Source organism: Colossoma macropomum, unplaced genomic scaffold (assembly GCF_904425465.1).
Source record: "Colossoma macropomum unplaced genomic scaffold, Colossoma_macropomum, whole genome shotgun sequence".
In the NCBI taxonomy this organism is placed as follows: Eukaryota; Metazoa; Chordata; class Actinopteri; order Characiformes; family Serrasalmidae; genus Colossoma; species Colossoma macropomum.
This window is the reverse complement of record NW_023494792.1, coordinates 55,646,302-55,718,390: the sequence shown is the minus strand read 5'-3', so window position 1 is coordinate 55,718,390 and position 72,089 is coordinate 55,646,302. Positions and strand designations below refer to the sequence as shown.

At 38.0% G+C, this 72,089-nt stretch overlaps 1 protein-coding gene across 1 annotated transcript; it reads left to right on the top strand.

The window, feature by feature from the left end:
* The first annotated feature begins 17,109 nt into the window (after nt 1–17,109).
* On the top strand, nt 17,110–40,537 carry LOC118811254 (scavenger receptor cysteine-rich type 1 protein M130-like). The gene is made up of 19 exons (XM_036575410.1): nt 17,110–17,304; nt 17,593–17,890; nt 21,969–22,267; nt 22,392–22,729; nt 22,865–23,165; nt 23,351–23,680; nt 23,952–24,294; nt 26,148–26,500; nt 26,985–27,044; nt 27,136–27,279; nt 27,409–27,504; nt 30,421–30,483; nt 35,911–35,973; nt 37,866–37,928; nt 38,133–38,210; nt 38,733–38,792; nt 38,893–38,955; nt 39,046–39,108; nt 40,245–40,537. Exons 1-19 carry the CDS (start codon nt 17,247–17,249, stop codon nt 40,358–40,360), a joined length of 3,189 nt encoding a protein of 1,062 aa, XP_036431303.1. The 5' UTR covers nt 17,110–17,246; the 3' UTR covers nt 40,361–40,537.
* Nucleotides 40,538–72,089: the final 31,552 nt, after the last annotated feature.

Sequence of the window (72,089 nt, the reverse complement as noted above, 5' to 3'; positions counted from 1 at the left end):
CTGAATGAATAACTGTGCAAGTAACCAATTGACCTTGGTTACTTGTGAGAGTAACCAAGTAACCAAGAGAGAGTGTGAGTGAGTGAGTGACTGAATGACCTGCTGAATGACTGAGTTCCTTAATGAATGACTGAGTAACCAAATAAGGGAATGACAGAATAAGTTGGGAATAAGGAGTGACTGAATTAATGCCCAAGTAAATGAGTCACCAAGGGAGTGAATGTGTTACTTCATGACCGAATGAGTTACCAAGTGACCAAGAGTGAGCAAGTAACCGAGAAAGTGAACGAGTGAGTGATTAATTGACCAAGTGAGTGACCAAGAGACTGAGTGACTGAGTGACCTAATGAGTCAGTGAGCAAGTGAGTCTTGAGTGTGGTATCTAAGAGCGCCCTCTACTGGCTGCACTGACAATATTTCCTGAAACCAACCCAGTTTACAATGATCCACAGCACTCAGAGGATTGTGGGTGGTTCTGCATTCTGAATGTGTTTGATGACTGTTCTGCTCTCCTCTAACAGGAAGTATCCTCTCTGAAGAACAGCATTTCACCATTTAATAATTACAGAATTCATTATTAATTCATGATTCTGCCACAGTTATGCAAAGAATGTTTACAATAAATCTAATATTTAAAATAAATAAGCACATAAATTTGCTCTCTTCTCTCTCATTTCTTGTAAGTGTGAAGGAAATTGATACACTATAATATAATATAAGCCTGGTCAGAAATGCAGAAAGTATAAACTGTGCTAAAAAGTATTTCGCTTAAAGTAGAAAAGTAATTATATTTAAAAACAAATCAAGCAGCTCAAGTATATAAAGGTATAATAAAATGTTTTACTGGGAAATTAAGAGTAAATTTTCTCCACTATAGTAACTAATATTGTAATGAGCTGATCACACTGTATTTCAAAGGGGCACTCCAACCAAAATGAAAAATGTAACTATGGGCACATCTGGTGTAAACATACCTACTTGCCTTCTACAGTGACACCACAGTCGTGCCTAGGAGAGGTTTTTTTCTAACTAGAAGATCAGTAAAACCCAATGTGGAGTTTTAAAACATATAAAAAATTAAAATACAAAAAAAAAAAAAAAATCTAAATATATGTTTACAATTTTCTGTAAATTTACTACTTGTTTATTTTGTCAGTGGTCATTGCTGCCGTTACTAGTGGCATTTACTGCTTGTTGTTATTACAGAGAGACGTTTTTGTTTTAACTGAGTCAGTTTAGTTTGTTTCTCTGATTAAAGATTTGATTCATCTCAAGATCGGAAATGACCAGCAGAAATGAATTTCTGTATAATCTTAATGTCTCACACTGTAGCTCACATAAATACACTGAAGTTCAGGCTTCTGAAATGATCCTTACACTGAAGTCTTTCTGAGTAGCTTATTGATTTAAAAGTTATAAAGTCTGTTGTTTGCATGTGTGTGTGAGAATAAGTGTGTGCTGGTGATGGTGTTGGGATGTACAGAGATTGTGTGTGTGTGTGAGTGTGTGAGAGAGAGAGTGTATAGATGTGTTGAGGGGCTCTTGAGGATTTGTACTTGTATAATTTTGGAATTGTGTTTATTGAGGCATTTAAAGTTCTATACACATTCACTCATGTTCAGGCATTGATCTTATTTTAAAAGAAGAATTGATGTAATATGACATTGATTTAACTCATTCCAGTAAAAAGTATTTCTCTGTATTTTGTGATATTCAGGGATCAAAGTTCATTTGAATACCATAAACATTCACTCACTTTCAGGTAACCTCTATTTTAAAAAAAGAGTTCATTAAAACCTTCTCTTGATGAAAAGCACATATTAATTACTTGACATGACCATTAAATCAGTACTCCTGTGGTTGTTGTTTAGGGTGAAAATCTGCCTAAAGTCTCTGTTTTCAGAATCTAAAGCAATATAAAGTCATGCTGATTCCCTTGAAATTGGTCTGTAATTCCTGATTAGACACTACATTTTTATTTTTCAATTTCCTTTCTGAAATGTTTTGTTTTAAAAATGCTCAAATACTCACATAAATTAATTTGACACTATTTCAGTGGTTAAGTGACGTCACAACATTGACAGAACCAAATTAAAAGTTTCTAAATGTTTAAGACAATGGTTTTTACCCACTTTAAAAAATCTGGGATAACACAGAAACAATATGAAAGGGCCAATATTGTAATTTTTAATCTTAATTTATTATTAATTCATTTATTTTTTGGATTTAACATTTTCCCTTGAAGTCCACTTACAATGTTTGTCTTGTTTATCTTCATTCATATTTCATTACCACTTTTTATTCCTTAGAATTAAACAGGCTGTTTTGGTTGCTGAACTTTTAAGACTGATATATGTAAATAATCTCTGTTCTGATTGGCTGCCCTGTATTGCATGTCATTCAAAAAGCAGTCTGGGCTCCCTTTAACCTCAAAGTGAGTGGGCGGAGCATAATCACTGTGTGCTGGATATATGGAAATATGTAAATGTGTTGGTTTTTGTGACATCACAGAAACAGTGAACTTAAAACAGGCTGTTTTTGCAGCATATTTTCTTTAAATGGACTTTTTTGAACTTGGGATTAAATAGCATATTTTGAGAGTTTAACAAGGTTTACATACGACATCAAACTCTTTCATTTCATAAAACTGGCTCAAGGTCAGTTACATATGATAAGGAACCTTTAAAACAGCAGCAATTACAGCTCTCAGTACAATAAGATCGCAGCTTATCAGTTCAATGAAAAATGCACTTCACAACTTTAAGCACAATTTTACTAAATTTACTGATTACTGATCCTCTGCTGCATCTCGTAGTAAGAGAGAGAGAGAGAGAGAGAGAGAGAGAGAGAGAGAGAGAGAGAGAGAGAGAAAGGTGTGTGTGTGTGTATGTTGAGTGTTTTTTCTGAGACCTCTACTGTCTGCACTGATATTTCATGTCATTAACACAGTTCACAATGATCCACAGCACTCAGAGGATTGTAGGTGGTTCTGCATTCTGAACGTGTTTGATGTCTGTTCTGCTCTCCTCTAACAGGAAGTATCCTCTCTGAAGAACAGCATTCAGGATATGAGGATGTGGATGAGGAGCTTCTCTCAGGTAAGAGGACCAGAACATGTTTGTGTTAAACTCCATTCAGCTGAGAAATATTAACCATTTAGAAAATAAGAGAATTTCTTAAGGCAGTTTTATTTTATTCCAAGAACACTTACGTTTAGAGTAAATCCAATAATCGAAACACGGCACTGGAGGTGGGTAGTAACTAATTCAGTCACATGTACTCAGTAAAATGATGATGGATTTGTACTTAGAGTTTTTCAAATGTTAATATGTTTTACTTCTGCTCACAGTATATTTGTGGGTAAAGAAATCTAACTTTTAGTTTTACATTGTTACATTTTAGTCTTTAACATTTAGTTATTAATTCATTTTTGTGTTTAATTGTGCTTTTGGGGAACAGCATCTGTACTTCTTTGTGATTGGTCACTCCTCTGACTATTGAGGTCTACCATTTTATTTTAGACCAAAAGATGCCAAAGAAGAGAATGATAGAGCCTAACAAACTACAGTTCCTATGCTGATAGATGCTGAATATACTAAGAAATGTCACTGCAGTTCTACCAGTTACTCAGAACTAAAGTACTTTTTTGACCTGGTTTAAACTTCTACAAAAGTTGTTTTGTGGATACTTTTACTTCTACTTATTACTTAAGCATTATTGTTTAATTCAAGTATCAGTTATTTGTTTTTCTGACTGACAATTTGATTCACCTCTAGATCACAATTTTCTGTCAAAAATAATTTCCTGCATAATCTTAATGGAGCCACACTGCAGCTCACAAAATACTCTGAATTTTAGGGTTTTGAAAAGTGTTACATAAAAACTTTCAATATAATCAAAAGTAATATAAATAAAAGTAATACATTTTTTTTTTCTTTTTGCAGATATGTCTCTGACTGGAGTAAAGGCAGAATACTATGATGATGTCACCACCAGTGGCCTGATAAGCGAGTTCCTTTATTAATTAATCACCTGATTTTATCTTTAAACATTAAACCACAATGTAAAAATATGATTGCACTTTTTTGTAAAGTGAGTCTGCTTTTATTTGATTTAGGTGAATCAGCAAAAGAGGACACAGCAGATAGCTATGATGATGTCATCACTGCTGGACAGATCTCTGATAGTGTAGCAGGTGTGTTTATAATTTGGAGTTTTAGTTTAGAAAAAAAGTTGAAATTAAGTAGAGATAAAAAGTTCAGAACAAATGCTGTAAAAATAGAATAACCAAATATTCAGTAACTGTAAAGACTCATTTGTGGAGCTTTACTGCCCCCTACAGATACAGTCCACAGTTACGTGCAGGGAGATATTTTGATTCCTGCAACATATGTTCATTATGTCCACAAAATCTGGACAATAATTGACTTATGGATGTTTATTACACTACATTTCATAAAGTAAATAATTTACACAGATCAGCCAAAACATTATGACCACTGCCTGGTGTTGGTCCTCCGCATGCCGTCAAAACAGCTCTGATCCGCCAAGCCATGGACTCTACAAGACCTTTGAGGGTGATCAGTGGTATCTGGCACCAAAAACATTAGCAGCAGATCCTTGGACTTGGCACATGCCACAGATGCTTGATCGGATTTAGGTCTGGGGAATTTGGAGGCCAGTGCAACACCTTGAACTCTTCATGTTCCTCAAATGATTCCCTAACCCTGTTGTTTGTACCTGGTTTGTCCCTCCTCTGACCACTGTCGACAAGTACTCACCACTGCTGACTGGTAGCACCCCAAGAAATCTTACTGTTTCAGAGATGCTCAGACCCAGCCTGCTGGCCATAACAATTTGGACCTTGTCAAAGTGGCTCAGGTCTTCATGTCTGCCCATTTCTCCTACATCCAACATGACGACTGAGAGAAATGACTGTTTGCTTACTGTCTAATATCTCCCAGACCTCCACATGCACTGTTATAAGATAATCAATATTACTCACTTATGTGGGCATAATTTTTTTGCTCATTGGTGTAAATACTGATTATTATGTAAATAAAACCCAAATAGAGCTCAAATATTGAGCTCAATCAATATCAAAGTAGTCTCATAGAAACAACATTCAGTAAAATATACCTGAAACACCTGACAAATCTGAAATCTATATCTTTCTATTTATCTTTCCTTTATGTCTCTCTGTTCTGTTGTAGAGGACGTAGCAGAGAATTATGATGATGTCATCACTGCTGATCAGAGCTCAGCTGTTGCAACAGGTTTGACTTCTAATGTAACAATACTGTAATCTCAAACATGAACACAGTCACTGATGATACTGATGCCGATTTAACCCTCCTGTTGTGTTCATTTTGGCTAACACTCATAGTGTTCATGATCATTTTATTCCATTATAAATCAACAATAATATATATATTATCACCTAAGGTTGTGTTAGATCTTTTTATGAACTTCAGCTCTTGTGAACATTATAAGTATTTGCTGTTTATGTCCTGCAGGCCTCATTTACCTGAACTCATACCGCTCGTTTTTTTAGGGAAAAAACATTATATACATATTATTTTGACTATAACGAATACTAAGATGAAACCTATTGCAGTGTTTGTCACAGAGTACTTCACTGAAATGTTTACCAAAGTCACTTTTTTGAAACCAGTTAAGTTTTCTAAACTGTGGCACAAAATAACAACTTTTGTGTTCCCGGTCAAAACTGACCGGTATGATTTATTTATTGAAAACAAAAGCCCAAATGTACACAGGGAAAATTTAAGAGAAATGCTTGAACCATACACTGTATGAACATATTTACAATTTTCTATTGTACTCTGAAAAGACAGTGCCATAGTGTTATCCTTATGTTCCTCAGTTTTGTCCTCTCATAAGCATGTGGGGCAATATACCCTTCGAGCTTCGAGTACAGCTCGGCTTGACCCACCATCCTTCAAGGCGCGTGGAAGGCAAGCATCTAGACTGTTCTCTGTGCTGGCACCCAGGTGGTGGAACGAACTCCCACTGGCTGTCCGTACAGCAGAGTCTCTCGCTGTCTTCAAACGCAGACTGAAGACTCACCTGTTTATTCAGCACTTAAATGAGCACTAAATTAAGTATTGATTGTAATGTATTGTACAGCACTTATGTATTTTATCGTATTGCACTGTTCTGTGTTTAACTCTGTCCCTTTTTCACTAGGTGTCAATGACCTTCTGATTCTACCAGTATCTGAGCTTAGGACTGACTTTCTCTCTAACCTATCGGTAGCTAGCGAAGATTCTTTCTCTGGATAGACAAAGCACTTTTTGTAAGTCGCTCTGGATAAGAGCGTCTGCTAAATGATGTAAATGTAAATGTAAAATATACTGTGGTTGTTGCGTGTTCTTTGCATATATATACACCGCATCTATGGCACACAAAGCTAGTTTTTTATCTCTTGGTGCACATAGTTGGCACCTCTTTCTTTTGACTCCTCCTCCTCTGGTTGCTGTGGATGTTGCTGCTGTTGCTTGCATGTCTCTCACCAATGCAGCAGAGGATGGTGTTCGTGGAAGGTGTCGGCACCCTTGGATGAGGGGCTCCACTATGCTTTTGCCAAGCTCTTCAAGCAACAGTCTCCTCTTGTAGTTTTTGCCCTCCTTCCAGCCTGCATTGATCTCCCTCCAAACCACAAAGGCATTATAGGCCGACACATCAATGATGTTGAAAAACACCACCATAGGCCAACGTGCCATCATTCTTTTTTTCCCTGAGCTGCGAGAAAGTTGTACGATTGAAACAATTTTGCAGTTTTGTGTATCAACTGGTGGTGTTCCCGTGGGATAAAATCTCTATTGTTAACTGGTTCCCGTGGGGGTTGCCATGGAAGCCAAAAAGGGGCATAAGATGTGTGTATGTGTGTCTGTGTGTGCAAGCACGCGTGCACGTGTGTGTCTGCTCAAAGACACCTACATATTTGAGGTGTGAGAAAGGAGAGTAGATATGTGCTTGAACTCTGTTTTATACACTTATTGTAGTCTTATAGATTCATTTCCAATAACCAGTCATTTTTGACCGGGAACACCATGGGTGTATACAAGTTCCATAAAACACACAATTTTTTATAAAAATATTTCAGATTTATTTTAGGTGTTCAAATACCATGTGTAAACAAAGTCATGGAACCTCATGACAAACAGATGAAATTTACTACACTTTTTAAAGAGGAAACTTCAATCAGATTTGACCGGAACAGGAGGGTTAATGACATTTATCTCTACATTTTGACAGAAGACATGACAGATAACTATGATGATGCTGTTACTGCTGGACCAAACTCCAACATTATGACAAGTAGGTTTTTGTTAATGTGGACAAATAATTTTAAACTAAAGCTTCAACACAGTAAAAACGTCAGGTTTGCTTCTTATTGATACAATTTGTCTCCCCGTGTTGGTGTAGTGGACACGCCAGAGAACTATGATGATGTCATCATAGCTGAACAGGATATAGGAGGGTTAAAAGGTGAGTGGCTAATCTTGTTGTTTATGTTGCTACAATGCAGATTTACATGAATGAGGAGGGTGGAGTGAGTGATTTAGTCAAGTGTACAGGAAGTCTGCTGAAAACATGTTTACATTATCTATATATATATGATAAATAAACAGGGTCCTCATTATTTTGATGTTGGGCAGAAGGTCACTCTTTTTACTGCACTGTCCATTCACTCATGAAGTGCAGACATATGTATTTATATATTCAGTTCAAATGACTAATTTATCATATTAACCTGCACAATCTAAGCGCAGTTTGTGTCACTGACTAAGAAGTGTGCACTTGAATAATTCTTCGGCAGAGTTGTGTGGGTCATTCTGTAACACTGAATGTCAGCAGTACAACACTGTCATTTTGGCAAAACTAAAAAATATTCAATCCTCTCTACATCTACACATGTATAAAGTCTGCCTAATGAATACTTTCTAATGTACAGTAACTGATGTATTTTGTCAGGATTTCTTTTTCTGTTTAAATTTGTTGGAAGACATGACAGTCTGGCATGATCAATCACAAGGCTGATGTCGCTTGAGCTGCCCACACAGCTTAAACTAACCTATGCATTCCCCACCGTCTTAGCAAATGGAAACTACCCTTGCAAACATAAGGAAACTGGAAACCTAGCTATTCTATAAACCTCTGTCTATCTGTACATCTCAAGTGTCATTAAAAAAATAAGATTTTTAATATTTTACACTATATTTGCTGGGACATTAAAGTCAATGTGACTCAGAAAACGATGCATATTGCTTCCATATAATTATGCATTTCTGTGTGAAACATCACATCACAGAGAATATCTGAGATCGCTCAGCATTTTCCTTCTATGAAAGGTGGGGGTGGTTGGAGGGGGGAGGTGAAACATGATATTATCTGTGAATATTATTATATTAGTTTTCCACTGGTGCACAGTGATGTAATCAAAAATCAGAATCTGAAAAAAGATGAAGGAAAATTACAGGTTGAGTTTAATGAGCTGGGCTGCAGCGTGCAGTACTAAACAGAACCTACATCGTGCTCTATTTACTGTTTTTAGACATACAGTGTGCTCTAAAATAAAGATGTGCTATTTGAGATAAATGTACTTATTTTCCAGACTATGATGACGTGGGGAAGGAGCCTCAGACAGAGATGGATCATGTGACTGAGAGATCACAGCCAGTGTCTTTCCTCAGGAAACTACATTCAAACCTCTTCAAACTCAAGAAATGATTTTATCATTAATCACAAGTCAAAATGTTTTATGGAGCATAAATGAGATAAAGTGGTTTAAACAGCCCATAATTTATGTAAACAAATTATAAATTACACATTTTAAACACTTCTTTGAGTTTGAATTTAGAAACATTTACTAACACATCTCAGTAAGTTATTCAGTCATAATGATTGAGCTTACTTTGATCTCTTTATCCAACTTTTTTATCTTCATGAAAACATTTTGTGTCTGATGTGATAAAGGTAATCATTTAACAGATTTTATGAGAATTTATAATTTTTTTTGCCAAAAGTGTCTTTTTGTCTGCGTGGGTTTCCTCCGGGTCCTCTGGTTTCCTCCCACAGTCCAAAAAACATGCAGTCAGGCTAATTGGACGTGCTAAATTGCCCCTAGGTGTGTGTGTGTGTGTGTGAATGTGTCTGTCTGTCTGCCCTGCGATGGACTGGCGACCTGTCCAGGGTGTATCCTGCCTTCTGCCCGATGACAGCTGGGATAGGCTCCAGCACCCCCCCCGCGACCCAGAAGGATAAGCGGTTTAGATGATGGATGGATGAAGTGTCTTTTTGTGATTTATATTTTAAGGAAATGATTGTTTTAGACTGAAGCTTTTAAATTAAAGTGCTGTTCATTTTCACTGTAGATCATTTTGAGAGTAAAGAACTGAAAGATGTTCTGGTCAGAAGTGAATGTTCAGTGTTTATCAGTCAGAAACAGGAAAGTGCTGTTTCACTGTAACTAACTTGTAACAGTTTTCTACTTTAATTGTTGCAGTTAAAAATGAAGCAGCCACTTATAACTGCTTATTGTATTTATTATCATCTCTTTAATATAGTAAAATAATAAAATAATCAGCAGTAAAAAAATAATCATTAATCTAATATTGTGCTACATAGTAAAAACAGTAACAAGCAATTGACTGTTTTTTTCCAACCAAAATAAATGCTATGAATAAAACAATGCAAGGCAAAATTTTAGGTTAAACAACTACATTTCTAAAATAAATTCTTATTGTAATTATTTAAATGAAACATTGCAAAGCAAAAGTTTTGTTTAAATGAACAAACAGAATATTTTACATCAATTCAAAAATTCTTAAAATCCACTTTTGTCCGGTTCCACTTTTTACTGTTTACATAGTAAAAAAGGATTTGATACATTCTCTCTGATGCTTTTTACATTTGCATTAAAATGATCATTAAACACAGAGTATAGATACACAGAGTATAAAGATGAGATTTTCAGATGTTTCAGAGGTTTAATACTTTTTCCTTTTTTCCCTTTTTTGTTTTTTTCCTTTTTCATTTATTTCTGTTTTAATCATAAACTGTTCTTTGAATAAATCAGATAAGGACTATATGGCTCTGTGGATTTTTAGTTCAAAAGAATTTCTACATCACCTTTTAAAGGAGCAATAAGCGATGATTATAACCACAAACACACAATGCTCTGTATAAAAGTGATTTGTTATTCTCTCTTTCTTTCATAACATAAACACATCTGAGATTAAGACTCAAACTGCTTCATAAGCTTATATAAACCGTTTCAGCATAAGAAGGCAGCGGTCCACACAATGGTGATGTCATGTCTAGATCATTTGACAACAGGGGCACAAATTTACATACATACAATTTTGATCTCCCTCACATCCTTGATAGATGAAATACTTTATATTATCAGATATTGTGGACATAACCAAAACATTACACAGTTTATTTGTTTAAAACATTATAGCACTCAGTGTGTAGTTTCCCACTACACACTGAGCGATTCAACAAACATCATGCAAAGCTGCTCTGTGCATTTGCAAGCTGTGATATCTTACTTGGATAGATAACTGTTACTAACTGTTTATTATAACAGCCGTGTAGGTTATTGAATACACAGCATCAGAACACAAACATTTCTTCTTAAGTTACCAGTAACTTACAAAAGACAAGCAGAACATTTCTAAGAGAGGATGAGTGTCTAAGAGCAACTCATCAACCAGTCTCTCTGCAGAGGTGGTGGTTGTCTGGTTCAGCACTGTGAACACAACAAGAGCCTAACACTGAATGGCCCAGTATATCAAAGTAACCCACCTCGTCAGGACACTGAACTGTAGGAGCTCAGCACTGCTGCTGTAGCTGATGTCTCTGCTGCTGCTGGGGAAGCTGGATCTGCTGCTATCATCACTGCAATACATCACTTTGTGTGCTTCCATCATCACTAGCTCCACTGTCCACACTGTCATCAATGACCCCCACAGTAGCCTGTCCACTCTGGCTCTCACAGCGTCTGTTTTGCACATTCAAACCACAAAATGGTTCTGAAACTCCAAACACTGATGAAAGCTCCACATAGCACCTGTAGAACCTTTACTGGCTGAGTTACTCAGGAGACAAAAACATATGTATAAAACTTGGACATAAATTTTTCATTAAAATGTCATTAATAGCTGTAAGACAGAATACATTAATTTTTTAAATATTTGTCTCATTTCCATTTGAAACATTTTCATGACTATGAATATAAGCAGGTTGTGTTTATGAAGAATATGAATTTATTCATGTAAGAAGCTGAAAACTGGAAGGTGTTTTAATAAAATGCAGAATTGCTTACTCTCTGCCTGTAGTTATATTTATATTTATATATGGTGTATATATATATATATATATATATATATATATATATATATATATATATATATATATATATATATGAGCAGAATCAGGATGAATGTAATTTGATGCTCTTCACTTCTGATGTGAAACTCCTACTGGGTGCTTGAAGCCCTCAGATCAGCTGCAGCGGCTCAAGCTGTTTTGACCAACCCTCTGAGGTTGAGGGGAGCAGATGTTGGATGATCTTGGAAATGTGTCCATTTTAAAGTGGAGCATTTGATATGCCTCTTCCTACAAAGGAATTTAAAAAGTTGCATCAATTTGGAGCACTTTCCATGGGTTTGTCTGCAGATGAGCTTATGAGGAGTTGATAACACACACCTAAAGAACTCTACCACACCCCCTAACACAACTAATCAGTTCAAACACACACACCCATACGCACACACCAACCAGTGCTAACATGCACACCCTCACACACGCCTAGGTTGTTCTTAACTGATAATGTAAAACAACACAGTCATGAATCTCTGCCTAACATCCTCTTTCAGACCTTCCTAACAACAATACACATCAGGTCTACACTTAAGTGTCTGGAGGATGGGCCATTTCAGCAGGTGCCTTGATTTCATGCTTGAATTTTACATGCTACCCACAGGGTGGATTTGTTGTCTCTACTATTACTCTGATGCCCTCCGTGCATCAACATAAGGACAGGCAGCTGGCTTCTGACTGGCTAATACAATCATTTTATTTAATCATAGCTTGATTCAGTGGAGGACTGCAGCCACTAATTCTTCCTCAATTACAGAGGTTACTGAGGACCCGCCTTCCCTTTGATCTGACAAATCTGGGTGACCTGAGCCATAGGCGTGTCTAGCCCCTTTTTAGATGTGCTCAAGTACCCCTAAATTGAGCCCCAGCACCCCTAAAAATAAGAGTAAAAAGTCTTTTTTTTTTAAACAGAAGTTTGTCTCTGATAAGCAAATGTCATGATCCACTCTCTCCTATTCTTCCCCCGCCCCGCTCTCCCCGAAGCTGCGGACTACACATGCACACACACGCACAGGCCCACACTAGAGCCAGTTACAGTGTGACTGTCTGTGGTGTGGTGGCTCCAGTAAGTAGCGCAGACCAGGATTTCTTATCACTCAGCACCAACACATTACAGTCATTAGCAGCAGTCCTCATTTTTTTGCTGCACTGAACCACAGATCACTCTTTATATAGCAAGCTAATGGTCTCATAAAGCTCCGACCTTAGAATCACCCCTGACCTGAGCACTCTGCACAAAAACAGCCATGTAGGGCACATAAAATGTGAGACATTCAGGACACAAAAACAGCATGTCTCTCCAACTGAAAACAATAAAACAGAGTGCTCTATTTATTTATTTATTTGTTTATGAATGAGTTGGTTTGGTGACCACTGTCCTACACTGTGGGTGTATCTCATATCTTTAATTGTGCACTTTAATTTCCTTTCCTGTATCTTTGCATTGTGTTTTTGCTTCCTTCAAAGAGGTACAAAGATGCAAATACAAAACACATTTATCTTTATATGATCTTCACTTTCTTGTCACATTTCTTGTACTTCTGTTGAGCTCATACTGGACTGTGATAGACAACAAGGAGCTGATAAACACTTAATAAACAGATGAAAATGCTGTTGCATGTGCGAATGTAACTTCCTACAGTAAAAAGACTTCTGTTCACTCTGATATCCTCAGCTCCTCTTGCTCCTTGATTCCTCAGAATGCATCTAAAGAACTAATAGGTTCAAATAATTTCCAGATCATGTTCTGGAGAACATTCATGTAGAGTAACGCACTGAAACGTTTCTTTGTCAGGTCAGTCATGTTGGCACTGGCATAAATCTTTAAATGCCCACAGAATTCTAGGTTTGTAGGTTATATAAGTATGAAAATGCACCCATATTCTCACATAGTATTAGGCCTTCATTATTTGATGAATAGGATGATTAATAAGTATAAGTGGTGAAAACTAATCACAGACAAACCCATGGAAAGTGCTCCAAATTGATGCAGCTTTTTAAATTCCTTTGTAGGAAGAGGCATTTCAAATGCTTCACTTTAAAATGGATAAATTTCCAACATCTGCTCCCCTCAACCTCAGAGGGTTGGTCAAAACCCTGCTAAAAGGGTGATCTGAACAAATGAACAATAAAAAAAAAATCATTCTTGAAAATATTTTACCCATATTGAAGATTTTTTGAAAATCTGAACACATTTAACATTATAAAAAATAAAATACTGTCATTTTAACAATGATAAGGAGTTTTTGAACAAAGTTTACTGTATCTGAACATTCCTCACTTCCTACTGAGAACATAAAGTCAGCTTGAAGTTTTACCCAACAGTCTCTGTGATGACTGATACAGCAGACAGATCAACCACTTTATGAAGGTTTTCTGCTGAACCCTCTGCTCTGCACTGTAGGTGCTGGGATGAGACCTCATTCCATTGATGCTCTCAAGCCCAGCCACCAAGGAGACTATTGCAGCAAGATGAAAGCATAGGCTCTTCTATGATACCTATATACAACAATATTCTTCCAATATTCTGATGTTAAAACTCTTTAAAGTTCAGCCTGAAATATACATTTCACATAGGATTTGTAACAAGTGCTCTGAATGAACAGTTTGTCACATTACGAATAAGTTCCATCCTTCTGATTACTTTCTGCATAAAAGATTAATCTCTATCATGAAGTTGCTTAGAGTACTTACACAGGATTGCTTGATGATACAAATATTTCATAAAACTAAGTCAATAAGGGCTTAGTTGAGATTAAATCTGGTTAACGCTTGTGTGGTGTTCAGGTCTGTAGGACTAATTTTCAGTGTTTACCAAAAGAAAAAATTATGTGATTTATTATTATTTCAACCTCAGATTCATTGGTCTTTCCTCATTTTTGATGAAGAACATAAAATAACACATCAGTGACTTCACACTGTTCACCCCCTACACATTTCTATTTTATATATGCTGTTAGTGTGTGTGTGTGTGTGTGTGTGTGTGTGTGTGTGTGTGTGTGGACAACATGGACAGGCTGCTGACTGGCAACAGAGGCTAAAGGAGAACCATACACTGGCTTTACAGTTTAAAGAATGAAGGTTTTCTGCTGAACCCTCTGCTCTGCACTGTATGCACTGAGATGAGGACCCATTTCTGCATTCAAGCCCTGCAGTCAAGAAGACTATTGCAGCAAGATCAAAGCACAGGCTCTTCTATGATACCTACATATACAACAAACAGCATATACAACAGTTTTCTTCTAATATTCTGATATTAAAACTCTTTAAACTCTTTAAAGTTCGGATTATAATATACATTTCACATTGGATTTATAACAAGTGTTCTGAATAAACATTTTGACACTTCATAAATGAATAATATTTACTGAAGTTGATCATTGCTTTACTAAAATGTTAACGGCTTCCATCCTTCTGATCACTTTCTGCATTAAAGAAGGCAAATTCATCTCTATCATGAAGTCGATTAGAGTACTTACACAGTATTACTTGATGGAGTATATGTGAAATATACGTGATATATATATATATGTGTGTATATATATATGTACATATATATATATGTATATATATATATATATATATATATACAATACGTGAAAATATTTCAGAAAGCTTAGTCAATAAGGGCTGAGATGAGATTAAATCTGGATAAACGTGTTGATTAATAACAGCAGATTGTTCTCGTTGAGGGTTTCAGCTGCAAGTTTGAAGGATGTGCTCTGAATTTTGATTTTTACAATGTCTGTTTCAAATCTCCAACTCCTAAAAGGAATAAACTGTTGTAATTAACCACTGAAGCAAAACTATGTGTAATCATTTAAATGGCCAGGGCCCACCAGCCGGCCTAATGTTTTACTACATGTTTTTTTAAACTAAGAATAACTCAGCTAGTTTGCATTGTAGTCTGTATATTTACTTAATAACAAGCCTTAGTATATCATTAGCTTATGATATTAAGGGGTTAATTTAGTCTAATGTCCTGATGGACTGGGTTTTCATGCATCACCAATCAATATTAATTAAGTACCAGATTTATAATAGACTCGATGACAGTGATCTGCTTCACAGTTAAATGCATGACATACAGGTGAGTTTGATATTTTTAATATTTAATATTCTTAATTCCTGAATTCTTAAGGAAAAGGCTTTTTTTTCAGTTTGGCCACTTGTTCTGTAGTCAGAACTGAGGTGGGCCAAGAAGCAGCCAACTGAGGCAGGTCACTGACAGCTGCTGTAACATCTTTCAGACCCTCTGATGCCCAAATCAGCCCCTCTACTTGGTTCAACACTCCAGGACATCTAGATGATTCAACAGTTAACTATTGATTTATTAATTATAAAAGAGTTTAAAAAGACTTTAACATTATTGATAATTAAAGACTTTAATGAGTAATAGATTTTAGAAATCTTAGAAAATATTTCTCAGTAATGTCTATTGAGGATGATAATGACAATAATTTTATTTATTTGTGTGCACGTGTATTATTATTATTATTATTATTATTATTATTATTATTATTATTATTATAGGGTGAAAATACCACAATATACTTTATATACATTATAATATACATTATAATCAACATTTATACAAAGTGATGCTGCTCCCCCTGATTGGTCTGTTATTCCTGATTGGATGCAGAATTTTATTTTTATTTATTATTTAATTTTTTATTTCTACATCATAAATTCTCAAACATTTAACTTATATTTTACTTCAGTAGTCCTGTGTCATTACATCTGTAGTAATTAATGTAGATAGAAATGCAGATGCTTAATGCTGTAATTTGAAGTGAAGATGAAATGAAAGTCACATTAAATATTTCTAAACTTTAATTGTATTTATTGTTTTTGTTTATTTATATCTGCAGAACACTGAAGGCAAATTAAGACACCAACAGTGACCTCAGCTGATCAGGTTAGTGAAAATGCACCTCACAGCTTTAAACTCAATTTTACTACAACGACTGATTATTAATCCTCTGCTGCCACCTTGTGGAGAACAAAATGAATTACACTGACTAAAACAAAGTTTGCACCTACAGTATGTGTGTAAAAGTGTTTATTAAAGGATTGAAATAAAGAGTGTTGAATTGTGATGAAAAATACATTATATTTATTATATTATATTGTATTCTTTAATTTTCACTTATTTTTAATGATTTTGTTATACCTTGGTTTATATATTGCAAAATCATTAAAATGCAGCATATTTAGTTTATTATTGTGTATGTATGAGTAGTTTATTGTGTATGGGTGTGTGAGAGAGAGTAATCAGTGTGTGTGTAGTTTATTAATGTGTCATTTACTTGTGAATGTATGTGTGTGAGCAGTTTATCTGTGTTCATTGGAGTAGTTTATTTGTGTGTATGTGTGTGTGTGTGTGTGTGTGTGTGTGTGAGATGGTTATCAGTGTGTGGATCAGCTCTCTGCAGGTGCAGCATTAATGCTGTATTACACTGAAGTGTTTCCTCTCTCTGAAGTCAGTCTCCTGTATGTTGGTGTGTTTCTCACCACACTGCTGCGAGCGTCTCTCCTCACACACACACCTCTAGAGACGGAGGTGGAGTTCTGTTCATCAGTGCTGACGCTCTTTTGATAAATATGGAGAAAGAAAAAAATGCCTCCTCTGATTTGTCACTGAAAATGTTTGATGATTTCCTCTCCTCTTTCTAATAAGGTCATAGTGAGTGTGATTGGCGGCTGTGGGGAGCTCTCTCTCTCTCTCTCTCTCTCTCTCTCTCTCTCAGTTTCTTCAGTCTCTCTGGGGGAGTGGAGGTGAAGCTTGTTCTGCTGCTGAGTTGAACGGACTGTGTGCAGGTCAGAGGGAGATGGACAGCTGTGTGGGTCTCATTTTTCTGTCCTCCACAATCTCACTCAGCACAGCTGGTAAGGGCACTTTGTCAGTTTAATATATAAATAAATTCACATACCTGGAATGAAAAATATCATGTTTTTAGCAAAACGTTTTGTGTAATGTGTTGTGATTATTCGTTGTAATGGGTGTCAAAAATCATACAACCATATTAAAAATTACAATTTTGTTAGTAAATTATTATTATCTAAAATATTGTTAGTGTTAGTAAAAACTTCTCTCTCTCTCTCTCTCTCTCTCTCTCTCTCTCTCTATCTCTGTCTCTCTCTCTCTCTCTTTCTCTCTCTCTCTCTGTTGTGCAGTCAGTGTGAGGTTGGTGGATGGTGGCAGTCGCTGTGCTGGGAGAGTGGAGGTTAATGATGGAGGACAGTGGAAAGGAGTGTGTAGTGTTCAGTGGGATATGACTGATGCTGCAGTGGTGTGTAAAGAGCTGGGCTGTATGAACGCTCTACGCACTGTGAGTTTTGGATCAGGATCAGGATCAGTGATGATGGGGTATGCAAACTGTAGATCAGAGTCTTCACTGAAGAACTGTTTTGTTGGTACGTCTTATCGTTTTTGTGATGCAGCAGATGCCGGAGTCATCTGTTCAGGTAAGTTGTGTTTTATATTAATATGATTTTAATATTCATTACTCTATGTTACTAGTTTACTTCAGTTTTGGGAGGGTTATTTTAAAAATGTATTCTGTTATCAGATTACTGATTACCTGTTAAAATGTAACTGTAACCTCACCCAAAGGTTTACTATATTAATGTAACGTAATGCAATGTTAAAAAAATTATTTCCACAAGACTTTTTAATAAGAATTTAGTGAGACAGTAACACACAAACACAAAATCTTTTAAAAACTCTTTTATGAAACAGAATGAGAGATTATAGGTGTCTCGAATGTTGTGCCTCACAGAAAGACACTGATCTCACTTTTAGCGAAAAGGCCAAACCTAATATATGAAAATATTATTTTTAGTATAAAGATGATATATTAAACGTGTAATGCAGTATAATGTGTTTGAGTTTAGACAAGCATAGTCAAATCTTGAAATTCAGATATTAAGCTTTGCTCCCCAGAAAAAAAACAATTGAGCGATTTCACTACACTGAGGCTAAAAGCTCTCAGACCAAAACACAATAAGTAATCAGTGTAGAACGATCTAGTACACTGGACCAAATGCAAAATAGTTAAAACTCTACTGCTGTCCTGAGACTTTTCCTTATTTGAGTTACTTATTAAAATTCTGTTGTTTTTAATGCCAAAGTCAAAAGACCAATCTGGTTTAGATCTCATTTTGAGACCCCTGAATATCAAAAATCATAAATAGAGGTCCTTCTACAACCTCTGACTGACCATCATATGTGTTCTGTCTGCTAAAAGGTTGAACTGGATCATAAGGTTTCATACTGGTGCGTCATATTGGAGTTTAGTAATTTTTAGACACTCCCTAATCAGCTCTCAGCGGCTTCAGCCCATAGAAATCCACGAGTTTAAAAACAGCGACGCAATTCACACATCACGTTGACCACGAGGACTTAGCATGTGTGTCTTGAGTGAGTGACTTTCTAAAGTTTTAGCGAAGATCCGTTCAGTAGTGCAGTTCAGAAAAGCACCGTTCAAATCCGGCATTTACTCCATTTAAATGCCCAGTTTAAATCTCCATTTAAATTCTCACAGCAACGAGTTCAGTATTAAACTTTCCATCGTGTCTTAAACAGTCCAGAGTTTAGTGTTGATAATGAGAACTTTACAGCTAAATACACGTTAAAACCACAGACTTAACGCTAAAAACTGACACAAACTGCTTAACCATGCGGTGATTGCATGCTTCTGAGCTGAGATAGTGGGGGAGGGGCGGGAAAACTGCAGTGTCCCGTTGACTACACTGAGAGCACTTTCCCTCTTTCTTCAAAATCACACAAACAGGCCCTATACACATTTTAACAGATAAATAACAACAAATATGACAATTTATTATTATAAATGATTATAAAATCAATAATATTTAGCTCTGTATTTCAGTTTACATCGATTTTGAGTATGTCTGATATTAAAAATGCAGCTCAATTTGAAATGAAAGATAAAGTCTATCTTGCTGTTTCAGAGTTTTAGCTCTCAGCATGAATCCAAGAGGACAGAAAATCAGTAAAAACATGTCTGCCTTATGCTAATTGTTTATTTTTACTCATAATAACCAAATGAATGAGTCGCCATCAATATTATTGCACTTTCAGCTCACAGACATTCCAGACTAACAATTTCTAAAAAGGTATCTGAGGTGTAACTTTTTTTTCAAGATCCCTAAATGCAGAATAAATAAATAATAACAATAATAATAATATTGCAGGTGCTAGGTAAATTTTTGATCAAAAATGACCCAAATTCATAAAGATTTCACATTTCTGTTAGCATTCACATGTTAAACAATGGCATATCTGAGTGGCCCAGGCTCTCCTGAAAATAACAACATATGGCACGTGTGACTGTCTCATGTAAATACTTCATAATTGCAACTGTAATTGACCCAAAATACTAAACCTTCCCCCAAATTTTAGGGTTCTACGGGTTAAATAAGCATGGAAACAAGCATTAAGTGGGAGCTGATCGTCTCAGTTACACATAATGATAATTTACACATATTAACATTTTAAATACATCATTCAAAAACTACTGAAGAAAGAAATCATACAAGTGAAAATGAAGCTAACTTAATGCTCTCTGTTCACCTTTCAGACTGGTAGTTCAAACCTGTCAGGTTAAGGGTTTCAACAGTGTGATTTGGTCAAGCTGTAGAATTTTACGGAGTAAAAAACAAGAATAAAGAGTTTCCTGTCTGATCAGATCAGATCAGTCTGACACTGTAGAATCTGGCAATGTGGAAATCTTCAGGAAAACGCTGCAGATCTCAGTCCTACCAATGAAAATAACACAGGGGGAGAGCGGAGCACAACCTAACACATTTTAGTTTATTTGTGTGAAATAATTTAAAAAAAATGTTTAAGTTTTAATAATCTTGTTTTTATACAAGTGAAACATACATCTCTGCTACAAACGGACAATTTTAGCACCTACTGTTCATGCACAAGTCCACCACAAATGACGGTCAGTGCAGTGTTACAGTTCACACCATGGGTGGGTTAACTGTAACACACAGAGGGTCAGTTTAACACTTGCTAGAAAATTCTGATGAATTAGTGCAAACAAAGTTAATTCAACATAATTCAGTGTTATAAGGAACAAATATATTTCCAACCAAACTGCATTATATATTATCTCCCTATAAGACAGACAGACAGACAGACTCAATCTATAGATACACACACATCAAATTATATGTGAAAGCTAACATGACACTGTGTGTCAATGACAAATGTATTTTTGTCCAGTGTAGAACAGCAAATACAAACATCACGCATCAGTAAAATATGGAACATTGTTTCTGAATAACTACAGCTTGACCAGCTGTTAATGTCAATTTTATTAATATACTTATTTAAAACCAAAACACTAACATCTGAAAGACACTAATAAAGTAGAAGTCCCTGTTCTCAGGTGTCCTTTTTTCATTTTAAAATCTGTGTAAACATTTGGAACAAACAGACATAATTTACTTTGTTTCTCTTTGTTTACTAAAGGTGATTTAGCTGTAAGCTATGTAAGAACTAACACCACATAAGGAGGCTGTATATCAGCCTATCTAGCACTTATGCTTGTCTTTTGCATCAAAATGGTTCTGTGCTGTATGAAACAAGATGGTGATTAAAGTAATATAAAGGTGGATTTTGTGATTTATATAAACAGCTCAGTAACCGAAAAACACTTACATGTCCTGAAAACACTGATCAGCAGGGATTTCTTTAAAACACTGACGAATCGCCCCCTGAATTTTGGTGGGAGATCGCGGCTCGAAAATGTGGTGATGTAGCCAGCAGCACGCGCTGCTTGACCTCGTATAACAACATAAAAGGTCTGTGTTAAATTGAGCCGCATGTTAGGCTGTTCCCCTCTGCTCCCTACTTAATCATTTTTTTAGACTGGCTGAACAACAAACCGTGAACTGCTGCTGTGAGGGGGGCTATACTTCAGAAATCTCTCCTGGCAGCAGGATCGCCCCCTTCACCCAAATTATTTACTAATTATTTAAATTAAATTTGTATGCAAATTATTTAAATTTATTACATGATTCATGTGACATATTGATCATTCAAAATAAAATCATTAAAATAGTGAATTTTGGTGAAAGACGATGAGTTTGCTTTTGAATGTAATCCTGTTGGTATTCACTCTGTTTTTATAAGGTACCTGTAATCTGATTACTATCTTTGTTATTGCAACTGTAACAGAATACCGTTACCTTTTTTGTACCCTGATTATGTAACGACGTTACATCTATCCCTTCAGTACTCAGCCCTGGTTTACTTAATGATTACTTGATGATAGGTCTTTAGTCATATCACGCTGATAGATCCATGGTGGTTGGGATGTTTTGATGCAGTGCTCATTAATCCTAAAGGTGATTAAAATCAATTCTGTCAAACCCAGACTTACTGGTGGTCCTCATGAATGTTCTGGAAGACGAAGTTCCTAAAAGGAATTAATAGTCTGATATGAACTGATAGCTATTACTTTTTATATGCTGTGCCCAATATCTACTTAAATACTAACAGGTCACAGAAAGTCCAGACTTACTGATGGTTTCCACCTGTGCTCTGGGAGAGTGGAGGTACTTAATGGAGAGACCTCGTCCACAGTGTGTGATGCTGACTTTGGCCAGCAGAACGCAGAGGTTGTGTGTCGAGAGCTGGGCTGTGGGCTTCCTGTGGAGGTGCTGAGAGCAGCTGCTTTTGGCAGAGGGGAGGGTCAGGTGTGGTCAGAGGAGCTTCAGTGTAGAGGCAGTGAATCTCAGATTTACTCCTGTCCAACTTCATCTACACTCAAACACAACTGCTCCCATGCCAGTGATGTGGGTCTGGTGTGTTCTGGTAAAGTATTAACATTTCTTAAAAGGTGTTGAACACTTTCAGGAAACCTGTTGATTGAGCGAAATTATTTGATCATTGATGTGCACTGATCCAAACGCAGCCTTCTGATGTGATGTTCATTCAGGTCACACAGGGGCTCAACTGGTGGACAGCTCTGACTCCTGTTCAGGTCGAGTGGAGCTCCAGTACCTCAGTGAGTGGGGCACAGTGTGTGATGTAAGCTGGAATATGAGAGCTGCCAGTGTCCTCTGTGGTCAGCTGAAGTGTGGGAGTGCTGTGGCTGTGTTGGGGTCAGACTGGTTTGGGGAGGGGAGTGGCCGGATCTGGGCTGATGTGTTTGATTGTCAGGGGAACGAAACACACCTGTCAAAATGCCCCATTTCATCATGGAGTCAAACTGCATGCTTTCATAAACAGGATGCTGGAGTCATCTGCAGTGGTGAGCAGCTGTTAATGTATTTTGTGGAAACTACATTAAATTCTGTTATTATAAAAAGTAAAAATGTTTGAATAAGTCTGTTGCATCATTAGTCAAAAAGAAAAGCTATATTGTAATGTATAATTCCTCTTCAGGTTCCTCTCTGGCATTTCATGAAGGGGCGAGTGCGGTTGTCTGGAGGGATGGAGTGTGAGGGGGAGGTGGAGGTTTACTTCATGCAGAACTGGAGGAGAATTCTGCTGGACTCCTGGAGTGAGTCTGAGGCCTCTGTGGTCTGCAGACAGCTGGGCTGTGGCTCTGTGTTCAACTTCTCCAGCTCCTCTACATCCAGTCCTGAACACAGACACATGTGTGTGACGGGTTTCAATTGTTCTGGGAGTGAAGCTCATCTGGGGAACTGCAGCAGCGCACAAGCAGTCAACTGCAGCTCCAGAGAACAGCTCTCAATCACCTGCTCTGGTAGGAATTACAGCAGTTAAATGATCAAAGTTACTAAGAATCTTTTTTAAAATTTATCTCGAAAATATATTGTAATCTTTATAGTTTATTTCACAGTCAGGACAATTATTTTCTTCATTATGTAGAAAATCAACAATACGCTGTTCTTATCCTAAAACTGTGTGTGTGTGTGTGTGTGTGTGTAGGTAAGTTTAATTCAGCTCACAGCTCCATCAGGCTGGTTGGCTCTGGGGGAGACTGTGCAGGAAGGCTGGAGGTTTTCCACAGCGGCTCATGGGGGACAGTGTGTGATGACCTGTGGGATATTAAGGATGCGCAGGTGGTCTGCAGACAGCTGCAGTGTGGAGTGGCCCTCAGTGCTCCGGTACCAGCCTGGTTTGGTCCTGGAGCTGGACCTATATTGCTGAATAAGGTGGAGTGTGAGGGGAACGAGACGTCCCTGTGGAACTGTAGATCTCAGCTGTGTGGAGAGGATGAATGTGAACACATGGAGGATGTAGGAGTTGTGTGCTCAGGTAAGATGTGCTAAATGCTGTTCTTGAAATTTTGAGCCAGCTGTATCTGATGGATCCTTCAAAGTTGCACAGTCTTTTAAAATGTTATAAAGATACACACAACACATTTTAAACTACTGATATGCAAACTGGGTGACAATTTGTAGAAAAGACAACATTCACAGTAAAACACTAAACTTCTAAAGCAGCATATTTTAATACTAGGTAACTGTAGAAGTAAAACTACATAGCAGAGTATTCATTTAAAGCCAAGTTTTTCTTTTCCCAACAGAATTTAAAGAGATAAGACTCACTGAGGACTGTGAGGGGAATCTGGAAGTGTTCTACAATGGAACCTGGGGTAATGTGTGTTTTAATGAAATGTCTGACGATACAGCAAGTGTGGTCTGTCGAGAGCTGAACTGTGGAAGATCTGGCAGTGTGTCCTGGGGCAGAACAAGAGTGGAATCAGCTCCTAATTGGCTGGATGGTGTGAAATGTAGGAAACATGACTCCACTCTGTGGCATTGTCCATCTTCTCTCTGGGGACAAAACAACTGCGATAAAAACAGCGAGGTGGCTCGCGTTACCTGCTCAGGTAAGCAGTTCCTCTCTATAGATTATAGTGCTTATATGTATACTACCATGCAAAAATATGATAGATAGCTAGATATTGTGGTTTTTACTTATGTTTTTGGCCTGTTCAGAGTCTAGATTTAAACCCTATATAGAATATTTGGTCTCACATTAAACACAAGCTAGCTTGGCAATGTTTTTCAACTGTTTGAAGCCATCAGTGCTGAGAGGAATGATATTGACTCTTCTTTCAGTAAAAAAAAAAACCTGTCTGCAGGTTTACCCACAAGACTTCAGCGTTTAAAGAAATCAAAAGGAAAAGCTCTAACATACTATGATACTTTATCTATTTGTTTAATTCTTGTTAATTCACTGACCAATATTTTGTTGTTGATATTTAGCCGTTTTGGGCTTGGCCTATTTGTCTGCACGAGAGTGTATTGGAATGAGCAAAAATACACTATATTGCCAAAAGTATTCACTCACCCATCCGAATCTTTGAATTCAGGTGTTCCAATCACTTCCATGGCCACAGGTGTATAAAACCAAGCACCTAGGCATGCAGACTGCTTCTACAAACATTTGTGAAAGAATGGGTCGCTCTCAGGAGCTCAGTGAATTCCAGCGTGGTACCGTAATAGGATGCCACCTGTGCAACAAGTCCAGTCGTGAAATTTCCTCGCTACTAAATATTCCACAGTCAACTGTCAGTGGTATTATAACAAAGTGGAAGCGATTGGGAACGACAGCAACTCAACCATGAAGTGGTAGGCCACGTAAAATGACAGAGCGGGTTCAGCAGATGCCAGCAAGTCCAGTTGAATGCAGTGGTGTAAAGCACGCCGCCACTGGACTCTAGAGCTGTGGAGACGTGTTCTCTGGAGTGACGAATCACTGGGTTTGGCGGTTGCCAGGAGAACGGTACTTGTCTGACTGCATTGCGCGGGTTGTTTTTCAGGAGTTGGGCTCGGCCCCTTAGTTCCAGTGAAAGGAACTCTTAATGCTTCTTTTGGACAATTTCAACAGTTTAGGGATGGCCCCTTCCTTTTCCAACATGACTGCGTACCAGTGCACAAAGCAAGGTCCATAAAGACATGGATGAGTGAGTTTGGTGTGGAAGAACTTGACTGACCTGCACAGAGTCCTGACCTCAACCCAATAGAACACCTTTAGGATGAATTGGAGCGGAGACTGTGAGCCAGGCCTTCTCATCCAACATCAGTGTCTGACCTCACAAATGCGCTTCTGGAAGAATGGTCAAAAATTCCCATAAACACATTCCTAAACCTTGTGGAAAGCCTTCCCAGAAGAGTTGAAGCTGTTATAGCTATATATATAGGGTGGGCTGACATCATATTAAACCCTATGGATTAAGAATGGGATATCACTCAAGTTCATATGCGTGTGAAGGCAGACGAGCGAATACTTTTGGCAATATAGTGTATAGTATAATATTTCAGAGGGCCTTTGCCATGAAAAACAGCTCATGAAATAATCAGTCTGCATATAGACAGAGTGATCTGGGTGTTTATGTTATTTATGATTTAATTTTTGTTGTCATGGCAGACCAAAGACGCCAGCACACCCGTCAGACATGCTCTTCATCTCTCTACCAGAAACAGCGCTCAAGTAGGAATATTTATTTCATTAATATACAGAACAAAGTATTACTTCTCTGCTAAAGTTTTATTTTTTTTCTAAATGACATGAAACAGCTTGTCTTGTGTTATGTGTATTCATGTTCTTAGTGTTCTCTATTTTTTGAAAAATAGTAAGCTTACCTTATGCAATACTGGTCATGATTCATGATCAATTTGTTGTGAAAAATATAACTGAGATCAACCTTTATTGTGCTGTCATTTTGGAAAATCAAAATTGTAATATATTACAGTATATTGTTGAAAATTCTAAGACCTGAGACTATCATTATGGGTGATGTGTGTGATGTAGAGCACCTGCCTCTCAGGCTGAAGGGAGGAAAAGGAAGCTGCTCTGGGAGATTGGAGGTGTATCATAATAAAATTTGGGGCTCCGTCTGTGATGATCTGTGGGACATCCGGGATGCTCAGGTGGTCTGCAGGCAGCTAGGCTGTGGGCCGGCGCTGAGTGCTGATAGGAGTGCTGTCTTTGGTGCTGGTGAAGGGCCTATCTGGCTGAACAGAGTGAAGTGTAGAGGGAATGAGATTCACCTGTGGGACTGTCCTCATTCCCTGAAGAAACACACTGACTGTTCCCACAGTCAGGACGCTGGAGTCACCTGTACAGGTCAGAGGAGCTGCTGGATTTTGGAGTGTATGACTCCAGTCAGATCGCATTTATCCCAGTGTTAATAATCTGCAAGTCTTTAATGAAAAGTGGATTGGCGTGATTTTGGTCATGTTGTCTAATTTGACATATCGTCGCTGTCCAAAGAAAACCAACTATCTCCAAAATGGCAAATTTACAGAAGGCAAAACATTCTTAACTTTGAATGCAAGTTAATGAAAAAAAGTTTTATTCTAAGCACATTTTTTATTGGTCCATTCATTATAATATTTCCACACACTGTAAAGGGCAGCCATGTTCAAATAGAGTAGAAAAATAAAAATGGACATATGTGTTTTCTTTTGGACAGCGATGATATGCAGTGCTTACACTGTGAGTATTCAAAATCAGAACTATCAGTTAACATTAGCTTCACTTTAGTCAGTGTAACTTTCATTTGGTGCTTTGTTTGTTATTTTTTAATGTGTTGTTTCTGTATGTTCAGACATATCTGTGCCTTCTACTACCACACCCATAAGTACATCCACTGCCTCCACCACCACAGGTATTTCTTATGTCTTAGGTCATTTTTAATAAGTGATTCTACATAGATTGTTCAGTGCCCTAGAGCTTATATTCTGTATTTCTATCTGCAGTTGGTCAGTCAAAGACAACAACAACTCTATCGCCATCTGTTCTGTTCATCTATCAAGTGTCTCTCCTGGTTCTGGGAGTGGTGCTCTTCCTGGCCTTAGTGCTTCTGGTTGTGCTGTTTTACCAGAACAGAGTGCTCAGGAGAGGTAGAGAGAGTCGGAGATCATCTACAATCCACTTTCAGTACATTCTCTAAACATCATTAGTCCTTCAATCTGTCATCAGTCTTCTCTTCTACTGAACTGGCTCCATGATTCTCTCTGTCTCCCTCACAGTGCTCTCTAAGAGGAGGCGTAAGACTCTGACTGAGGCAGTCTATGAGGAGATCGACCGCAGATACATCACTAAAAGAAAGGACTTGACTCAAAGAGGTGAGTGATATATGGATTGTTCTGCAGGATCACTGTATTAAATTAAAGTATATGTACATTAAACATAACAGAAGACACCCAGCTATACCTGCTCACTCTCAGTGATCAAAGCAGTAGTTAATTTTGTTGAATGTATTTTGATTAAACAGTTTAACAGAAATAAAATAAATGTAATCAAAATTAGTTAAATGAGAGTTTAGTGTATGTTAGATGAAATGTGCAGTTAGAGTAGATCTACATGTGGTGTAGTGTGTTAATTCTGCTGATAAGCATCTATCAGGCAGCTAAAGTTGAACTATGTTCTTCCTGTAAAACTTCCATTTTAGTACATACAGAGAAACCACACAGCTGCAGGTGTGTGTGTGTGTGTGTGTGTGTGTGTGTGTGAGAGAGAGAGAGAGAGAGAGAGAAAGAGAGAGAGAGAAAGAGAGAGATTATATCTGTAAGAGAGGGAGAGAGGGAGAGGGAGAGAGAGACAGAGGGAAAGGAAAAGAGCGGGGGGCTAAGACTGTGTGTATGTGTGTGCATGTGTGTGTATTTTTGTGTGTGTGCCGTGTGTGTGTGTGTGTATCAGTATGTGTGTGTATTGGTGTGTATGTGTGTATTGGTGTATGTGTGTGTGTGTGTGAGAGAGAGAGAGAGTGAGGCTTTGAGAGATGGAGAGGGAGAGAAGGAGAAGGAGAGAAGGAGAGGGAGAGAGAGATAGAGGGAAAGGAAGAGAGTGCAGGCTAAGACTGTGTTTGTGTGTATATGCGTGTGTGTGTGTATTTTTGTGTGTGTGCTGTGCATCATCTGTATGTATAGATATGTGTGTGTGTGTGCGTGTGTGTATTAAAGTGCAATTGAGTATAGGTGTGTGTGTGTATTGTGTGTGTGTGTATTGTGTGTGTGTGTGTGTGTATTGTTGTGTGTGTGTGTGTGTGGGTGTGTGTATTAATGTGTATGTGAGTACAGGTATGTGTGTATTGTTGTGTGTGTGTGTATTGTTGTGTGTGTGTGTGTGTGTGTGTGTGTGTTGGTGGGCGATACAAAGACTGAAGGAGTCACTGAGTGGGCAAGGCAGTAAATCAGTGAGTGAGTGAATGAATGAGTTAGTGAGTGAGCGAGCACGTGCCCGAGTGAGTGACCAAGTGAGATAGTGATGGGTGACTAGGTGACCAAATGAGGGATGGAGGAAGTGAGGGATCAAATGCGACACTGTGCAGGTGACCAAGTTTCAGAACTGAATAGTGTTTGGGTGAGAGATCAAGTGACCCAGTGAGTGATGAAGAGATTGAGTGAGTGACTGAGTTAGTGACTGACTGAATGATCAAGAAACCAACTGAGAGATCAAACAAATGAGTCACAAACTCATTGACTGACTGTCAGAGTTAGTGACTGAGTGTGGCATTGACCAAATGAACGTGTGACTGTGAATGAGTGGAGTGACCAATTAAGTGATCAAGTGACCAAATGAGTGACCAAGTGATCAAACGAATGACTGAGTCTAAGAATGAATGACCAAGTGAGTGACTGAGTGACCAAGTGGTTGACTGAATGACCAAGAGGGTGACCAGGTGTCTAAATGAGTGACCATAAGAGTGACTGATTATCCGAATGAGTGACCAAGTGAGTGACCAAATAGTGACCAAGTGAGTGACCGGGTGACCAAGTGAGTGACCAGGTCTCCAAGAGAGTGACTGAATGTCCTAATGAGTGACCAAATGAGTGATCAATTGACCTAGTGAGTACCAAAGAGACTGAGTGACCTAATGAGTCAGTGACCAACTGAATAAGTGATTGACTGTGAGTTAGTAAGTGAGTGTCTAAGTGAGTAACCAAGAGACTGAATGAATGATCGATTGAGTTATCAAGTGAGTTAAGTGTTTGAGTGAGTGATTGAGTGATAGTCTAATTGACCTAGTGAGTGACCAAAAGACTTGAGACCTAGTGAGCCACGACAAATGAGTGACAGAGTAAGTGACCAAGTTTGTGACTGTTAATGACCGAGTAAGTGAGTGACTGAGTGAGTGACCAAGGGTCTAAATGAGTGACCAAGTAAGAGAGTGAATGAGTATGTTAATGAGTCAGTGATTGAGTGACCTATTGAGTGATGTAGTGAGTTAGTGACAGAATGACGTATTGAGTGATGTAGTGAGTTAGTGACTATGTGAATTGACTGAGTGACTGAGTGACCAATTGAGTGAGCAAGTGATTGAATAAATGACAGTCAGTGAGTTAGTGGCTGACTGAGTGACAAATTTAGTGATTGAATGTCAGTCTAAGTGACCAAGTGACCAAATGAGTGAATGACTGAGTAAGTGTTTGAGTGAGAGATCAAGTGACCTAGTGAGTGACCAAGAGATTGAGTGGAGTGACTGATTGTGTGATCAGGTGACCATGTGAGTGACCATGTGATCAAGTGAGTGACAGAGTGTCCAATTGAGTGACAAGGAGAGTGACTCAGTGAGTGATCAAATGAATGACCAATTGACCTAATGATTCACAAAGAGGCCGAGTTAGTGGGTTAGTGGGTGACTCACTGAGTGAATGGCCATGTGACTGAATGAATGACCAGGTTAGTGACCGGGTTAGTAGCTGAATGAGTAGCTGAGTGACTGAGATTCTAAATGAGTGACTGATTGACTAAATAAGTTTCTACATCTGTGATCAATTGAGTGAGTGATCAAATGAGTCAATGAGTGAGTTTTGTTGTGTCTGCGAGCGCCCTCTACTGTCTGCACTGATATTACGTCTTGTTGATTACCTGCAATAATATCAGTGCAGACAGTAGAGGGCGCTCTTAGACACAACAAAACTCACTCACTCATTGACCCATTTGATCACGCAGCTCACAATGATCGACAGCACTCACAGGATTATGGGTAGCTCTACATTGTGAACATGTTTCATGACTGTTCTGCTCTCCTCTAACAGGAAGTATCCTCTCTGAAGAACAGCATTCAGGATATGAGGATGTGGGTGAGGAGCTATTCTCAGGTAAGAGGACCAGAACATGTGTATGTTAAACTCCATTATAATTTATTATAAATCCAGGTTTTTTAGCCACAGTTATGCAAAAAATGTTTACAATCAGAGGTGCCAACTTAGGTTAAATATTGGGGGCACAAAACAAGAAAAGGAAGTATGAATCTGCATCCTAATCTGTTGATAAACGCTTTATTTGAGGGAAGGAAATTGCAGTAAGAGCAGAGTCATAGTTTAACCTACAACCCCGTATCCAAAAAGTTGGGATGCTGTGCAAAATGTAAATAAAAAACGAATGTAATGATATGCATATCATGTAACTCCTATATTTAATTGAAAATAGAATAAATACAACATTTCAAATATTGAAAATGAGAAATTTAGGCTCATGCAGTGATTTTCACTATAGAGTCCTGTCTGTTAATGCAGTCCCATGCATACAGTAATCTCTCCATATTCTCTGGATCTTTTAATGATATTATGCACTGTTGTTGATGAAATCTCCAAATTCTTTGCTATTTTACACTGAGAAACATTGTTCTTGAATTGTCACAATATTTGCCCCTGCAGTCTTTCACAGAGTGGTGAACTCCTCCCCATTTTCTCTTCTGAAAGACTCAGCCTCTCTGGGATGCTCTTTTATACCCAGTCATGTTACTGACCTGTTGCCAATTAACCTAATTAGTAGTGAGATGTCCCACCAGGTGTTTATTTTAGCATTGCTTTATCAGTCATTTGTTGCCCCATAACAGCTTTTTTTTACACGTATTGCTGTATCAAATTCAAAATGGGCATTTCTCAGTATCAATATTTAAAATGTTGATTTACACATCATTAAATTCTGTTTTTATTTACATTTTCACAGCATCCCAACTGGATTTTTTGGAAACTGGGTTGAATGTAAAATACAGTTTTTAATTTTTGCTATCAATCACTTCTGCGATGAAGTAATGTGATCACTTTGCTTTGCTGTCCCGTCATAATATGTCCCCTCATAATGTTAATTTATATCTTTATGAAGTGAAGATATCTGTAATTTAAAATGCTACCTATGTCTAAAAGGGCTGACTTGCAGGGATATGTCTGTACATGCCAAGACTAAAGACCACCCATAAAACATCAACACACAACAGCAACACTTATAGGAACACAATGAGCAATAGAGTGACACTTTACTGTAACCAGTCACTGTCTTGCTACTACTCTACAGAAAGGTGTTGGTCCCAGGTAAAAGGCAGATCTAAGTGGTTACCAGAAGTTGCAGAAGTGCTTGACTCTGATCTTATAAGCAGTTTTGGATTTAATGTTTGCCCCTTAATTCTCTGCATGTGTCTTCTTACTGTGTGTCCAAAGAAACAACCACTCTCTGGAAGACGTGCATGTGTGTGTGTTTGTGTGTGGTACAATAAACGTCTGGTTTTGGACATTGTGTGCAACTATCCCTGTCTCTGACCGGACAGCCGTAGTGATTGCCAATTTAAGGGAACAGCCTAGAGATATTACTAGAAGATCTAGCCACCTATTTTACAACCACTTGTTTATATTGGCGTGTGCAGAGTGACAGAGCCTCCCAGACCTGCACTGAAGGGCACAGAATTTTTCCAATTTCCAAGCGCAGCAAAATACAGTGAGATAAGGCATAAGAATAAGCAAAAATGAAACTGAAAACACACCAAATTTTTACAAATAAATTATTTCATTCATGACTGTTATCAAATGATATACAAGTTAAACATTCCATGCTTCAAACAGATTTCCTGGTTGGTCCACTGGACTGAAACTATTTCCCAATGACAAGTCAAAACGCTATTGAGGGTAAACAAGTGTACCCGCTCTTTTCAGAAGTAACGCACAGCGTTAGTTTGGCAGGCCACAAAGTCAAGCTCAGGCCCCAATCTCAAATCACACAACTCAGCTGATCACCTGCTATGGAATTTGTGTTGAGCACAGCCTGTGCAGCTGGTTCAGCAGGATAGCTATGTCTTATCAATGCTAAAGAAAGTAAGGGTTTTACTTGATATGGTTATGAAATTAATATATTTCGTAAACTGCTTGTGTTTTCAGAAGCATGCAAGGTGAATTTAGCTGCCTGGAGTGGGTTTTAAACAGATAATGTGAATCTGTAGTTTGGCAGGACAGTATATGTCCAGGTTTCATTTTACTACCCAGAGGCGCTGCTTGGAAGCATCTAGTGGTGATGCTTCAAAGTAGCGCCTTTGGACAGTAAAATGCCAATCTGGACATATACTGTCCTGCCAAACTACAGACTGGCAGGACAGTGCAGGCAGTGATGCAAGCCTGTTTCACTGTATGCCAAATGTTTATCCAATTTATCCAGTTGGAGTGTGGCATGTTTGGCATACAGTGATGCAAGCTTGTTTTCACTGTTTATGAGAACAGGGTTATGTCACTGTTTTCACTGCTCTAATGAATCCTTTAATCTGAAGTGAAATTTGTTGGTGAAGTGGTTTGGACCAGTTTGTTCTGTGATTCTGTAAGCTTAAATTTGCGGTTTAATAAATTAAAAGCTGCTTGAATTTATTGAGTTGCTGTTTATACCTCTCAGAGGGAACTTGAGTTTTATTGCTTAAATCATTACACGTACACTGGCTAAATTCATCGGGGCTCTTATTTAAGCTGCTTCAGCCTGCCTGTTCTTGCCATTTCCTCTGTGAGCCTCTTTGCAACCTCCTGCTGGCTGGAGGTCTACCTGGTATAATCGTTTTGTGTTTTTTTCTAAAGCATCATTTACGCTGTGTCTGACTTGCTCAATGTCACGTTGTCATTGATGCCCACTCTGGTTTTTCTGCTGCTCTTCCTGCGTTAGGCTTTTCATATATGCACATAGAAGGACAGAGAGGTCCCAGAACAGAGCCATACTGCCAACTTACTGCAAATGGAATAAAATATTTCCTTTGACAAAGTGGTCCTGACTGAATTATACTTTTATTTAGCAGAGTGGCTGATTTGACTTATCTGTTTGGATAAGGGATAGGCTATCTGTAGATCTTTCTGGTTGCTCCACTGCACAGCACAAATGTATGTATGAATGGGCATTGCATGCGAGTGTCTTCATAAAAACATTTGTGTTTTTATGAATAGTTGTCAGTTACAGAGATCTCATTTTGTGATATTAGATACACGTTTGTGCTCCTTTTTTTTTGAACGGTCAGCTTCACCACTGAACAAGTCCTTCTCTTTTTGCCTTTGAGTTGCCAGCTGTTCAACACTAAGTTGAATATGTAAGACGATTTGTTTCCATTTTCAAATCTTTTTCCGCAATACAGTTAGAAAGTTGTACAAACAGATAAACACACCTTGTTTTATCACTCTGGTCAAAATGAAAAATGTAACTAACTGATACTGAAATCTGTTGTAAAGCTCCTACAGTGGTGCCACAGTTGTTTCTAGAGAGAGAGATATTCTGGTTGAAAGGTTAGGAAAACTCCTTTCTGATGATCTTGAAGGTATAAGGAACTTTTTAATAATTACAGCTGCTTTTGAGTGGATCTTTAGGGATGGGCTTTTTGAATTTGTGTCTTGCTAGCTGCACGAGAAACCCAGGGACATAACGATACTGCTAGGAGGCTGAATATAATATCTGTATATATTAGCTTCTACATCAGTGGTGCTTTAGTGGATTTCTTTGTTGTTATGGAGGACATTTAGTAGTTGTATGATATATTTACATAATAAATGCTGAGTATTGTAGTGAAAATCATGAATGTTGTCAAACTGATGAGGCTGTGGAGTACTATGCTGCGCTGCAGAATATTACAAAACATGACTTTAGATTAGAACGCCCCTAAGCGATATTTTGCATTGTTGGGTGTAGGACTCAGTATTTAAATTCCTACGTAGTCCACTATGTAGGGAGCAGGGAGCCATTTGAGATTCAGCCCCAGCGTGAAAAAAGTGTCGTCATCAGACTGGCTGAAGAAGCCTTGCGGTGGTAATTTGGTGACCAAAAAGCACTTATAAACTGAAAGCATTTACATTAAACGCTGCTATGTTACAGATGTTCACTGTTCACGACAAACGTCTTAAAAAATCATGAAATGTCTGCAGTTTACAGTGACTGGTGACCAAACTTCTTCTCCTCATTCAGTGGTCAGTGGTTGCTTTGCAATGATAGCTACTGTACTCTAAAGGAACTCCATTGCTTGGGGTAATTCTTGTTTATGTCGATTGGTATTAATAATAACTTAAACAATGATCTCAAACCTTGTGTATTTTAATATATTTTATGTTGGCCGCCGTTTTATTAACGCACTAAGCCACTCGAGGCAGTGCGTTACTGCGATTTTAGCACGGGGAAGGGAGTTTTACCAGCTAGAGTGAGTCCAAAATGAATGGGTTGATATGGAGCATTTGAGCAAAATCATAGTTTATAAATGCTTAAACCTTTTTAATGTAAAAGAATGCAGTCATTTCCTGAACACTGAACAGCATAAAACATTTTAACACTGCTGTTATATTTTTTAAGGGGTTTTAAACTCAAGCTATAGGAGTTTAAAATGGCACCTTTAATTCCCAGGATTATTACATTCTAAGGCTTAATATTCAGTAATTACATAGAAAACAATGTAAACTGGCATTTTGTGTTATTGAAATATTCGTAAGTTTAGAGGTTTGGACCTTCGAGCATTTCTTTATGTTTTGTATGTGTTAGCATCAAAACTGCTTTATGACTGGTCAGACCACTGACCATTGAGGTCTGTAATTTTTAGATACAAAGCACCTTGTGGACCTGGCTTGTAACTCACTCACTCCCTCACATACTCAGTCACTCATGTTTAATGCTTTCTAGGACCTTTGGGGTACTACATACTGGCGCTCTGCATACATAACGCTTTGTGTCCTTGTTTTAGTCATAGACATAAATCAGGTTCTATGTAGATAGATGCTGAGTGTACAAAGAATTTCCACTGCAATGAGCTGCTCCGCTTGCCAACCAATCAGCACTCACTAGCAGTAATGCCCGCCTTCTGCTGCCCAAAACCAGATTTCTTTGTTTTTTTAGTGAAGCACATCCTTCTACTTTCTAAAATTAAAGAAACGTTCTGTGCAAGTGATTAGAAACTATTTTAACTTGTCATTTTTAGCCATTGAGCACCATTTACTCCCATTCCTTGAGGACTCCTCACGGGCGCCCATCGGCTGTTTAGCAGTCCTGATATTACAGGGGAAATAGGAGGCGGCAAGGCTCCACATAAACTGGCTCTGGTTTCACCATTCCACCCTTCCCCGTGATAAAATCGCAGTAACCCACGGCCTCTCGTGGCTTATTACTTTAATATGTCATGCTTGGCCCATTTTTTTGCCCAGGAGTGTAGTTTGTTGTTTGCATGCATTTGTGTGTGTGTGTGTGTGTGTGTGACACTGAGAGAGAAAGAAAGAGAGAAAGAGAGAAATGACTGTTCTGCTCTCCTCTAACAGGAAGTATCCTATCTGAAGAACAGCATTCAGGATATGAGGATGTGGATGAGGAGCTTCTCTCAGGTAAGAGGACCAGAACATTCACTCACTCGCTCCCTCACATACTCAATCACTCATGTTTAACAAGATTGTCCACAAGGAGAGGCTACTGGCACTCTAGTAACAAGAGTGAAAACAACCTTGTGTTAGCTGAAAGGGCTGAGTCTATTGAGACTACTGTGGACATATGAGAAGTGAATGCTTTCTAGGACCTTTGGGGTACTACATACTGGTGCTCTGCATACATAACGCTTTGTGTCCTTGTTTTAGACCAAAGACATAAATCAGGTTCTATGTAAATAGATGCTGAGTGCACTAAGAATTTCCACTGCAGTTCTTAAAGTTACTCAGTACTTAAGTAGTATTTTAAATAAGTACTTTTGTACTCCTACTTTGTAGAAGGATACTTTTACTTGATAGCGTTACCAGGTGTCCAATTTTGGACTGGACAGTCCAGTTTTGAGGTTGGTACTGTCACCTGGATGTTAAAACATACAGTCTCACTCTAGATGTATTCCATTTACTAAGGTTAATAAAGCCCAAATGTCACCCACTGCTTCACCCATCTCTGTCCTGTCTGGCTTTCAGGAAATTCTACTATTTAATTAATTATTTAATCAAATACTTTTTTACTTCAGTGTGGATTTAAATTACTCCACCCACCTATAACACATTAGTATCTATCCAGGTTGTGCTTTATGTGATCTTCTAGTAACATTTGCAGCACTTTGCTTTTTCAGAGTGAAATTGTCTTTGATAGTGACTTTAGTTTAGTTCTCTGATTAAAGATTCATCTCTGGATCAGAAGAGTTTGGAAGAAATGATATCCTACATAATCTTAATGAAGTAACACACTATTGGTCACAGAAGATTAAACTGAAATTTAAGGTTCATTATTATCTTATTTTCTTAATTTATTCATCCTTTAACTATAGGCTCCTGCATGACAGTTAATAGTTGCAGTATGGACCTGTTAGAGAGACGCACATTGCAGGTTAAGGCAGTAGATTTATGCAAGTTTGTGGTCATGTGAAAATGAATGAATGAATAAATAAATAGCAGAACAGTAAGCAAATCAAATGCCTTCATTTATCCATTCTATTTATCACTGACAAGGGGAAAGAATAAAGCAATATTGACTGTCAAATAAAGGACAATGGTGGTCATTTCATTTTAACAGAGATTTTTGTACTTTTGTGTTGAGTTGACAGGACTTGGAAAAAACAAATGTCAAGTGATGCTTTGAACCAATCATTTTTCAAGCTGATTTTTTGTCTGAGCCAATAGATGTTTGAGTGCTGAGAGTAAATTACACAGAAAGAGTGGGTTCTTTCTGCATGGTTTGTTGGCTAGTTGAACTAATGCTCACATTGTTTGAATGATGTGTTATCTATCATAGCCACCTAGCCAAAGAACTATACTTTAGCAAATGGATGATTGACTAAATTCCTATTAACATGACCAGAGCTCCCATAGTCACACTCAGTTGAATGTAACTTTATCTTCATGATCTGGTATTTCACACAAATTCAGAGTCTGACCTCTGCCAGACAATAAAAGCCTAAAAACAACAAAAGCCTGTTTTTACAGGACTGTTTACACTACCGTGGCCCATAGCCACCGTAAGTCACTGTGCAGTCTGAGACGTTGTCTATCATAGCCACCTGATCTGATCAGTTCAAAGCTAGAAAAACTTCTCTGCCAGATCAGACTGTGTGATCAGGCAGAGATGTTTTTCTAGCTTTGAGCTCTTTTGGAAATATTGTTTAAATGTTTTTTCCAGTCTGATGTTAATTTAATGAACATCACATATCTTTAGATCATTGACATAATTGCAATCAAGTTGGCAGCTTCTCTGAATAAGTATTTCATTTTTAAAAATGAAGTAAAAATGATCAGATTTGTTCTTTTTGCAGCAAAGTCTCTGAAAGGAGTAAAGGCAGAATATTATGATGATGTCACCACCAATGGTCTGATAAGTGAGTTCCTTTATTAATTAATCAACTGATTTTATCTTTAAACATTAAATCACAATCATTACACTGTTTGTAAAGTCGACCGCTGGGATGGGCTCCAGCTCCTCCCACGACCCAGAAGGATTAAGCGGCTTAGAAAGTGTGTGTGTGTGTGTGTGTGTGTGTGTGTGTGTGTTTGTAAAATCAATCTGCTTTTATTTGATTTAGGTGAATCAGCGAAAGACGACACAGCAGAGAGCTATGATGATGTCATCACTGCTGGACAGATCTCTGATAGTGTATCAGGTGTGTTTCTGTTTTGGGGTTTTAGTTTAGAAAGAAGTAGAAATTAAGTAGAGATTAAAATTTTATGAGAGGAGAAGAATCAGTAATGTGGTTGTACTCTATTTTGGTGCAGCATATCATTACTGTTGGAACACAACCTTGTATCTCCAAATTTTTGTTTTTTTCTTTTTTTGGCTTCAATTAAAAATAAGATTTTATGTTCTCCTGTAAAGTTATTATCTAAGTTTTTGATTCGACAGCAATGATATGCTTATCACACCTTTAGAGTCTTGTCTAATATTTGTGTATTTTTTTATTATTAGTTACATTTTTCTAAACATTGAAACCATGTTTTAAATAAAAACAAATTATTAAAAACAAAACTTTCAATAGTTGATAGTGCTAAGTGCTAATATTAGCAACGTAGGTTTATGATTTATATTAGACTTATTGCATTGTTCATTGATTTTGTCTGAATCTGATAAGCACAACTGTGTAAAATATGATTTTATATCATTTAAATGTCTCTGTGTTTTGGTGTAGATGTAGCAGAGAATTATGATGATGTCATCACTGCTGATCAGAGCTCAGCTGTTGCAACAGGTTTGACTTGTAATGTAACAATACTGTGATCTCAAACATGAACACAGTCACTGATAATGCTGATGCTGATTTAATGGCATTTATCTCTATATTTTGACAGAAGACATGCCAGATAACTATGATGATGCTGTTACTGCTGGATCAAACTCCAACATTATGACAGGTAGGTTTTACAAATAATTTTGAACCAAAACTTAAACACAGTAAAAATGCCAGATTTTTGTTATAATGTATGTCCCCCATGTTGGTGTAGTGGACACACCAGAGAACTATGATGATGTCATCACAGCTGGGCAGGATGTAGAAGAGGTAAAAGGTGAGTGGCTGATATTGTTATGTACGCCACTACATTCCAGACGTACATGAATGAAGATGGTAGATTAAGTAATTTATAATCAAGCCTGCTGAAAACTGAAAAATGTTCACATTATCTATGCCATGTAATGGAAACAGCAGTGTCCTCATTATTGTGATGTGGAGCAGAAGCTGCTGTTTTATTTACTTGTACACTCTGAGTGTAGTTTATGAGCTTGTTCAGCAGAGTGTGAAGGCTCTTCCACTAAGTCTGAAAATAGCTAGTGCAGCACTGCCAACTAGATAGGACTGGAAATAATCTGTCCTCTCTGCATGTGTTTAACAGGGATCACACTGTGTTTCTCTGAAGGCATAAAAAGTGAGGCACATCACTCTGTTGTTTTCTCTTTAGGATTTATACTGCTGTGTTTTTCCAAAGCTGCATCAGGTTATCATCTCACTGTTGGTAGCTAGCATTAACGAAAGCTAGCAGTAGCTAATTGGTGAGATAAAAATAGCCAAACTACTTGCTTTGTTTAGAGAACATAACAAAACAGTGAAAAACCTAAAATCTCAAGTTCTGCACTGATAAGACTCCAGCTGTACTAGCCAGTTATTTAAACAGTTGAACCACTGTTTACAAGCAAACATGCTGTAAGCAAAAACAAGTTCAACTAAAAAGCTGCTTTTTGTTTATGTCATGATTTAGATCTGTAATGCTATGCAATTACAAACCTGTCCTCCTTTACAACTGTCACTGAAAGTCTAACTTTGATCTGAATGGTCAGCCCAAAAAATAAAAAGCAACCACTCATGATGCAGCGTACATAAGTAACTTTTCAGCTCAGGACACCTGAACACTCCACAAAAAACATACACAGTGTGAATCCCTGTAAGTGATGGGACGAACAAATGCTTGAAAATTACAGTTAATTGTATTTGAGTCGGACTGTATTTTACACAGTGTGTATAGAGCTTTATAGACCCACTGAGAGGAATCACAATGATGTACTCACTGGCAGCACCAAACAACTTGATCTGAGTCGCACCTGCGGTGCTAAACAGGGAGCTAATTTTCGAACATTGTTGGAATACATTTAAAAAGAATAGCAAGATGTATATTTTGATTTGAAACGGTTAAATATGTTGATTTTTCAGATTATGATGATGTGAAGGAGGAGCCTCAGAAAGAGATGAATCATGTGACTGAAAGTTCACAGCCAGTGTCTTTACTCAGGAAACTACATTCAAACCTCTTCAGACGCAAGAAATGACATTATTATAGATCAACATTCAGAATATTTTATGGAGCATAAAATCAGTTTATTATAGCTTTACACATCTAAACAGGATAAAGTTACTTAAACAAATATAATTTTTTCAGCATTTTATTTGAGTGTCACTAGTCTTAGCTGGAAATATTTACTGAAACATCTCATCTACTTAAGTTGTCCCATCAAAATAATTATGATCTTACTCTGAAGTTTTTATCTCCATGAACACATTTTGTATGTGGTGTAATAAAAGTTGTCAGGTCAAATGTTTTTGTTTTGTTTTTTTGGTTTTTTGTTTTCTTAGAAACTTGTCTACCATTTTTAATGACAATTTTAAGATTTATATCTTTAAATTAAAGGTTAAGGGCTTTTCATTTCCATTGTATATATTTTATATGATCAGTATTGGCTTTCAAAATCAGGAAGCCCCTTATAACTGGTTTATAAAGTAAATACAAAATATAATATTATCATAAAACATATTATGTAATACCATTGTGTTACAATGGTGTTTGCAAGCATTTAATGATTGCTTGATTATGCGTATATTATGTGTAAAATAAAATGTCCACACAGGCATAATAATGACTGCATATTGAATTATATATTTTCATTTTCTTTTAACGTAAGTGTAATGTGTGGTATTGATGTAGTCTTAAAGATCATTCTGTACTCCTCTGTTTTGTATGTGTTGTTTATTATACATGAGTATAAAGATACACAGAGTATAAAGATGAGTCCAACAGCCATACAGTAATACTAAGAGGGTAACTGGTTCATTTTTGCTATTGTTTTCTTTTGTTTTCTCCTTTTTAATCATAATAAAACTGTTCTTCCTAAGAAGTCTGAATAAATCAGTTTTAATAAATCACTTTTGAACTGTGTCTGTGGTGGTCTTCAGTGCAGGGCTCTAAGCCATATAAATAAATATATATGTCCAACTGGACATTAAGATGGTGACTCCTCTGTTATATCTACCAGTGCTGCTATGTTATTGCACTTACCATTCAGTATTTTTTTTTCCAGATTGGTTGAACATCGAAAAAGTTGTGTCTCTGAGTATTGATATTACAGAACCTGTCCCAAAAGACTCTTGGAAAACGGCTGCACAGCCAAACTCCCAAAACCAATCCCACATCCCAGACTTCCCCAAACACTGGCGCTCAGCCCTTCACCTGTAGAAGCTTTAATTGGCTGAGCTACTCAGAAGACAATAATATTACGTGTATGAAACCTGGATATGCATAAAAAGAGCCCTTTCACCAAAAATGGTGTTTGAAACCCTCTATCAGATGCTGAGACTCTTTGTCAGTAGCCCAGAGCTCAAGGTGCTGCAGGACCCTGGACAGCGTCCAGAATAGAGCTGGTGAAGGTCATCAGGGAGATATTCTTGAACTCAGCCAAACCACTGAACTTTACACAGCCCAGATGAAGAGCAGCTGTGCGGAGGCAGGAACTGCTGTTGTTTCTCACATTGTTCCTTTTCTCAGAGAGAGAAAACATGGAGCAGAATTACCAGGAGGGCAGAACCACACATAACCAGCGCTACCACACACCATCTTTCATATCTTAGCAACTCTACCATGCACAGCCTACTTCACATCAAACCAGCTCTACCACACACACCTTACTCACACCTAAAAAGCTCTACCACACACCCTCACACACACCTAACCAGCCCTACCATACACACCCTCACTCACACCTAAAAAGCTCTACCACAAACACCCTCACTCACAGCCAACCAGCTCTACCACACACATCTACATTTAACTAGGTGTACCACACACATTCTCACTCACACCTAAGCTGTTCCACACACACACACACACACACACACACACCTTAACCAACTCTACCACACACACCTAACCAGCTCTAATACACACCCTCACACACATAGCCAGTTCTAACACACACACCCTCACACACACACTGGAATGTTTGGCTTAAGCCTTGACGCACAACAGCCATAGAAGATCTGATTAATCTATATAGGTCAAAAGTCAACTAGTAAGGCTTAGCTTATTGTTAAGTTACACCTAGACTGTTCTGAGGCCAGTTTTGTGACCACACACTCTTCACGGTATCATGGTCAGACTGAGTACAGTATTTAATATGACTGACTTATCAATCTTGCCCCTACATGCAGTCTTTTGGGTGGGCTTGCAGAGGGATGTCATGTGGGAATAAAAAGTTTACACTTAGTTCTCTGTTACCCACAGTCTCTCCATCATTCTACAGTTCAGATTGTGATACTGTGTGATTTCAACTAGCACTTATTTACCCACTACACATTATAACTTATAGATGCATATCATATGGAAGGAGGTCAGAGAGATGAACTAAGCAGCTGTGTTCCCCTCAGGCTTTATATCACTGACTAGTCATGAGATCACATTAAGAAATGTATCACTGGCTTGATATCACTAACCTGTCAAGAGGTCACATTGAAAAATATCACATCATCTTACTAATCCAATGTGTCCATTTCTGGTCACTGCTAGTCAAGAGCACAGCTACTCACCCCTATGGAACTCAGGGCAAATGTTGATCTCTTATCACTCCAAAGAGCAACTTAATACTGTATAAGGGTTTCCTTCTCCAAAACTAATGTATTTAAATTATTAATCAAACAGCAGATTCTAAGTAGTGTTTGTCCCTGGAACCCTGAAGTATTTACACATTATACAACCTGTGAACCTGCGTGATCAGTTGGAAGTATATGGAGTCTTTACAGTGACGGTAATAAAAACACAAACCAAAAACAGTAGCTGTTATTATGTATTTGAAAAAACATAGGTGAACAGAACGTGTGAACATGTATGGGAACCAGTTAGTTTGAAAACCAGTTGAGACATAACGCTGCGGCCAGTACAACAACTTGGCGGCCAAATCCATAAAAAGTCATGTTGCTAACCATGGCATAAAAAGGCAACTAGCCTACTACAAGCGCAGACACTTTCGATTAAAATGTTTACTGGAACTGAACAATTGTTCATACAGCTCAACCTGCTTTCTCGGTTTTGACGGTGAATTTTTGAAGGCATTGATGAAGTTTGCGAGCGGTAAACAGAGCAAACATTTAAAACAATTTGGCATTGTAGCTGCTATTGGCTCTCTTTTGTGTATTTAAGTGTCAAATTATCTGCTATAAAAATATTGTCTCTCTGCTTCTGTACTGCTGATATCTGTGATATTTCTCCTTACACTGTTAGAAATAAGATATTGCGCAGGTACATTTTTAATCAAGGAACAAACAGTGTGAAAGTTCCATCAAAGGTACAAATAAGTATGTATTTATACATTTTCATAACCTAATGTTTTAAAACAGTACAATAAAATAAAAAGGCTGGAGACGAGACAGGGATGTGTGGAGTCAGTATAACCTGAGCGTACAGAAGAGATACTGCCCCAGTGACAGTTTTGTACCTTTATTTCTGAGAGTGTAGATTTGTAATGGAAACACGAAGCTTTTTGACCTCTTTTCCTGTACAGTGTACGGTTGGTTGCTTCGCAACTCTTGATTTAGTCATCGTTCTACTTTATTGAGGCTATTCGTTGATTTCCGTTATTTCTCTTAATTCATGCTTCGGCCCGCTCCCGCCTGCAGTGGGCTGGTTCCTCACCCACTGCCACACGCAACACTGAAAATTAGTCCCGCGCTGCAAGATATGGTGGCGGGTCCGGCAGATCCAACAGGAATCAACGGGAGTGCAGACCTTTAGTGTAACTCAAAACAGGACAGAATGTGTAACTGATTCTCTACATACATAAAATGTTTTTGTTACAGAGTTTAGGTATGACTGACTAAAATTTAGCATGACCTCACACTTGCATTTTTAAGTAGTATTTCTTCATCATTTTTGAAGTTGGACTGCAAGTGAAACCGTGTTTGCACTGCACTTTTTCGACAGTGTTTTCATGTTGCATCTGCTTCTTTTCTTTTCATTGCAAAACTGATACACATGAACACATATTTAGTAAAATAGAATGACAAATTGTTTTAAACAGTGTTATGTCCTTACAACTACACTGTACTATATATGACTGAAATGACTTGATTTTGGTGGATATATTCTTTTTTTTTAATAGATTTCTTGGCATTTTATTAAAGTAAAGGAAATACACTGTACTTAAATACAAGTGTGTAATTAACAAGTGTACAGTTTCACAACATGTAAGTAATAACTTCACAGTTAAGAGGAGAGAGTTGCACATCGAAGTGCACACACACACACAAACACATACATACATCTCTCTTTAACACTTTTAGCTTCATTGGGTGTTTTTAGGGGTCAGATTTCCTGCTATATAAAAGCTCTCAGCTACCAAGCATCAACTGGAGCATGAGAACTGTTAACATTAATGTAAAACAGATGCCAATTAAAGAGCTAGTCAGAGTGAAAAAGCTGGCACATCTGTAATAATGATATTTACTTATGCTTTAGCAAGTTTAGCAAGTCTTTCTGAAATAACTGGAATGAGATTCAGTGTGTGGTTAAGAACCACTCATTCCTTTGAATTTATAGAATGGAGCTGAAGAAAGATCAAGGTGACCTGAGAACTGTGAAGTTGTGGGGTGGCTGGGTCTTGGGGTTTCAGCTGTGATTCTTGTATGTGTTAATGTAGATTCTGATGTGATGTGGTCTTTTTAACTGGGTCAGACAGCAGAGGTAGAGCACTATTTCCTGAAGGCCACAGAGCTGGAACCCACCAAGGGAAACTGTTACATGCACTATGGTAGGGCAGTACAACCAGATCAGCCCCTAATCTCTCTAATTTAATTCTTCTTAATTAATAACATTTAAGCTGCTGATGAGCAGATAGTAAGAGTTTTCTTTCACAGTATGAACCAAATGCTGACATGTTTAAGAGCACAGTTATGTATTGAGGTGTTATTATTTGGGAGATGCAAAATGACTCTATCCATACACAGAACCTAAACTATGCTCTGATCTTGCTAATGGAAGCCACCCCCTCTATTGCTATTCTCAAGCTGCAGTACAGAAGATCTTAATGCTTAATTCTGCTGTTGACATGAAAAATGGAATTCACACAGACATTATTTACATAGATTGTTACCTCATTTTCACCTGAAGGAAATTATTTTTGCAACATACCACTTCAATTTATTGATTTTAAGGGGTCAGGTGGTCACTGTGTGCCATAATGACTGTTGTCTTGCAATTATCTTTTTTAGTTATCTGGAGTTATGATTGAATGTGGCATGTGCAAATCATCTTTTGACCACATTATTTTACAGTTTAGTCAGAATCATCATTCTCAATATCTTTAACCCCCCACCATTCCCTTTCAGGTCAGTTTCTGCTGGAGCAGTATTGTGTAACAGAAGCCCACTGTGCCCTTTTTCTTATGTTCACTGTCCCCCATGTCATCTTCAATAAAATTCTGAAAAGTTAGTGGGACATGAGAGGTGTAAGAGATCCATGATTTTCTGATCATATCTTTTCCACAGTGTCTGATCATATCTGTTCCACAGCTTATAAAATGTTTATTGAATTTTAGTTTGTTATAGACGCTCCAAGAATGCTTTAAATGTTTAAATGCTTTTTCACCTACTGTGAACAATTTTTGTGAAAAATGTTTTTACCGAACATTTCTGCACACTATATTTGAACCCTGCTGCGTAATATTGACATAACCATGCGCTAAACATGTCATGTTAGAATGCTCTCGTGTTAAAAGAGACGTTGTTATCTATTTCCAGCACTCATATGAATCAAGCATCTTAGAGTAAGAATGCTGATCTAAGATTAGGTCTAATCCATTTATGTAAATCTACATAGCTTTATGTAAAAGGTATACACTGATTAAAGAAATTGGTTAAATTTAAATTTTTAACCCATATTTTAATATGTATTTTGTATGTCTTTAGGCAAGCCAGTCTGAATGAAGCAGCTGAAAGATATTATGGAAAAGCAGCAGATCTAAGACCAGAGCTAAGTGTTCTATTAAATCCACAGCCATTAATATAATTAAAAGCATTAAATTATAATATTAAAATATTATAATTTATTTATAATATTGAGGGTTGAACTGTTGGAATCTCAGTCTCACTAAACAGTCCAGGGCAGGAGACAGGACAGACACAGGGGCAGGAGATGGTATGGACAAAGCATCAATAGACAGCACAAACATAGGAGCAGGAGCAAGGACAGATACACAGCGAACACAGTGCAGAGGAGGGACAGGACAGACAAAGATCATGAGACAGGACAGACAGGATAAGTCTGTCAGATAAGTCTGACAGTGCTGGAGTGCTGATCTCGACTTTGAGGGGCTTGTTGGCAACCCCTGTGCATGGGCTATGCATGGGCTAAATAAGGTACGATGCTGCAGGGAAAGTGGTGACATCATCAGCCACTGTTATAAAAGCTGAAGAGGTTGTGGACCGTGTGGTCCACTCAGACCCAGTGAAAGACCCAACACTTTTGATTCTGGTATTCGTACTAGAGACTGAAACAAGAAAACAAATAGGAATATGACTTATACATATGATTCACTGTGTTAAGTAAATAATATTAATTGCATGTTTGTACATTACTGTTTAAAACATAACACATTCACACAGAAACACATACATATTCGTTCCAGGTGTAGGCAGAGTTCATTGTCAGTACTATAAACGTTCACTACACTGTTTTCTTTTTTTTTCTATAAAATAAGAAGTATAAAAATGTTTTTCATGAAGAAAATCACTCACTGTTTTTACAGCTTGACCACTAAATCATTTTGGTTTCACTCTCTCTTAGTATGCTGCTGCTCTGATGAACCTCGGGGCCATCCTCCACCTCAGTGGGAAACTTCAGGAAGCTGAGGCCAACTGCCTCCGTGCCCTACAGCTCAAACCAGATGACCTGATCACACAGTCCAACCTGCGCAAACTCTGGAATGTCAGGGGCACAGGGTCATGACCCTGATTTAGATGCTGACCCATACAGATGGAGGCAGTTGTCAGTAAGAGTTTGAGGTTTGTGCTCCTCTGGTGTGGACAGGTGATGTGGGAGCAGAATCAGCACCACAGGCAGAAGCAGCTTGCATGGATCTGTGAGTCTGACAGGTTGAGAACTGTGGTTGTGATTACTGAGTGTGAACTGATCCACTGTGGTTGGAGGACGTCCACCTCATATTGATGACAGAGAAAGGACCGGTAGAAGTGTCAGTACCTTAAGCACCAGTACTTCACTTCTAGGAACATCCACTGTGAATGGCACACAGCTGAAGGAAATTAGTTTTTTGTGAGTCATTCTACAGGCCCGAATTGTGATTATTATAATTTGTCAGTTCACTTCAGTAATCTGGGAGAAGATTCTGCAGATGAATTATCATGCCAGTCATCTTACAACAAACTTAACTGTGAACCGACAGGAGATGTTTTGAATACTGTAAAAGTAAAATTAAAAGACCCAGAAGGATTGTCCAAGAACTGAATGCCATGAGTGAGAAATGATCATAGACTGTATGTCATTATTGTTTTTGTATGGAAACTGTTAATTTATTGGGGGGCTTTTTTCACTCCCACATTAATTAGTTCAGCAACAAATAATGAACTGTTCCTCCTCAGAAATGTCAGATCATAAACAGCTCTCTGTTTGAAGATGTTCATGAGTGATAGATTCTAGTTCGAGATTCAGTGAAGTTTATTTGAGCAATGCTCTTTTCTTGATAATTTATTATGAAACATTTTGCAATTATCATGTTAATTTATAATAATAATAATAATAATAATAATAATAATAATAATAATAATAATAATAATAATAATTATTATATTATTATTATTATTATTATTATTATTACCAGTGTTCTACATCACTCCTTTACCACATTCAAGGCAATAAAATGTCATGTTGATTCACCTGAAGTTGATCTGTGATTCCTGTCTGGATTGAAAATTTAACATAACTTAATATCTCACTCACTCTTAAAATGCTCACTCACTCACATACATTTATCATATACTTTATTTCAGTTATACTGTGACATCACACCTGTTGACAACTGATGCTTGGAAGTGATGCAAATTAAATTGATGGTGAAATGAAACTGACATAAAATATTAATGAAAGAAGCTATGATAGGACTTCAGCAGTCATGCTAAAATAATGTAGTAAAAAAAGGCACAGCCAGATTTTAGTGACTTTGCTGCCATCTTGTGTAGAAAAGTAATCATTGCAGTGATAAATGTCTCTAAAAGAGTGTATATAAACTTATTTGGGTAAAAGTGGTAAAAGTAAAACATGGAATGTTAAAACATATTGTGTTCTCTTTATTAAATCACAGTTTATTCTGTATTTTTATTTTTTTATGATTACTGACATTTTGTTCTCTGTATGACAAAAAAATTCAAAAGAAAACCACTATTCACTCACTATTTACTCGCTATTCACTTCACTATTACTGATGATTTGGGTCATTTATTTATTGTATTTGTAGTCAGACTCTTTCACTTCTATGTGTCTGTATTCTAACTCAGAGCAGTGTGTGTGTGTGTGTGTGTGTGTGCGTTTGTGTTTTTGCGTTTGTGTGTGTGTGTGAGAGATGGTTATCAGTGTGTGGATCAGCTCTCTGCAGGTGCAGCATTAATGCTGTATTACACTGGAGTGTTTCCTCTCTCTGAAGTCAGTCTCCTGTATGTTGGTGTGTTTCCTCACCACACTGCTGCGAGCGTCTCTCCTCACACACACCTCTAGAGACGGAGGTGGAGTTCTGTTCATCAGTGCTGACGCTCTTTTGATAAATATGGAGAAAGAAAAAAAAGCCTCCTCTGATTTGTCACTGAAAATGTTTGATGATTTCCTCTCGTCTTTCTAATAAGGTCATAGTGAGTGTGATTGGCGGCTGTGGGGAGCTCCCTCTCTCTCTCCCTCTCTCTTTCTCTATCTCTCTCTCTCTCTCTCTCTCTCTCTGTTTCTTTAGTCTCTCTGGAGGAGTGGAGGTGAAGCTTGTTGTACTGCTGAGTTGAATGGACTGTGTGCTGGTCAGAGGGAGATGGACAGCTGTGTGGTTCTCATTCTTCTGTCCTCCACAATCTCACTCACCACAGCCGGTAAGAGCACTATGACTGTTAAGTAATGAATAAGATACATATTTTGAAATCTTATTTCTTTGGATATTAAGTTACTAGTTTCATTACTGTAAAAGAAAATACATCATTTGGAAAATCTTACTAAACACATCAACAAGTGCTGTAAATAAAAAGGCTTCTTACTCTTGATGTGTGTTTCACATTGTGTGCTGCTTTGTGCCAAGAACAGGGCAAAAAGTCTCAGACATATTTTGTCCTCTTCAGGCAGTGCTTTTGTTCTTTTCTCACAACAGCTGAGAATTTTGATATTTGATATATGAGAGATATTATCATTATTAACATTAATAATAATAAAAAAAAATCCCGCTGTATATTTCTCCATACTTCTCAGGAGTAACTGATAATAAGTTAACAACTCTCGCTCTCCCTCTCTCTCTCTCTCTCTCTCTCTCTCTCTTTCTGTTGTACAGACAGAGTGAGGTTGGTGAACAGTGACAGTCACTGTGCTGGGAGAGTGGAGATTCTTCATGATGGTCAGTGGGGAACAGTATGTGATGACGACTGGGATGAGACTGATGCTGCAGTGGTGTGTAGAGAGCTGTGCTGTGGAGAGGCTGTAGATGCACTGAGTGATGTTCACTTTGGACCAGGATCAGGACCAATCTGGATGGATGATGTGCGCTGTAGTGGATCAGAATCTACACTGGAGCACTGTAGTTCAGGAGGATGGGGGGATATCTGACTGTCGTCATGATCAAGATGCTGGAGTCATCTGCTCCTGTAAGCTACCGTCAGGCATCGCGTCCACCAATAAAACTCTGTCTAAACATTATTAACATCACACCAGATTCATTCTAACGGATATTTTGAGTGTATTTAGGCTTGAAAAACTATAATTTTTTACACTAGTGGTTCTGAAATGAGAGTTCCTGAGAGAATTTAAACAAAAGGAAAGATCATTCAATATTACAATATCATTTCAGTGAAATGGTCTCATTCTTTTCTAAATGAATGAACCTACAGTATATAAATTCACCTAGTTTCCTGTGTAAAGCAGTAGACTGGCTAACACTCACAGTACAGTGCACTTTCCTCACCGCTCATTATGGGATTATCTGTTGAGTGTGTGCAAGTTCTTTATTATAAGAGTTACTAAATTACTAATAGGAGACACAGGATTATTCTCTCACACTCTGTGGTAAATTTATTTTTTGTTAGCTAATCTACCAATACGCATTAGCCCACAGACACCCACTATTGCACAATTCCGACAACTGCTTAAAACAGTCTGTGTTGTCTTCTTTTTAGTGACTAAATCTCACTGAAATTACAAACCCCCACAGTGCATACTTGAAACTGTATCATCAAATAATCTGTGATTAAATAAATGCAATAATCTAAATTTCAAAGCATCAAATAACATATCTACTTACACATTTGGCAATTATCCAAGTAAATATTTGACCTGTTATTTTTTAATTCATTTTTAACATTTGTTAATTAAAAAATAAAACAAATGAAATATGTACATATGCAAATATGTACTTACAAGCTTGTACTCACTAATATTACTCAGTCATATTAGATCAAATAAAACTTTGTGAAAATCACACTGAGAAATGACGAAATTCATAACTTTTAAAACTCATGATTATATAGTCCCAATATGTATAGATTAAGAGCCAAATATGTAAATATGTAAATTACACTTTTTAAGGCCACTGGCTTAATAAACGATTTAAAAGAGAAAAAAATACATAATAAAATCGGTGGTTGGGTCTCTAAGGGTGAATTCCATCTACCAACTAAATGTGTGTGTGTGTTGAATCCTTTAAATCAGAGGGGAGAAAAAAACTAAACAAAATGGGTAATAAATTATGCAAGAAAGATACATACTCGTAAATCTGCTCACGATTATCATCTTTTTTCCCCAAAGTGTCATATATCTATACATTTCTTATGGTTTCAATGCTGTTCACACTCACTGTAACTCATACACGCAGTTCACAATAAAGTCAAGAGTTGCTGATGGTCCTCATCTCTGCTCTGGGAGAGTGGAGGTGCTTCATTTGAGAACCTGGTACACAGTGTGTGATGCTGACTTTGACCAGCAGGATGCAGAGGTTGTGTGTTGAGAGCTGGGCTGTGGGCTTCCTGTGGAGGAGCTGGGAGCAGCTGCTTTTGGCAGAGGGGAGGGATCAGGTGTGGTCAGAGGAGCTTCAGTGTAGAGCAACGAATCTGACATTACTCTCTGTCCAATATCATCTTCAGTTAATCACAACTGCACTCATGACAGTGATGTGGGACTGATGTGTTCTGGTACAGTATTAATACTTAAGCTCCCCTTAAAAGAATGTTTTCAGTTAATTTTGCCACTTTTTTATCACATTATATGAGCAATGAATTTCCTTTATGCATGCAGATTTGTGTAATGTGATGTTGATTCAGGTCACACTCGGGCTCGGCTGGTAAACGGCTCTGACTCCTGTTCTGGTCAAGTGGAGCTCCAGAACCCCAGTGAGTGGGGCACAGTGTGTGATGTAAACTGGGATATGAGAGCTGCCAGTGTCCTCTGTGGTCAGCTGAAGTGTGGGAGTGCTGTGGCTGTGTTGGGGTCAGACTGGTTTGGGGAGGGGAGTGGCCAGATCTGGGCTGATGTGTTTGACTGTCAGGGGAACGAAACACACCTGCCAAAATGTCCCATTTCATCATGGAGTCGAACTGCATGCTCTCATGAACAGGATGCTGGAGTCATCTGCAAAAGTGAGCTCTGAAAACTGTGCACTGCATATGAAAGTAGTAAATGAGTGTCAATGACACCTTCAAATTAAAAAATAAATTATTAACAGATATTTTTCCTTTTCAGGGTCCTCTCTGGCGTGTCATGAAGGGCGAGTGCGGTTGTCTGGAGGGTATGGAGTGTGAGGGGGAGGTGGAGGTTTACTTCAGGCAAAACTGGACAAGAGTTCTGCTGGACTCTACAAGTGAATCTGTGGCCTCTGTGGTCTGCAGACAGCTGTGGCTCTGTGTTCAACTTCAGCTCCTCTACATCCAGTCCTGAACACAGACACATGTGTGTGACGGGTTTCAATTGTTCTGGGAGTGAAGCTCATCTGGGGAACTGCAGCAGCGCACAAGCAGTCAACTGCAGCTCCAGAGACCAGCTCTCAGTCACCTGCTCTGGTCAGTATTAACACACCTAACTATTTAAAATGCCTAAAAATGTATTTTAATTGTAATTATTTCACAGTCAGAAGATTTTCTTTCTTTATCATGAAGAGGAACAACAAGTAATCAACTTAAAACAGTTGTGTATTTTAATGTTATTAAAAGAAATGATTGAACATTTCATTTTGTCATTACTGAAACAATCATAACAATAAAATTTGACCAAATGCCTCAGTAGTGACTGTTTTGACAGTGACAATTTTAGCTTATTATGAGCAGAACTTAAAAACGCAAGCCAGCACATGAAAAGCAAACACAGCTTTAAACAGTTGTACAGACATAAAAATCTAAATATTTCTAACCAAAAACGTTTATTTAATGGCAGACAAAATGTGTGATTTAGTAGTTCTTAAGGTTATTTAATGATTTTCAGACTTTGACTTCAAAACAATGGGACCAAAATGCAGTGGGATGCAGGGATGCAGTCTCACTTCCTGTTCCAAAATGCAAGAGTGTGGCTAAAATAAGCCTCAATCTATGGACTTAACCGTTTTGTGCTTCAGTAATGACGTTAAAACACAGAAGAGAGATTTTTCATTTAGAAATAAAACTCATGATAGATGTAAATATCTCAACTGCACTTTAAAGGAAATCAGGAAGATCTACTAAAAAGTATTATCTCTTCAAGTGTAAATATAAGGATTAGGGTTTAGGACAGACACCTCCCAATAGAAAGTACCCCATAATTTTTTTGTAGACTTTGTATATATTTAGCTTATTACTATCTCTATTAATGCCTTGGGTTTGAATAGGTCATTACATAATAAATATCACAATTGATACATAATTTTATTTTTATTCAGAAGAAGAAGATTTATTAATAATATATAAAAAACACAAAACCGGTCATTTGTATGTAATGTTATGTAGGCAATTAATTTACTCATTAATCTCTATATTTCATAAATGTTACTATAATAACCTTATTTCACAGATTTTTTTCTGGTTTCATGACATTTCCATGATATCAGGACAGTCTGTCCACATTCACTCAGATATTGTAAACTACAGAAATCATTTTGACTCAAAACTCGCAAAAGCAGACGCAGAAGGGAAGTTCACTGGAAGAGATTCCCAGCATTTTCAATGAACTTTAAAAGTGCAAAGGAGTTTAAGGTTATGTGAGCTTACTGGGGACTGTTCACTATAGCATGAAGAATTTAACATGAATTACAGTGTGTGCGCATGTTTGTTTGTGTGTGTGTGTGTGTGTGTGTGTGTGTGTGTATGTGTGTGTGTGTAGGTAAGTTTAATTCAGCTCACAGCTCCATCAGGCTGGTTGGTTCTGGGGGAGACTGTGCAGGAAGGCTGGAAGTTTTCCACAGAGGCTTATGGGGGACAGTGAGTGATGACTTGTGGGATACTAAGGATGCGCAGGTGGTCTGCAGACAGCTGCAGTGTGGAGTGGCCCTCAGTGCTCCGGTACCAGCCCAGTTTGGACCTGGAACTGGACCCATATGGCTGAATGAGGTGGAGTGTGAGGGGAACGAGACGTCCCTGTGGAACTGCAGATTTCAGCTGTGTGGAGGGAACGAATGTGGTCACAAGGACGACGTAGGAGTCGTGTGTTCAGGTAAAGTGAAATGAATGTTTCCAGAAGCTGCAGGTTTACAATGAACTTTTTCAAACAATGATAGATACTGAATGAATGAATTAATGAAGAATTCATTAACATACCAAAAAATGTTCTTTAAAAACTGGGGTTTGGGAATTAGACTTAATTTGATCTTTCTCCCACCAGAGTTTAAAGAGATCAGACTCATTGAGATCTGTGAGGGGAATCTGGAAGTGTTCTACAATGGAACCTGGGGTAATGTGTGTGTAAATGGGATGGATGAAGAAACAGTAAGTCTCATCTGTCAGGAGCTGAACTGTGGAAGATCTGGCAGTGAGAGCCCTACCAAAGCAAGAGAGGAATCAGCTCCTAACTGGCTGGACAATCTGAAATGTAGGAGTCATGACTCCTCTCTGTGGCACTGTCCATCTTCACCCTGGAGACTGAACTACTGTGATAAAAACAATGAGGTGGCTCAAATTACCTGCTTAGGTAGGGAGTTTATAGTAGTTTTGTAGGATGATATGAATAGAATGTCAACAAGTTTTTTTGTTATTTTGCCACCAGACCAAATCAATCAACAGAGCTAAATGTTCAAGAGAAATAAATCTTTAAGCAAAATCTTTGTGTAACAGCTCAATGATTAATGAATTATCTTAATATACTCACAGAAGAGAAAAATGATCATGTGTTTCGAAGCCATTTGAAATGTTCTTCATCTCCACATCACAGACAGTGCTCAAGTAAGAACTGCAAACTTATATGGACGATATTTTATTAACTGGAGCAGAACATTAATCACACAAGTGTTACAAATGTCATTTTGCTTCTTCATACAAATATTAATGGCCCTTTAATCAGTTCATTTACACTGAGTAAAAAACTATGTTGTACTGTAAAGCTCTACTGTTATTAATTCTGTAATGAGTCTTGTTTGTCAGTGTTTCTGTATCTCCTCATGTGTGATATGTGTGATGTAGATCGCCTGCCACTCAGGCTGATGGGAGGAAATGGAATCTGCTATGGGAGGCTGGAGGTGTATCATAATGAAACATGGGGTTCCGTTTGTGATGACCTTTGGGACATCAGGGATGCTCAGGTGGTCTGCAGGCAGCTGGGCTGTGGGCTGGTGCTGAGTGCTGATAGGAGTGCTGTCTTTGGTGCTGGTGAAGGACCCATCTGGCTGAACAGAGTGAAGTGTAGAGGGAATGAGATTCACCTGTGGGACTGTCCTCATTCCCTGAAGGACCACACTGACTGCTCCCACAGTCAGGACGCTGGAGTCACCTGTGCAGGTCAGAGGAGTCTGCTGGTTTTTGGAGTTTCTGATTCCAAAGGAATCACTTTAATCCCAGTGTTATTAATCTCCAGGCCTGCGTTAAAAGTGAACTTGCTAATGTTGTCTAAAGCTAGTTTGGCATATGCACTTCTTTACCTGTAACATTAAAATCAGGCTATTGAGCTCCAATTTTGATCAGTATTTGGGTTTTGTGCTTTGTTGGTTGCTTATTTTTTATGTTTTGTTTCTGTATTTACAGACATATCTGTACCCTCTACTGCTGCACCCATAATTACAACCACCACCTCCACCACCACAGGTACTTTTTTTTCACAGCTATTTTTTTGGTCATATTTTTATTGTTTCTGAATAGATTGTTCAGTGATCTACACATTTTCTATTCTGTATTTTTATTTTCAGTTGGTGAGTCAGTGAAGAGAATAAACATTCCTCTAGAAACTCTTCCAGCAGCAGTTCCATCCATCTATCCAGTGTCTCTCCTGGTTCTGGGAGCGGTGCTCTTCCTGGCCTTAGTGCTTCTGGTTGTGCTGTTTTACCAGAACAGAGTGCTCAGGAGAGGTAGAGAGATTCAGAGATCATCTACAATCCACTTTCTGTACATTCTCTAAACATCATTAGTCCTTCAGTCTGTCATTAGTCTTCTCTTCTACTGAACTGGCTCCATGTTTCTCTCTGTCTCCCTCACAGTGCCCTCTAAGAGGAGGCATAAAACTCTGACTGAGGCAGTCTATGAGGAGATCGACCGCAGATACGTCACTAAAAGAAATGACTCGACTCAAAGGGGTGAGTGATATATACACTGTTCTGCATGAGGATGATTGTATTAAATTAAAGTAAACTTACATTAAACATTTGATCACTCTCAGTGATCAAAGCAATGTTTAATGTTCTTGAAGGTATAATGATTCAACAGAGTAACAGAAATGAATTAAATTTAATTAAAATAAAGTTAACTGAGAGTTTAGTGTATATTAGATGAAATGTGCAGTTAGAGTAGATCTACATGTAGTGTAGTGTGTTAATTCTGAGTGTTAGTGAGTGAGTGAGTGAGTGAGTGACCCAATCAGTGAGTGACTGAGTGAGTGATTGAGTGACTGAACCAGTCAACCACTGAGTGAATGAGCCACTCAGTAAGTCAGTGAGTGTATGTCCAAGTGAGACAGTGATAAAGTGAGAAAGTGACCGAGTGAGAGACTGACTGACTGACTGAGTGAATGATGTAGTGAGCGAGTGCCCAAGAGTCCATGTTTGTCACCAAGTGTCAGAGTGAGCGTAACGTGTTGACAGAAAAAAACAGACGCTCGCGGATAAAAAATAACGAGAGCAGTAGTTTAAATCACTCTAGGCCAAAGTGTATTCAAAAAATACCAAGCGAACAATCCAAAGAGGGCAGAGCAAAAACGTAATCCAAATAACAGAAAAAGGGGTCAAAAAACACAGGTCAGCAAAGACAGGCAAAAGTATCCAAAGGGTAAGACAAGAGGCAGAATCCAGACAAACAAAGCATAGGTCAAAAACAGAGTATCGGTCATATGAATACAAACGCTCAGTAGTTCTCAAGGAAACAATACTTCGCAATTTGCCTACCTAAAGCCCGGGCTTATAAACTAAACAGCTTGAGTCATATGACATCCTACACAGGTGTGACACATCAGTATTCAGGGGAATTAGATCTCTGATAGGAGCGTGTTTGAGAGTCAGTGATCACGTGAGTTTCCCTAGAACTCTGGGTAATGGAGTCCGTGTTGTCCTCCATCTCTGAAGGACGTTGTGCCGTGACGTGATCTCCCGAGGGATTCTGGGAAATGGAGTCCGTTTTCCTTTGACCTCTTGCCGAATGCGTGACAGTGAGTGACTGAATGAATAACTGTGTAAGTAACCAATTGACCTTGGTTACTTGTGACCAAGAGACAGTGTGAGTGAGTGAGTAACTGAATCACCTACTGAGTGACTGAGTTCATCATTAAATGACTGAGTAACCAAATGAGGGAATGACAGAATAAGTTGGAAATAAGGAGTGACTGAATTAATGACCAAGTAAATGAGTGACCAAGGGACTGAATAGGTGACTTCATGACCGAATGAGTTACCAAGTGACAGTGAGCAAGTGACCGAGAAAGTGAACGAGTGAGTGATTAATTGACCAAGTGAGTGACCAAGAAACTCAGGTGAGAGGACCAGAACATGTGTGTGTGTTAAACAACTGGAAACTGACAAGCATCACTATCACCATTTAATAATTAGAGAATTCATTATAAATTCATGATTCCGCCCAAGTTATGCAAAGAATGTTTACAATAAATCTAATATTTGAAATAAATATGCACATAAATCGGCTCTTTTCTCTCTCATTTCTTGTAGGGGTTAAGATCAAATTGATACACTATAATATTGCGATATTATGCCCTTTGTCAGAATAATAGTTTTCCAAAAGCCTCATCAGGGATGCAGAAAGTATAAACTGTGCTTAAATGAAAGTGTCAAAATCTCACTCAATCAAATGTGGAAGTTGGGAGCCAAAAACATATGTCAGTGAAAGTAGAAAAATAACTATATTTAAAAACAAATCAAGCAGCTCAAGTATATAAAAGTAAAATGAAATGTTTAACTGGGAAATTGAGAGGAAGTTTTTTCCACTACAGTAACTAATGTTGTAATGAGCTGATCACGCTCTATTTCAAAGGGGCACTCCAACCAAAATGAAAAATGTAACTATTGCCACATCTGGTGTAAACATACCTACTTGCCTTCTACAGTGACACCACAGTCGTCCTTAGGAAAAGATTTTGTAATTAGAAGACCAGTAAACCCCCTATGGAGTTTTAAAATATATAAAAAATTAAAATACATAAAAAGAATAATAAATCAAAATATATGTTTACAATATTTTGTAAATTTACTACTTGTTTATTTTGTCAGTAGTCATTGCTGCCCTTTCTAGTAGTATTTACTGCTTGTTGTTGTTATTACAGAGTGACATTTTTTGTTTTAACTGAGTCAGTTTAGTTTGTTCCTCTGATTACAGATTTGATTCGTCTCCAAATCAGAAATGTCTGGCAGAAATGATTTTCTGCATAATCTTAGTGTCTCACACTGTAGCTCACAAAAACATACTGAAATTCAGGCTTCTGAAATGATTCTTACACTGAAATATTTTATTGATTTAAAAGCTATAATATCTGTTGTTTGCACATGTGTGTGGGAAAAAGTGTGTTTGAGAGTGTAAGTGTGTGCCGGAGACGGTGGTGGGATGGACAGTGATTGTGTGTGTGAGTGTGTGAGAGAGATAGTGTAGAGATGTGTTGAGAGGGATTCTTGAGTATTTGTACTTGTATAATTTTGGATCTTTGTTTGTTGAGGGATTTTAAGTTCTATACACATTCACTCATGTTCAGACATTCAAGTGATCTTATTTTTTTAAAAGAATACTTTATGTAATATGACTTCAAAATGATTTAACTCATTCCATTCAAAAGTATATTTCTGTATTTTGTGATATTCAGGGATCAAAGTTCGTTTGAATACTATAAACTCACTCACTTTCAGGTAACCTCCATTTTAAAAAAGACTTCATTAAAACTTTCTCTTGATGAAAAGCACATATTAGTTACTTCACATGACCATTAAATCAGCACTCCAGTGGTTGTTGTTGTTTAGGGTGCCAATCTGCCTAAAGTCTCTCTTTTCACCAGAATATAAGGCAATATAAAGTTATGCTGATTCCCTTGAAGCTGGTCTGTAATTCCTGATTAGATACTAATTTTTCATTTTTCAATTTCCTTTCTGTAATTCTTTGTATTAAATATTATTTATTTATTTATTTATTGATTGATTGATTGATTGATTGCATTTTACATTTTCCCTTGAAGTTCACTTATAACGTTTGTTTGGGTTTATGTTCCAAAAACAGTCTTAATTCATATTTCATGATCACTTTCCAACCACTTTTTTCCCTTAGAATTAAACAGGCTGTATTGGTTACTGTACCTGTGAGACTAAGATATGTAAATCATCTCTGTTCTGATTTTTTTTTTTTATGACATCACAGAAACAGTGAATTTAAAACAGGCTGTTTTTGCAGTGCAGTTTCCAGAAATGGACTGTTTCAACTGAGGATTAAATCTTATATTTTGAAAGTTTAACATACGACATCAAACACTTTTATTTCATAAAAGTAAAGCAAATTCAGTTATTTATGATAAGGGACCCTTTAAAATAGCAGCAATGATCTCAGCTTATCAGTACAATTAAAAAATGCACCTAAATTTACTGATTACTGATCCTCTGCTGCATCACGTGGTAGGAAAAATGTATTGCAATTATCAAAACATTCTTTCCATAAGTGCTGAACTGCAAATATGTGATTTAATTAAATTAAATGATTGTGAAAAAGTTGAACTGTGATAAAAAGGTGTTTTTAAATATTATTTTATTATTATTTATTATTATTTTATTTAAATGTTCTATAATTACCAATTATCATGATTTCTTACACTATGCTCTCTGTATTACAAAAAAAGGAAACAGGATGTTCTTACAGTCAAATAAAAGAAAAAAAAAAAAATCTTTCTACATTTTAAGACCAGTGTGTGTGTTCATGTGTGTGAGAGAGAGAGAGTTGTGTGCTTGTGTGTGTGTGTGTGTGTGTGTGTGGTGTTGTGTGTTGTGTCTGAGAGTGCCCTCTACTTTCTGCACTGATATTATTTCATCTCATTAACACAGTTCACAATGATCCACAGCACTCAGAGGATTGTGGGTGGTTCTGCATTCTGAGTGTGTTTGATGGCTGTTCTGCTCTCCTCTAACAGGAAGTATCCTCTCTGAAGAACAGCATTCAGGATATGAGGATGTGGATGAGGAGCTTCTCTCAGGTAAGAGGACCAGAACATGTGTGTGTGTTGAACTCTGTTCAACTGACAATTATAAACCATTTAGAAATAAGAGAATTTCTTAAGGCAGTTTTATTTTATTCCAAGAACACTTAAGTTTACAGTAAAACCAATAATTGAAACACAGCACTGGAGGTGGGTAGTAACTAATTACATTTATTAAGTCACATTTACTCAGTAAAATGATGCTGGATTTGTACTTTCCTGAGTTTTTTCAAGTGATAATATGTTTTACTTCTGCTCACAATATATTAGTGAGTAAAGGAATCTAACTTTTACTTTTACATTGTTACATTTTAGTCTTTAACATTTAGTTACTAATTCATTTTTATATGGTTAATATTGTGTTTTTTGGGGGGCAGCATCTATACTGCTTTGTGATTGGTCACTCCTCTGACTATTGAGGTCTATCAGTAGATTTTAGACCAAAAGATGCCAAAGTACAGAAAGATAGAGCCTAACAAACTACAATTCTTATACTAAGAAATGTCACTGCAGTTCTACCAGTTACTCAGTACTTAAGCACTTTTTTGACCTGGTTCATTAAAACTTCTACTCAAGTTGTTTTCTGGATACTTTTACTTCTACTTATTATTTACATGTTATTGTTTAATTGAAGTATCAGTTATTTGTTTTTTTTTTTCTGATTGACAATTTGATTCATCTCTAGATCAGATGTTTCTGTCAAAAAATAATTTCCTGCATAATCTTAATGGAGTCACACTGCAGCTCACAAAAGACTTTTAGGGTTTTGGAAGTGTTACATTATTATTTTTTTTTTTACATGATTAAAAGTAATATAATTAAAAGTATTTTTTTTTCTTATTGCAGCAAAGTCTCTGACTGGAGAAAAAACAGAATATTATGATGATGTCTCCACCAGTGGTCTGATAAGTGAGTTCCTTTATTAATTAATCACCTGATTTTATCTTTAAACATTAAACCATCATGTAAAAATATGATTACTCTGTTTGTAAATACAATCTCCCTTTATTTGATTTAGATAACTCAGCAAATGAGGACACAGCAAAGAACTATGATGATGTCATCACTGCTGAACAGATCTTTGATAGTGTAGCAGGTGTGTCTCTAATTTGGTGTTTTAGTTTAGAAAGAAGTAAAAATTAAGTAAAGATGGAAAGTTCAGAACAAATGCTGTAAAAATAGAATAACTAATTACTCCGTTACTGTAATGACTCATTTATTGAGCTTTACTGCCCCCTACAGATACAGTCCACAATTACTTGCAGGGAGATATTTTGGTTCCTGCAACATATGATCATCAAGTCCACAAAATCTGGACAAAATCTATATATTTATTTATAATTTTTTTTTTTTTTCATTACATTACATTTAATAACATAAACAATTTACATAGATAAGCCTAAACATTATCACCACCTGCCTGGTGTTGGTCCTCTGCATGACACCAAAACAGTTCTGACCTGCTGAGACAAGGACTCTACATGACCTCTGAAGGTGCCCAGTGGTATTTGGCACCAAAAACATTAACAGCAGATCTGTGGACTTGTCTGGCACATCCCACAGGTGTTGGATTGGATTTAAGTCTGGGGAATTTGGAGTCCAGGGCAGCATCATGAACTCTTCATCATGTTCCTCAAACCATTCTTGAACACTGTGTGCAGTTTGGTGCATTGATGAGTCTCTCATGATTTTAGTGATGAATGTGATTCTATTTGTGCAGGAATTACACCTGCTCCCATGACACTTAAAGTAGAAGAAGTCATCTCAATCCTACAACGAGTCAACCCCCATAAAGCTAATGGGCCAGATGGGCTTAAGGGAAGGGTCTTAAAGGAATGTGCCATCCAACTGGGACCTGTCCTTACCCAGCTATTCCAGAAGTTTCTCAATACTAGCTTTGTCCCCCAAGCCTGGAAAACAATCATCCCAGTGCCAAACACAGCTCACATAAAATCGTTGAATGACTTCAGACCTATTGCTCTTGCATCATTATTAGGCAAATGCATGGAGCGCCTAGTGAGCAGGGAGCTTATATCACAAACAGTTAAGCTCATGGACCCCATGCAGTTTGCCTGCACTGGTCGAGGAGTGGAAGATGCCACACTGATTCTTCTGGATAAAGTATTTGGTCACTTGGACAAGGCCAATAAATATGTCCGGGTACTTTTTATGGATTTTTCATCTACTTTTAATACTGTTCAACATCATCTCCTTCTGCGACGTTTGTGTGACCTGAATGTCAATAGTAGCCTTGTCTTGTGGATCAGGGAGTTTCTGAGAGAGAGGCCCCAATGCGTCTGTATCAACAACACTTTTCCAACTGCCTCGTCTTGAACAGTGGTGTTCCACAGGGGTGTGTTTTATCTCCCATTTTATTTTCTATGTACACAAATGAGGTTAAATATAACAGTGAAGACATCTCTCCTGTAAAATATGCTGATGACATGGCCCTTGTTGCCTGCTTGCAAGATGTGACCAGCCCCTCCTACTCTCAGTGCATCAACCATCTAGCCACTTGGTTTGATGGTAGCTTCCTTGATCTTAATGTCAGTAAGACCAAGGAGCTATGTTTCAGAGGGAGGGTGGCAGCAGGCAGCGTAGGATCTGTCTTAAAACCAATCACCATGAAAAGGCAGGAAGTGGAACAAGTCGATCACTTTAAATACCTGGGAACAATTATTGACAACAGACTCACTTTTCAGAACAATGTAGATTATGTTTATAAAAAAAGCAAGGCAGAGACTCTCTCTCCTCAGGAGGCTGAGGGGTTTTAACACCAGCAAACATACTCTGACCATGGTCTACAGGTCACTTATAGAGAGTGTTCTCAGTTTCAATATTGTGTCCTGGTATGGGAACCTCTCAATTAAGCAAAGAAATAAACTGGCCCAGCTGGTTAACCAGGCCAGTAAGATTATTGGAGATAAACAACTGTCACTCCAGAACTTATACATCCGATCCATAACCAACAAGGCAACTCAGGTCTACAAGGACCCTACCCACCCACTTCGTTCATCATTCCGGTTGCTGCCATCAGGCAGGAGACTTACGGTCCCACTAGCTAGAAAGAATGGATACAAAAAATCATTTGTGCCCACTGCTGTGAGCATTCTGAATAAGAACATAATAAATAATCCCCTACATAGTTCATGTGCACTGCTGCCGTAAGTGTTTTTAAGTGTTTTATGTGTCTATGTATTTATGTTCCAGATTGCCAAAGACAAATTTCCATTTCATGTAAATTTAATGGATAATAAAGTTTTTCTTATCTTATCTTATCTTATCTTGTGCACCAAACACCCTGTTGCTGGTTCCTGGTTTGTCCCTCCTCTGACCACTGTCGACAGGTACTCACCACTGCTGACTGGGATCACCCCACAAGCTTTACCGTTTCAGAGATACTCAGACCCAGTCTTCTGACCAGAACAATTTGGCCCTCGTCAAAGTCACTCAGGTCTTCATGTTTGCCCATTTCTTCTGCATCCAACATGACAAATATGAGGACTGACTGTTCGTTTACTGTCTAATAACTCCCAGACCTTCACATGCACTGTTATAACATTATTCACTTGAGTGGTCATAATGTTTTTGCTCATCAGTGTCTACACATATTATTATGTTAATAAAACTCAAATGGAGCTTAAATTCTGAACTCAATCAATAGCAAAGTAGACTCTTACAAACACCACATTCAGAACCTTATATAAGGGTGTGGGGTAACCCGGATTTATTTGAAGTCTACAGACCAAGGCAAGAGAGAGAAACGCTCGCACCAAGGATGCTTCAGAAAAGGGAATTTATTGGCTAAATATCAAACTACTTTTGGACTACATTCAATGATAAACAATAGAAAATAAAACAAGAAAACAAAACAAAACAAAGTGATAGTAAGGAAAGTCAAAAAGACAAAATAGCTCAAGTAAAGTGATTCAGGGCTAAATGGTATGAGGCAGTGTGGTTTGGGGAGTCGCTTGGGAGAGCCTCTAGAGAATTAACCTAAGCCTGGACGGGAAGAACTATATGGCTGGATGTAGCTATTAAAAGTTCTCTTATTAAATAAATTGGCGTCAGGGCCCTGACTGCAAATTGATGGAACCAGCTTACGCTGGAGTCGGGGGCTGACTTCGGGAGGGGTCGTCTCCGGATGGACTCGATCGAAGGCTGGAACTCACGCGGTGGTTCCTCTCCTAGCTGGCCGTGGATGCTGCATCTCCGTGCGGGCACGCGCCTTTCCGTCAGTGATTGGGCGGAGGCGTCTCATGGCCGTCTGACAGTGGAGCTTGGGCAGCCTTTTGATGGTCAACCTGTTCACAGATCAGTGCGTGGCTCTGGGTGCGATGCTGGGTCTCCGTGGCATCAGAACTGCTCCCACTCCTCTGGCGAGGTTCAGGTAGCAATCAGGGTTCTGAGGCTGGTGATACTAAATTAACTAACTACCTCTCTTCAGCAGAATCGAAAGTTATGGATATATTCTCCCTGGCCAGACAAGAAATATCCACCTTCCTTCTCTGAGGTGGTTTAAACTTAAGGTGTGTAGACGAACAGGCAAGTTACAAAACAAACAAAGGTTTCAGATCTGAAATTTTAGCATTCTAATACTTCTGACCTGTCTTTCTGACCAAGGCCGGCACAAACTTACTCTGGTTTTGCTCGGCTGGAGGCCCTACCCTTTGGAGGTGGAGCCAGAGTGCTGATAGGTTCTCCTCACCTAAGGTTAACTAGCTACCCATTGTTTCCAACTCTGATTGGTTGTGCATAATTTTAGGAATGCCTTCCCCAGAATCACTGCCTTCTTTGTTTCAGTTAGTTTTAAACAAAGAAAAAGAAACATTCCTATATCATCAAATTGGTTTAACTTTCAAAATCAAGGAATGAACAACTAGGATATTCAGGTATGTTTCTAAGAGGGAGTTTAACCCTTGTTACCTGATACACAACACATGTTAAAGAACACAGGTAATATTTGCCTATAATATCTGAATATGACCCAATGCATAAAAAATAAAATCGACAATAAAAGAAAAGGAACAAAGGAAGAAAAGAAAAGAAAACCACATTCAGGATACATATTGGTCAATGGTCTAAACTCAATGGTCTAAACTCATAGCAATTAAATGATTGGGTCTGTCTGTTATCAAAGTTACACTACGTATTTCTAGCACTTAATAGTGGAAAAAGATATGGGTAATATTTAGGTAATACACAAGAACAAGATTAATAAAACAAGTAGTATTGCTTACAGATTATATAAATGTTGATAATCAAGCAGACAAAGCAAGAAGTTTCTTGGGTTCCTTATAAGCACATGTCCTTACGGTGGTGATGTGGTAATTCTCGTTTTCACCCCTTGGGGGTGCTGTGGGTCCATGCTTGAGATCCCCAGGGAATTTAGAAAGTTTAAATTTGCAGTCCAGATTGTTGCATCAGTTCCGTTCTTGGTATGTCTAGTTTAGTTAAAAAGAGTTCTAACGAAGGGTTGCAGTTTGGAGTGGATATATACCTTAGAAATGTACTTTTACTTAAAGATAAAGTTGTCCACAGGACTTCGGAGGGCCATGTGGCCACATTCCAGAGGGGGTGTTCTGTTGCCCCCTGGGTTGAGGGAGAGGGGTGCTGGTTCTTGATTCAGTCGTAAATTTGACTGAGTTTGGGGTTGGGAGTGTTAAGTCGACAGATTTACACTTTCAACTCCAGACTCGTTGGAGCCAAAAGGCCCTTAACTTTTGGGTTGTTGATAAGTTAGGTAAACACTCAGCTTGGGGGTAAAGTTTCAGCCAGTGTTCGCTACATGTAACGAACACTGGTAACATTGTAATGTAACAACACTGTAATCTCAAACATGAACACAGTCACTGATGATACTGATGCTGGTTTAATGTCATTTACTCTACATTTTGACAGAAGACATGACAGATAACTATGATGATGCTGTTACTGCTGGACCAAACTCCAACATTATGACAGGTACGTTTTTCTTAATGTGGACAAATAATTTTAAACTGAAGCTTTCACACAGTAAAAATGTCAGGTGTGCTTCTTATTGATACAATTTGTCTCCCCATGTTGGTGTAATCAAGTGTACAGGAAGTCTGCTGAAAACATGTTTACATTATCTACGGCACATGATAAATAAACAGGGTCCTCATTATTTTGGTGTTGGGCAGAAGGTCACTCTTTTTTACTGCACCATTCACACATGAAGTGCAGCCATATGTATTTATGTATTCAGTTCAAATGACATAATTTATCTTATTTAACTGCACAATCTAAGCGCAGTTTGTGTCACTGATGATGAAGTGTGTACTTGAATAATTCTTCAGGGTCATTTTGTAACACTGAATATCAGTAGTGCAGCACTGTCATTTTGGCAAAACTGAAAAGTAATCAGTCCTCTCTACATCTATACATGTATAAAGTCTGCCTAATGAATAACTTTCTAATGTACAGTAACTGATGTATTTTGTCAGAATTTCTTCTTTTTCTGTTTATGTTTGTTGGAAGACATGACAATCTTGCATGACCAATCACAAGACTGAAGTCGCTTGTGCTGCCCACACAGCTTAAATACAGCTACAAAATAGTTTGTCAGTTCAATCTGAACCAGCGAGCCATTTTTACAGTGCATCTGTTCCTCACCGTCTCACTCTTATCAAGCAACTTTGCAAAAGGAAACTACCCTTGAAAATGTGAATCAGAAAACATGACACAGATTCCTTCCATATAATTACATTCTAATTACGTAAGTGAAACACATCACAGAGAATATCTGAGTTAGCTCAGCATTTTCTCTTGATGACAGGTGGGGGTGGTTGGAGGAGGGAGGTGAAACATGATATTATCTGTGAATATTATTATATTAGTTTTCCACTGGTGCACAGTGATGTAATCAAAAATCAGAATCTGAAAAAAGATGAAGGAAAATTACAGGTTGAGTTTAATAAGCTGAGCTGCAGCGTGCAGTACTAAACAGAACCTACATCGTGCTCTATTTACTGTTTTTAGACATACAGTGTGCTCTAAAATAAAGATGTGCTATTTGAGATAAATGTACTTATTTTCCAGACTATGATGACGTGGAGGAGGAGCCTCAGACAGAGATGGATCATGGTGACTGAGAGTCCACAGCCAGTGTCTTTCCTCAGGAAACTACATTCAAACCTCTTCAGACGCAAGAAATGATTTTATCATCAATCACAAGTCAAAATATTTTATGGAGAATAAATGAGATAAAGTAAACATCCCCTAATTTATGTAAACAAATTACAGTTATAAATTACACATTTATAACACTTCAGAAACATTTGCTAACACATCTCAGTAAGTTATTCAGTCAAAATGATTATGCTCTTACTTTAATCTCTTTATCCAACTTTTTTATCTTCATGAAAACATTTTGTGTCTGATGTGATAAAGATCATCAGTTAACAGATTTTATGAGAATTTATTAATTTTTTGCCAAAAGTGTCTTTTTGTAATTATAATTTAAGGAAATGATTGTTTTAGACTGAAACTTTTAAATTAAAGGGCTGTTCATTTTCACTGTAGATCATTTTTGAGGGTAAACACGGCATAAATTTCCACTGTTATGCCGATGACACTCAGTTATATTTAGCAAGCGAACCGGATGATAAAATTAAACTTGGCAAGACTGAGGACTGTATAAAAGACGTAAAAGACTGGATGTCGAGTAACTTTCTCTTTCTAAACTCAGATAAAACAGAGGTTCTACTTCTTGGTCCAAAAGCAGCTGGAAACAAACTGTCTAATCTTACACTTAAACTTAACAATTTCTCAGTAGCATCACGCTCACCTGTAAAAGATCTTGGTGTCATGATAGACGCTGATCTGTCCTTCGATGCACATATAACTAATATTACTAGAACAGCCTTCCTGCATCTCTGTAATATTACTAAATTGAGAAATGCATTATCTCTACAGGATGCAGAAAAGTTAGTTCATGCATTTATTACTTCAAGGCTAGATTACTGTAATGCCCTGCTGTCTGGATGTCTGAGCAAAAGCCTTAACAAGCTTCAGTTGGTCCAGAATGCTGCAGCCAGAGTCCTTACTAGAACCAGAAAATTTGACCATATCAGCCCAGTTCTATCAAACCTACACTGGTTACCAGTTAAATTTCGGATTGATTATATAATTCTCTTACTGACTTACAAAGCCCTAAACGGACTCGCCCCTCAGTACCTGAGTGAACTTCTCTCCCATTATGAACCATCACGCCTACTTAGATCACAAGGTGCTGGCTTACTATTGGTACCTAAAATGAATAAAGTTACGTCAGCGGGGAGAGCCTTCTCATACAAAGCCCATCCATCCTGTGCGTCTGATGCTGCTGCCTCTTCTGCCTTGATCGGGTGCCACTGCTGCCAGCCCTCTGGACCGGCTTGACCACCATTGAGCTTCATGCTGTACAATGCCGTGCAAACCTCACCCTCACATCCTGACCCCACTGATGCTGCTGCTGCATAAACTAATCAAATTAATCATTTGCGCCACCTGTTTTCCCCGTTTTTGTACTAACAATGTTTACTATCCAGTGTCGACCAGAGGAGGATGGGTTCCCCTTCTGAGTCTTAGTTCCTCTCAAGGTTTCTTCCTCTTGCCCTTAGGGAGTTTTTCCTTGCCACTGTCACCTCTGGCTTGCTCATGGGGGCTTGGACCCGGATTTTTCTGTAAAGCTGATTTTTCTGTAAAGCTGCTGTGTGACAACACCTGTTGTAAAAAGCGCTATATAAATAAACTTTGCTTGCTTGCTGTAAAGAACTGAAAGATGTTCTGGTCAGAAGTGAATGTTCAGTGATCATCAGAAATAGGAAAGTGCTGTTTCACTGTAACTAACTTGTAACAGTTTTCTACTTTAATTGTTGCCGTTAAAAATGAAGCAGCCACTTATAACTGTTGATTGTATTTTTTATCATCCCTTTAATATAGTAAAATAATGAAATAATCAGTAGTAAAAAATAATTAATAATCTAATATTGTGCTACATTGTAAAAACAGTAACAAGCAATTGACTGTTTTTTTTTTTCAACCAAAATAAATGCTATGAATAAAATAATGCAAGGCAAAATTTAGGTTTAACAACTACATTTCTAAAATACATTCTCATTATAATACTTTAAATGAAACAATGCAAAGCAAAAGTTTTGTTTAAATGAAAAAACAGAATATTGTACATCAATTCAAAACCCAAAATTCTTAAAATCCACTTTTGTCCGGTTCCACTTTTTACTGTTTACATAGTAAAAAAGGATTTGATACATTCTCTCTTATGGTTTTTGCATTTGCATTAAAATGATCATTACACACAGAGTATAAAGACACAGAGTATAAAGATGAGATTTTCAGATGTTTCAGAGGTTTAATACTTTTTTCATTTTTTAGATTTTTTGTTCTTTCCTTTTTCATTTATTTCTGTTTTAATCATAAACTGATTTTTGAATAAATCAGATAAGGACTATTTGGCTCTGTGGATTTTTAGTACAAAAGAATTTCTACATCACCTTTTAAAGGAGCAATAAGCGATGATTATAACCACAAACACAAAATGCTCTGTATTAAAGTAATTTGTTGTTCTCTTTAAGTTTCTTTCATAACATAAACACATCTGAGATTAAGACTCAAACTGCTTCATAAGCTTATATGAACCATTTCAGCATAAGAAGGCAGTGGTCCACACAATGGTGATGTCATGTCTAGATCATTTGACAACAGGGGCACAAATTTACTACATACAATTTTGATCTCCCTTACATCCTTGATAGATGAAATACATGACCAAAACATTACACCGTTGATTTGTTTAAAACAGTATAGCACTGTTTTAGTAACAGCATACATGCTAATAGCATTTCCCACTACACACTGAGCAATCGCTTTGATCAATGAAAAAATAGAAATAATTACAGTTTACATTCTGCATCACAGTGTTGATGTAATAGTGGTTGATCTTCATCAGGAAGAGTAAATAACTCAGTAAGCTGTGTTGCTGTCAGTCTGACACTTTCTTAATAATATTCACTTTCCCAAGTGAGAGCAAAGATAGAGGATGATTCACATTTAAACACGGAAATACCTCAAACTCTAACAAACATCATGCAAAGCTGATCTGTGCATTTGCTAGCTGTGATATCTTACTTAAATAGATAACTGTTACTGTTTAAACTGGTTATAACAACAACAGCCATGTAGGTTATTGATTACACAGCATCAAAACACAAAGTTCTCTTCTTGAGTTACCAGTAACGTACAAGAGACAAGCAGAACATTTCCAAGAGAGGATGAGTGTCTAAGAGCAACTCATTGACCAGTCTCTCTGCAGAGTTGGTGGTTCTTTGGTTCTGCACTGTGAACATAACAAGAGCCTAACACTGAATGGCCCAGTAGATCAAAATAACCCACCTCATCAGGACACTGAACTGTAGGAGCTCAGCACTGCTGCTGTAGCTAATGTCTCTGCTGCTGCTGGGGAAGCTGGATCTGCTGCTGTCATCACTGCAACACATCACTCTGCTGTATGTGCTTCCATCATCACTGGCTCCACTGTCCGCACTGTCATGAATGGCCCCCACAGTAGCCTGTCCACTCTGGCTCTCACAGCGTCTGTTTTGCACATTCAAACCACAAAATGGTTCTGAAACTCCAAACACTGATGAAAGCTCCACATAGCACCTGTAGAACCTTTACTGGCTGAGCTACTCTGGAGACAAAAACATATGTATAAAACTTGGACATAAATTTTTCATTAAAATGTCTCATTTCCATTTGAAACATTTTCATGACTATGAATATAAGCGAGTTGTGTTTATGAAGAATATGAATTTATTCATCTAAGAAGCTGAAAACTGGAAGGTGTTTTAATAAAATGTGGAATTGCTTTCTCTCTGCCTGCAGTTGTGTTCTCTCCATCAAAAACTCCAGCACTGTGAGAGTCAGACTGACTCACAGCAGCAAACAGAATTCATCAAGTGGAAGAGACACTTTGTAGTAAAACACTTCAGATTGACTCTCACTGAATGTTAAGAGAATATTACACTGATCTGGAAAGTCAGTCCAAAAAAAAAATCCTCTATGAGAAATGGACACGGACAATCGTGTACCCTGCCCGGGAGAGGGTCACCGGGACCTACCCCTGGAGCCAGGCCTGGGGGTATTGTCCCCCGGTGAGCGCCTGGTGGCCGGGCAGCCCAGTAACCCGGCTGGGCTCAGCCCGAAGAGGCAACGTGGAGAGGCCATGTGGGCCCACCACCCGCAAGGTCCAGCATGGGGGAGCGGTGCAGTGCCGTACAGGCAGTGGGAGATTGAAGAAACTGGCTCTTAGTACGTGGAATGTAGCCTTAGTGGGGGGGAAGGAGCCGGAGCTTGTGCGGGAGGTTGAGAGGTACCAACTAGATATAGTTGGGCTCACCTCCACCCACAGTGTCGGCTCTGGAACCAAACTCCTGGATAGGGGTTGGTCCCTCTCCTACTCCCGGGTTGCACAGGGTGAGAGGCGCCGGGCGGGTGTGGGGATACTCACGAGTCCTCCGCTGGCAGCCGTGCAGTTGGAGTTTGTCCCGGTGGACGAGAGGGTCGCCTCAATGCAAATTAAAAACGCAGAGAGGAAAACTCTGACTGTTGTGTGTGCTTATGCACCAAACAATAGGTCGGAGTATTCTGCCTTTTTGGAGCGAGTGGGTGGGGCTCTGGAAAGGGCCAAGCCTACA

What these genes read in the sequence shown, in the direction of transcription:
- LOC118811254 (XM_036575410.1), top strand. Translation starts at nt 17,247, where the DNA reads ATGGACAGCTGTGTGGGTCTCATTTTTCTGTCCTCCACAATCTCACTC. An exon ending in ATAGATTATAGTGCTTATAT is followed by an intron (nt 24,295 to 26,147) that starts GTATACTACCAT and finishes GAAAATTCTAAG; the next exon opens with ACCTGAGACTATCATTATGG. An exon ending in GGATGAGGAGCTTCTCTCAG is followed by an intron (nt 35,974 to 37,865) that starts GTAAGAGGACCA and finishes TTCTTTTTGCAG; the next exon opens with CAAAGTCTCTGAAAGGAGTA.